At 46.7% G+C, this 70639-nt stretch overlaps 2 protein-coding genes across 4 annotated transcripts; both read left to right on the forward strand.

Moving 5' to 3' along the window:
* The first annotated feature begins 21101 nt into the window (after positions 1-21101).
* Positions 21102-41040, forward strand: LOC141996188 (putative methyltransferase DDB_G0268948). Of its 3 annotated transcripts, XR_012641496.1 has the most exons (9): positions 21102-21242; positions 23491-23628; positions 24011-24171; positions 24644-24857; positions 27256-27356; positions 27767-27904; positions 28698-29579; positions 31755-31864; positions 34540-34561. XR_012641496.1 is itself a non-coding variant. In XM_074968115.1 (8 exons), exons 3-8 carry the CDS (start codon positions 34558-34560, stop codon positions 39680-39682), a joined length of 816 nt encoding a protein of 271 aa, XP_074824216.1. In that variant the 5' UTR covers positions 29183-29207; positions 31755-31864; positions 34540-34557; the 3' UTR covers positions 39683-41040. The 3 variants fall into 3 exon arrangements, 1 of the variants encoding a protein (XP_074824216.1); XR_012641497.1 differs by lacking the exon at positions 34540-34561 and having other exon boundaries at positions 28698-29207; positions 31755-31865; XM_074968115.1 differs by lacking the exons at positions 21102-21242; positions 23491-23628; positions 24011-24171; ... (1 more) ...; positions 27256-27356; positions 27767-27904 and adding exons at positions 34902-35062; positions 35535-35748; positions 38150-38250; positions 38661-38798; positions 39592-41040 and having other exon boundaries at positions 29183-29207; positions 34540-34668.
* Positions 41041-43542: 2502 nt separating this feature from the next.
* On the forward strand, positions 43543-53427 carry LOC141995645 (putative methyltransferase DDB_G0268948). The gene is made up of 7 exons (XM_074966906.1): positions 43543-43556; positions 45895-46023; positions 46257-46417; positions 46905-47118; positions 50369-50469; positions 50879-51016; positions 52047-53427. The coding sequence occupies exons 2-7, from the start codon at positions 45913-45915 to the stop codon at positions 52162-52164; spliced, it is 843 nt and encodes a 280-aa protein (XP_074823007.1). The 5' UTR covers positions 43543-43556; positions 45895-45912; the 3' UTR covers positions 52165-53427.
* Positions 53428-70639: the final 17212 nt, after the last annotated feature.

Here is a 70639-nt window from a genome sequence, read left to right on the forward strand (position 1 = left end):
GGTCCTTACTTTTTCCACCAAACCAAGCCGTAAATTGATTAACTAATTGTGTGGATCAAACTGCCAGACTAGTTCTCAAAGTCTGGAGGTAATGAACAGCAGAGGGATGCAGCTGCTAACCTCCGCGTTGGCTCTCAAAGCATCTGGAAAGCAGGGATTGTGATTCATGCTGTAGGAAGATGGATATTTTATAGTAACTGCCCTCTGGAAGATTCTTGGAGCAAGCCTCACATTGTCTCTTGTGACAGTGTGCTGTCTGTTTCTTTCAGTATGGTGCAGTGAGAGGTCATTTACCTCCTTATGCCAAGCCATTAACTCTTTTGCAACCTCTCTTTTGTTAAAATGCAACATGCTCTGGCAAATCTTCTTCCATGTGCACTGAATAATTGACCTGAGTGAAAGAGAAAATTTTAATTGTGAGGCTCAAATTTAATACTAGTGAAAGGAAATTCTCGCCCCTGCCCCCTCACCTACTCCCCCCCCCACAAATACAATTAGAACATAAGAACAGCCATAGTGGGTCAGACCAAAGGTCCATCTAGCCCAGTGTCCTGTCTTCTGATGGTGGCCAATGCCAGGTGCCCCAAAGCAAATGAACAGAACAGGTGATCATCAAGTGATACATTCCCCTGTCGCCCATTCCCAGCTTCTGGCAAACAGGGACACCATCCCGGCCCATCCTGGCTAATAAGATAGGATAGGAGGACTCATCAGTGGCTATCTTCCATGCATTTATCTAGTTCTGGTCAATGTTTATACAGCCTTGCTAAAGGCTTTTAGGAGGAATGGGGGTAAAATTTATAACTAAGGCTAACTCTTGTTGCTGGGGAAATAAGTGGAAATGTTCTGGTGCCGTGCGTTCTGAAATGATCAGTAGAACACCTGGGATGCCACACTTACTGCTGCTGATAGCCGTTCTTGGTAGACAATGCAAAGCACAGCCTTGAAGAATCATGTACCGATGCACAAATAGGCTGTGACATATGCAGCAGCGTTACTAAAATGTGAACTAAGCTTTTAGGAACATGCCCTGGAGTAAAAAATCAAACAACTCAAAGAAGATTATATAAACATAGGAATTTAGAATAGTCACACTGTATCAGATCCCCTTGTCCAGTATCCTGTGTCCAGCTGTGGGGAATAGAGAATGGCTGAATGGAAGTCACCAGTCATGTTGTTACCTAGAACCATTCTTGGCAAGGGTGGGGGACTATAAAGGTGAAGGGATCATGTCCAGCATTACTGCCAGGCCCTTCTATTGTGTCCCACTGGGTTTTCTCCCTAGATTTACTGTCCTCTGTACAGGAAGCCAGGGCTCAAATGATCATTCAGTTCACCTTGATTTTTGAGGACTAAGAATTAAGGAAGAGATATACTTCCAGTGTATTCATTTAAAACCTCAGTAAATATTTTCCAGCACTGGCAAACTGAGGTAATATCACTGATTAAGAGCATTCCTCGTCTCCAAATCCTATCCCCTGGAAATTAATTGCAATACAAGGAATGCCAGGTGTTAGTCCAGTCAATGCCCCTTATAACTCATTTTGTATCACAGAATAATCCCTCTGTTTGATTGCAAAGATACACTGCAGTGTGTGTGAGAGAGAGACTTATTATCATAGGGCAGATAGGGATGTTTAGACAAGAATGTGTCCATCTACACTTTTTTCTATAAAAACAGCCTCCATTATAAACTATAGTTAATCAGGTGGTTTCAGAACTTGTGTATCTAAGGTTGGCATTCGTTTATTAGGTCTACAGCAGGCTACTGGACACATTTTGAATGAGCTTGTATTAAAAGGTGACCCAGACTGAGCAATGTCCAAATACAGTCTAAGGGTCTGATTTACCACAGAGAGGGTAATTAACCTTCCCAAGGGATGGGTCATTTCTCCATCACTTAGAGACTTTAAATCAAAATCTGATGTCTTTCTAAAAGACATTCTTTAGTCCCCCCCTGTGTTCTTGGACTTAATGCAGGAATCACTGGGTGAAATTCTGTGGCCTGTGAGATGCAGGAGGTCAGACAATGCTAGGGGAGGTCAGATAATCATAATGGCCCCTTCTAACCTCAGAATGTTTGAATCCATAGAACCACAAGTTTTATGCTAGTGTATCTCCAGTGGATGCCTCTGCCCCCGTGGCGGTGCAATGGTATAAACTGCTGTAACTCAGTGGTCAGTCAGGCCCTGCAACTTTATTAAAGGGAGCTGTGATTAGAGGAAGATTAAATGTCTCAGGATTAGAGAGAATGGAGAACTCGTTAAGACTTTTAAGGCACCTCTATGAGGCAACTGACAAGTCCAGAAGAATGATAGCCTATGGGCTTATAGCACAGCCATAGTCAAATGCAATAAGTGAGAATTAATTTTCTATTTATAAGGAGTAAATATGATTCACTAGAAGGCATACGCCGATTTACATCGGCTGAGAGTCCAACCCCATGAATATATTCATTTTAAAATTAAAGAGGCAATAAATGCCATTAAATCCCAAGTGGACTGTCAATTCCGACAAACTCCACACTGTTCAGACCAGTCTCACTACTGCAGCTTAATGTAAAAATCTTTGCCTCGGGTCTTAGCCATAAAAATGGAGAAAGTGGTATGGCTGATAGCTGTTAGAAATGGATCAGTATGTCTGGTAGGAGGGTGCACAGCAAATGAATCACACAGGACCCTGGGGCCAATCCATTCTGCTGATCAAATGTAAAGACCTGTCTTTTATATTTAGTTGTTGATTAAAGACTTATTCACACAGAGCGGGCCTGCTTCACGGAAATGTTAGAATGTAATGCCCTAAGCCAAGCTTACACAGTTCAGTACATGCCCCCTACTTTGATTCATTGGCTCAATTTATGGCAGTGTGCTAAGAGTTGAAGGGAACATTCTCTGTGGATGTAAAACAGAATAGCATTTACTGCCAGTGTAACTATGGTGTTTTACATCAGCTGAGTATTTGACCCAAGGACTCTAAAATAGGCATTGTCCTTGATCCTTGATCTATGATGATACCTTGTTGAAAAGGTGTGTGAGGGAGAGATGATTGAGACAGGACAGGAACAAAGAAATAATATCCAAACAGCTGTAGTTTCCTGGATGCCATTGGTTTACTATTTTGCCAAAGGTTCATAGTCCTTGAGAATCTAACATCCAGGAGCTGATGTAAACACAAGAGAAAATCAAAGTCCATAGCAGCTGTAGATGAGCAGTTAGAACTCAATCCAGTTTGTGGGTTTCCTGTCTTCCATTTCCTTAAATGCATAAATAAACCCTACTAGTATGTGCCAGTGCTTTGAGTTGGGACTATACTTGTGTTCACTGCAGTGTCCCTTTGGGGCTGATCCAAAGCCCATGACAGTCAATGGAAGGATTCCCATTGACTTCAGTGGGCCTTGTATCAGGGCCTTGATGAGCATGCCAGTCAAAAAAAATTATATAAACTGTCCCTTGGTTTTGCAATTTTCATTTTTCCCAATAGTTGTATGTGAGTAGTGTTGTAAACACACCACACATCCATGAGTCTGACTTGCCATGACAGCCATCCATTTCACACCTCTCTTCCGGGATACTGTGAAGTCACTTTGCAAAGACAGCCTTTAAAGCTTGTGTTCCACTGTCGCACAGCCAAAAGGACCACACTGTGCACATGCAAGTTACCCAGTTTTCATGAGTATACACTAGTTTCTGAGTGCATGAATTTAGAGGCAGGGATGGAGTCGCTGTGAAAATATGGCCCTATATGAATTGCTTAAATTTTCCCATCAGTTGTTTTTTCTGTTTTTCTATGTTTTTTCATTTATTTTCTGTGGGCCCAAGCAGGACCGGATTAAGGTTATGAGGGACCTAAGGCTAATGGGAGGGAAGGGCCTAAGTCTACAAAAAATATTATGAAGTCATCAAACATTTATTATCAACATGCCTATTTACATATTATTTATTTATGTCACATTAACAAGTTGATTATACTCTCACGACACTCAATTCTTCACACAAACAATTTCCCCCCCTCACTTTAGCTGTGACAAAGTCATGAATGATGTCATCATAATTCAAAGACCTGACGATTTCATTCTCCATGCTCAAGAGGGACAAAGCGCTGAGATGATCTTGAGTCATGGTGGGTCTCTAAGAATCATCCAACGACTGGTTGATGCAGAGAAAAAATTGTTCAATTCTTGGACAAATCCACAAAAAGGAACTGCTTCAACACAACAGTCCACAGCAGACTGGCCAACAAGGTTGAGTGCGTGGGCAGCACATGGTATGTAATCAACCAAAGCATTGCCCTCTTTTATCTTTGCTTGCGTCCCTGAATATTTGCCACTTATATTACTTGCATTGTCGTAGCTTTGGCCACGACAAAGTCTGATGTCAGTCCCATTTTTGGTGAGGAAATCAACTTTCGGTGAGGCAAGTTTCTCCCCTGTGTGGCTGGTGATGTTTATGAAGGTAATGAAATGCTCACCTGGTCCTCTGGGTAGCACATAACGCAAGATGACAGTCAGCTGATCTACATGTGACGCATCTGGTGCTGAGTCGATGGACACTGAAAAATATCCCACATCTTTGATCTCATCTACAATGGCTGATAGTGTCTTCTTTGCCAGCAGTGCAATGAATTCATCAGAAATAGTCTTTGATAGATATGATGTATGGCCTTTTCCATGATTTGCGTGTTCATTGATGTGCTGAGCTAAGAAAGGGTCGAACTTAGCTATTAGCTCTAGAACACCAAGGAATGGCAGACCACGCTCAGCAAGAAAAACTGTGATTTCAACTAGGCATCTGAGAATGTTCTTCCGATAAGCACGAGCTTCCAAAAACTCATTTTCCATTTGGGTATCAATTCTGCCACTAACTTTCTTTCAGGCATGGTAGCTGCTAACTGACAATGAATGCTGCTCAATCATTGCATGATTGGTAATGTATGCAGTAATTCTTCCAATCACTGACACCTTTGCAGAACATTCCCTACTTTTTGGAATCAGAAAACAGGCGGCAATAAAAACAGTACACTTTCTTCTTAGAAGGTGAATAGATGAGCCATTCTCGCTTGGCAATTTGTTTGTTAGGCTTCACATATTCAAACATTGATTTGGTCAGATAACAATTCTGACTGGTGTACTCTTGCTTTGTCAATGAAAAGTCAGCATCTAAATTCTGGCATTTCTGTGGGCCTTTCTCAGTCCAATATGCCATGAGATCTTGAGAAGTCATGTCCCATTCGCCTGGATCACTGGAGAAGGATATATTTGTATTACTATCACTGGGAAAGTCTTGAGAGGAGTGGGGTGAGACTGCAGCTAGAGAAGTCACAGGAGGCTGTTCCTTTTCATCAGGCGCAGATACAGCAGGTTCACTTGGGCTGGTATTTGCCTGGACTTCCTCACCACCAGACTTAGTAGGAGGAAAAAACGTTAGGAGAGAAGGAGTTCCTTTCAGCACTACATCTTGTCTTTGCCGTCTTTCTTTGGTCTCCTTCAATTTCTGCCATCCTCCTTTCTTTGACATGGTTTCTATTGGCCAGTATAGGCCTACTGTGTACAAAATTCAGTATGGCTTGGGCCCACAAACACTTACTTAGCCCACAAAGACAAAATCACAACCACCATTAATTGAATTCACAATCTTGATGAATTAATTTGTACAAAGCAATATCTAATGAGACAAAAAAAAATCCCATGGTCCTGCTACCATTGCTCAGCTTCAATATGGAATGGAGGGCCTACAGTAGGGCCTAAAAATAGGAGGGCCTAAAGTAGGGCCTAAAAATAGGAGGGCCTAAGACTATAGCCTTATTAGCCTATGGGTTAATTTGGCCCTGGGCCCAAGCCAATGATTAATGGGAGTTGTTTCATTGGCTGTGATGGGCATTGGATAGGGCCCCATTTGCCTAAGATCAGTAAACTATTACGCATATGTAAGTCCAGCGGCCTGTAATTCTGGAGGGGAAGGCATTCTCTTCTCCCATCTCTTGGTGAGCAAAGGGAAGAATTACCACAGAGCTGTTTTGTCTGCATAAGCCAGGGGTGGCCAAACTGGCTCGCAAGTTACATGCAGCTCTTTTACCATTGAAGTGCAGCTCATGGAGCCCCTCACGTTCCCCCACCCCATTCTCCATCTACCAGACTGGGGGTGGGGGAGCTCAAGACCTCTGCCTTGCAGCAGGGTGGTGGGGTAGGGGCTTCTGGTCAGCAGGGTGAGGGATCTTGAGCCTTCAGCCCTGTGGGGCACACCTGCTGGGGCTCGGGGCTTAAGCAGGAGTGGGCCTGAAGCCACAGGAGCCAACTTTTATTGGCACCAGTGGGAGCTCATGCCCCCCTGCCCCTGCCCCAAATCTGCCCCCTCCCTGCCCCTACTGGATCCCTCCCCAAATGCCTGCCCTGCCCCTCCCAGGCTTTCCTCACAAAACAGCTGTTCCGCGGTGCAAGCACTGGGAGGGAGGGGGAGAAGCAGGACGCATCAGCCCGCTCAGGGGAGAAGGCGGAGCGGAGGTGAGCTGGGGGGGGGTGGGGCGGGGCGAGGAGCTGCCGGTAGGTGCTCCGCATCCACCAAATTTTCCCTTTGGGTGCTCCAGCCCTGGAGCACCTATGGAGTCGGCGCCTATGCCTGAAGCCCCGAGCCCTGGCAGGCCCCTCCCTCAGGACTCAAGCCCCAAGCCCCGGCAGGCGCGCCCTGGCTCTGGAATTTCTGAAGGTTGTTGTATTCTGAAGGTTCACTTGGAAGATCAGTACATTTGGCCACCCCTGGCACAAGCTCTTTACTCAGAATTGCAAGCGAACAGAGGCTCCAGAGTGGAAGGCGCTCTCTGTCCCCATCTGTTGGTGAAATGAGAGAAGTACAGCGACATTTGCCCAAGCCTTCCACCAAGAACTCCTCCAGTGATACTTTGGGAAGTCAGCATAGCTACAAACTCAGAATTGGCTGGAATAAGTGGTGGTGCCTCAGGTTAGGACCAGACAGCACTTCCCAAGAGACCGGAGACAGGCTTGTCCGAGTGCCCCTGAGATCACGCTACCCCCTGACACAAACCCAGAAGTGGGGGTTAGTGGATGGAAAAGGAGGAAGTAATGTAGTAAAGGATGTTCATCTATTGGTTATTCATTACTGGTGGCTGGGGAGTTGGTATTGGGCTACTGGAACAGTTACTGGGGGGAAGGTTTTTATTTATCATTCATGTAAATGTATCGTTGCTGTGTGTCATACAGTGGCTGGCCCTCTTAAATGAGGTATGTCCTGCTCCCCTGTGTCAGCACAGGGGCTCCCAGGTTAGCCATTAAGAGGGCAGGGCAGCACCTGGGGTTATAAAGGATCAGGGAGAATCAGCCAGGGAAGAGGTTCCTGGAGGAAGGCTAGAGAGCAGCAGAGGCATTTCCCAGATGGTCTCCCCAAGCTGAGAGCCAGGGCCAAAGAGAGAGGAGGAGCTTTCCCACGGACATCTCTATGCTGGAGAGCTGGGGCCAAGGGCCAGACAGCTGAAGGCAGGGGAGCAGCGGAAGGGCTTTCTTGCCGATATTTGAACACTGGAGAGCGGGAAAAGGCGAACGGAGCGGGTGAGTGATGGACGCTCTTCTAGTGAGGTTGAGTGCCTCCCAGCCGAGAGGCTGTGGGGTTCCTGCTGGGGAGAGCAGGGCTGCACTCTGGCTGGAAGGGCTGAGGTGGCTGTCCTGGCCAAAGGATGGGAGAGGGCCAAAGAAGGGCTTGGGCCCAGTAGAAGACACCAGAGCGTGGTATGTGCTAGGCTGATGGGTTATAGGTCATGGGATTTTAAGGACTACGTGCACTGGGTGTGATAAATGGACTATGTTTTGGGACACTTGTTATGAATTATTTGCAGCTTGTTTTAATTATAAACCGACCCCAAGGATGGGTATTATTGAGATTGGGGAGCCTGTGGTGGAGTCCTTAGAGGCCCAAGAGAGGAAATGAGACCTTAACCCTGGAGTGACCACAAGGGGGCTCTTGGACATGAGGGTGAATCGTTCATACTACTTTCCCCTAACGTTTTCCTTGTTTCATATCCAGGCCCACTGCCCGCAGTGGTGAATGGTTCCCTATTGAGGATACCGAGGGAAGGTATTTGGTGATCCCAGAAACTCTGGATGGGGCTTGAGCCGGTGGTTTTTGCCAGTTTGAAGCGGGACTCCTAGCTTTTTGAACCCAACGCTTGTTGCTGGTGTCAACACCCTGGCAGACGGGTTACACCCAAAAGAAAGAGAACTCCCAATAGCAGGTAGTTGTGAGAGGACTGTGCACGCCTTATGCTGAGTGATGGACGCTCCAGATGGGCAGTTCCTTGTGTACCCAACTTCAAAGTCAAAGTCTGGAGAGATTTTGCAGGGCACCTAATGGCCCTTCGCTAATTAGAGCTTCTGTCTAGTAGGTGGAGAAGGGTGACATCAAATAAAATTAACAAGGAGAAATGTACTCAGCTTTCCGTTATTTTTCTGGAAACCTGAGCAATAAAGTTTTGATTCAGCAGTCCTACCTTATTAGCAAAGCACTTTAAGACCATGACCCATCGGCTTCAATGAGACTTAAGTATGTCCTTAAAATTAAACAGGGGCTTAAGTGCTTTGCTGGATAATATGGACCTAAGAACATTGGCTAGTACTTTGCTGAATTGGAAGTGACAGATCCTCAGCTGCTGTAAGTTAGAGCTCTGACTTCAGGTATAAATCAATGTACCTTCATTGACTTCCCATGTAAACTGTTATAACTCTGACTCTGGCCAAGCTACAGTGGTTTTTACCGACTGAGGATTTGTCTCTAACATGTTCAGATATCAGTGATTTTGCTTTTAATTTAGGTATTAGAAATTCTAAAGGGTGAATGAAAATCTGTCCCTTCCATCCCGCCGCCAGCCTATTGCACAATACAAAGGGGACACTCAACAAAACTAAAGGGTGGGACATTTGGAACCAACTCCACAGCATGCAGTCGCTGGGATTCACTGCTGCAGCGGTGCAGTGAGACCAAGTATGTGAGCCTGCTTTTCCACTGGTGGGCACCTTCTGTAGCTGTTTACACGTGTCTAAAGTGCCTGCACAATGCTCTAAACTCAGCCTGACTGTGCTTTGCATCCATCTTCCACAGGACTCAGTGACTGCCCAAGGAGACCAGGCCCGTGATGGATAATTTATCTCACGCTTCAGGAACAATCACCTGGAGGCACCAGAAAGAGATTCCCCACATTGCGCTGTGCAGTACAGCACAGTGCTGCTGGGTGGGATCACTACTGAGGATGTCTCCTCTGAAGCATTGGGTACTGTCCACTTCTGAAGGCAGCAGACTGAACCAGGCTAACCAATGAGTTGATCTGTTATGACAACCCCTCGGCCAGTTGTACAGCAGTAACTGTATCAGTAAAGTTAAAGTGATACAATTTCAGTGTGTTGACAAGCCCTTACGGTCGGTCGAAATGAATAGATATTGCTCCTACTTCATTGGGCAGTAGGGGGAGCAACTTTCCTATAAATCAGAGAAGGATGTGTAGAGGCTTGTAAGGGCTTTGTGCTGGGAGAGAAGCTGAGCCCTGATTAGAGAGCCTGATTGGCTCTGATTCTCTGACTAGGGGTCCTATACAGATAGCCAGCCAGTCGTGCAGCGGCACAGACAGCTGCAGCGGTGCAGGAGACAGCAAACAGAGCTGTAACAGGGGAGTTTGAGTGGGAGTTTGTCTTGTGGTGCTTGTTTGGGGTTTGTTTTTGCTGTGGGGGGTGGTGCTTTGGTGTGGTTTGTGTTTCCCAGATTAACAGGATTGAGGTGGGAAGGCTATGACAGATACAGAGGCAGCAGTGGGAGTGACACATGTCGCAGAAGACACAATGAGGATGACTGGATGTGGAAGCTGCAGTATGTCCATGATCCTGGAGGGGGTACCTGGAAAGAGTTTTGTCTGCATGAAATGCCGTCTGATAGAGCTGATGGAAGAAAAGATCCGAGGATTGGAGATGCAGGTGGAAAGTCTGGTTGAGTTTAGGAAGGGGTTTGAGCAGGTTATGGAGCAAAGACATGAGGAAGGGAAAAGCTCAGACTTGCAGATGGAAGCAGGACTGGGGAATTCTGAGGGGAGTCTGGGTGAGGAAAGTGGTCAGCGGAAGCATGTGACTAAAAGAACCAGGCAGAGGAAAAGACGGGCTGGTGAAGGAGAAATAGAGCTCAAGAATAGGTTTGCAGAGTTGGAAAATGAAGAAGGGGCTCAGCAGGTAATCACTGAAGATGGAAGGGCAAGAAAGAAGAGAAGAGCGGCTAGTCCTATAGGAAAAGGGGAAGAGTTAATGGAGACTACACCAAATATGAGCCCCAGGAGGATACAGGATGGGTTGAAGAGGATTACAAGGGAGAATAGGAATGGAAAGAACTTGCAGCCAGAGGGAACAGGGGATAGACTGGAGAATACCACCGTCACCAGGAAAAGGCAGGTCTATGTGATCGGGGACTCTTTACTGAGAAGAATAGACAGGCCTGTAACCAGAGCTGATCCAGAGAATAGGAGGGTGTGCGGTCTTCCAGGTGCTAAGATACGGGATGTAGACCTGAGGTTGAAAATGATCCTAAAGGGAGCAGGAAAGAATCCCCTAATTATCCTTCATGTGGGAACCAATGATACGGCTAGATTCTCGCTGGAAAGTATTAAGGGAGACTATGCTAGGCTGGGGAGGACGCTTAAGGAAATTGAGGCTCAGGTGATCTTTAGTGGGATTCTGCCTGTTCCTAGAGAAGGGCAACAAAGGTGTGTCAAGATTATGACTATCAATAGATGGCTTAGGCAGTGGTGCTATAAGGAGGGCTTTGGGATGTATGGCCACTGGCAGGCGTTCATGGATAGAGGACAGTTCTCTCGGGATGGACTTCATCTGAGTAGGGAAGGAAATAGGCTTCTAGGATGGAGGCTGGCACAACTGATTAAGGGAACTTTAAACTAGGAATTTGGGGGAGATGGTTGGGAGATGTCCAGGTAATCTCCACGCCAGATTTTAGAATTGAGAGGGAAGAAAACAAAGTGGAGCGGCGGCGAACGAGCTGAGCAGCGGGGGACAGCAGAGCAGCACACAGCAGGAGTTTGCCTGGGATTGCCTGCAGGGGGCGAGCCTTGGGGCTGTCTGCTTGTTTGTTTCAGGGAAGCCTGGCTGTTTAAAAATAGCCAGAGCTTCGCGAACCAGCTGAGCGGCGGCGAACCAGCTGAGCGGCGGGGGACAGCAGAGCAGCACACAGCAGGAGTTTGCCTGGGAGTTCGCCTGGAGTGAGCCCAGTGAGGCTTACATCTTGCCAACTTCTCCGAGGAAGCTCATAGTAGGAAGGTGATATGGAAGGGGGGGGTTCAGCTGTTGTGACCTGCACTGGATGTGCCATGTTTGTCTTTCTTCCACAGGACAGAAGCGACTTTGTCTGTACAAAGTGCAAGCTGGTCTCCATATTGGAAGAGAAGATTGAAGGTCTGGAGCAACAGATAACGACCCTGCGTTGCATACGAGAATCTGAGGATTTTCTGGACAAACGTCAGGATATGCTTCTACAGGCGCAAAGCTCTAAAGATTTAGAGCAGGTTGCACAGCGGAGCCAAGAGGCCAGTGAAGAAGCTTGGCAACATGTGACCTCCAGAAGAAGAAGGGGGAATGTCCGAGTTCCAGCAACGCAGACACAGGTAACTAACCGCTTTCATGTTCTCTCCACAGGTACCATTGCGGAGAGTGGACCAGACGATACGTCCGGGGGGAGAAAGCAGAAGGAGACTCCGCTGGTTGGAAGGCATGAGATGCGATGTCCTGAGGTTGGGGGTTCCACGACCACCACTCCCAAGAGAAGAAGGCGGGTGATGGTGGTCGGGGACTCTCTCCTCCGGGGGACTGAGTCATCTATCTGCTGCCCTGACCGGGAAAACCGAGAAGTCCGCTGCTTGCCAGGGGCTAAGATTCGCAATGTGACGGAGAGACTGCCGAGACTCATCAAGCCCTCGGATTGCTACCCCTTCCTGCTTCTCCACGTGGGCACCAATGATACTGCCAAGAATGACCTTGAGCGGATCACCTCGGACTACGTGGCTCTGGGAAGAAGGATAAAGGAGTTTGAGGCGCAAGTGGTGTTCTCGTCCATCCTCCCCGTGGTGTCGCCTGTGGTGTCGGAGAGAAGGCTTTGGATTCTTTGACCATGGGATGGTGTTCCATGAAGGAGGAGTGCTGGGCAGAGACAGGCTCCATCTTACGAAGAGAGGGAAGAGCATCTTTGCGAGCAGGCTGGCTAACCTAGTAAGGAGGGCTTTAAACTAGGCTCACCGGGGGAAGGAGACCAAAGCCCTGAGGTAAGTGGGAAAACGGGATACCGGGAGGAAGGACAGGCAGGAACGTCTGTGAGGTGAGGGCTCCTGCCTCATACTGAGAATGAGGGGCGATCAGCAGGTTCTCTCAAGTGCTTATATACGAATGCACAAAGCCTTGGAAACAAGCAGGGAGAACTGGAGGTCCTGGTGATGTCAGGGAATTATGACGTGATTGGAATAACAGAGACTTGGTGGGATAACTCACATGACTGGAGTACTGTCATGGATGGTTATAAACTGTTCAGGAAGGACAGGCAGGGCAGAAAAGGTCGGGGAGTAGCACTGTATGTAAGGGAGCAGTATGACTGCTCAGAGCTCCGGTACGAAACTGCAGAAAAACCTGAGTGTCTCTGGATTAAGTTTAGAAGTGTGAGCAACAAGAGTGATGTAGTGGTGGGAGTCTGCTATAGACCACCGGATCAGGGGGATGAGGTGGATGAGGCTTTCTTCCGGCAACTCGCAGAAGCTACTAGATCGCACGCCCTGGTTCTCATGGGTGACTTTAATTTTCCTGATATTTGCTGGGAGAGCAATACAGCGGTGCATAGACAATCCAGGAAGTTTTTGGAAAGCGTAGGGGACAATTTCCTGGTGCAAGTGCTAGACGAGCCAACTAGGGGGGGAGCTTTTCTTGACCTCCTGCTCACAAACAGGGAAGAATTAGTGGGGGAAGCAAAAGTGGATGGGAATCTGGGAGGCAGTGACCATGAGATGGTCGAGTTCAGGATCCTGACACAGGGAAGAAAGGTAAACAGCAGGATACGGACCCTGGACTTCAGGAAAGCAGACTTTGACTCCCTCAGGGAGCAGATGGGTAAGATCCCCTGGGGGACTAACATGAAGGGGAAAGGAGTCCAGGAGAGCTGGCTGTATTTCAAGGAATCCCTGTTGAGGTTACAGGGACAAACCATCCCGATGAGTCGAAAGAATAGTAAATATGGCAGGCGACCAGCTTGGCTTAATGGTGAAATCCTAGCGGATCTTAAACATAAAAAAGAAGCTTACAAGAAGTGGAAGGTTGGACATATGACCAGGGAAGAGTATAAAAATATTGCTTGGGCATGTAGGAATGAAATCAGGAGGGCCAAATCGCACCTGGAGCTGCAGCTAGCAAGAGATGTCAAGAGTAACAAGAAGGGTTTCTTCAGGTATGTTGGCAACAAGAAGAAAGCCAAGGAAAGTGTGGGCCCCTTACTGAATGAGGGAGGCAACCTAGTGACAGAGGATGTGGAAAAAGCTAATGTACTCAATGCTTTTTTTGCCTCTGTCTTCACTAACAAGGACAGCTCCCAGACTGCTGCGCTGGGCATCGCAACATGGGGAGTAGATGGCCAGCCCTCTGTGGAGAAAGAGGTGGTTAGGGACTATTTAGAAAAGCTGGACGTGCACAAGTCCATGGGGCCGTCGAGTTGCATCCGAGAGTGCTAAAGGAATTGGCGGATGTGATTGCAGAGCCATTGGCCATTATCTTTGAAAACTCGTGGCAAACGGGGGAAGTCCCAGATGACTGGAAAAAGGCTAATGTAGTGCCAATCTTTAAAAAAGGGAAGAAGGAGGATCCTGGGAACTACAGGCCGGTCAGCCTCACCTCAGTCCCCGGAAAAATCATGGAGCAGGTCCTCAAGGAATCAGTCCTGAAGCACTTAGACGAGAGTAAAGTGATCAGGAACAGTCAGCATGGATTCACCAAGGGAAGGTCATGCCTGACTAATCTAATCGCCTTCTATGATGAGATTACTGATTCTGTGGATGAAGGGAAAGCAGTGGATGTATTGTTTCTTGACTTTAGCAAAGCTTTTGACACTGTCTCCCACAGTATTCTTGTCAGCAAGTTAAAGAAGTATGGGCTGGATGAATGTACTATAAGGTGGGTAGAAAGTTGGCTAGATTGTCGGGCTCAACGGGTGGTGATCAATGGCTCCATGTCTAGTTGGCAGCCGGTGTCAAGTGGAGTGCCCCAGGGGTCGGTCCTGGGGCCGGTTTTGTTCAATATCTTCATAAATGATCCGGAGGATGGTGTGGATTGCACTCTTAGCAAATTTGCGGATGATACTAAACTGGGAGGAGTGGTAGATACGTTGGAGGGCAGAGATAGGATACAGAGGGACCTGGACAAATTGGAGGACTGGGCCAAAAGAAACCTGATGAGGTTCAATAAGGATAAATGCAGGGTCCTGCACTTAGGACGGAAGAACCCAATGCACAGCTACAGACTCGGGACCGAATGGCTAGGCAGCAGTTCTGCGGAAAAGGACCTAGGGGTTACAGTGGACGAGAAGCTGGATATGAGTCAGCAGTGTGCTCTTGTTGCCAAGAAGGCCAATGGCATTTTGGGATGTATAAGTAGGGGCATAGCGAGCAGATCGAGGGACGTGATCGTTCCCCTCTATTCAACATTGGTGAGGCCTCATCTGGAGTACTGTGTCCAGTTTTGGGCCCCACACTACAAGAAGGATGTGGATAAATTGGAGAGAGTCCAGCGAAGGGCAACAAAAATGATTAGGGGTCTGGAACACATGACTTATGAGGAGAGGCTGAGGGACCTGGGATTGTTTAGTCTGCAGAAGAGAAGAATGAGGGGGGATTTGATAGCTGCTTTCAACTACCTGAGAGGTGGTTCCAAAGAGGATGGTTCTAGACTATTCTCAGTGGTAGAAGATGACAGGACAAGGAGTAATGGTCTCAAGTTGCAGTGGGGGAGGTTTAGGTTGGATATTAGGAAAAACTTTTTCACTAGGAGGGTGGTGAAACACTGGAATGCGTTACCTAGGGAGGTGGTAGAATCTCCTTCCTTAGAAGTTCTTAAGGTCAGGCTTGACAAAGCCCTGGCTGGGATGATTTAATTGGGGATTGGTCCTGCTTTGAGCAGGGGGTTGGACTAGATGACCTCCTGAGGTCCCTTCCAACCCTGATATTCTATGATTCTATGATTCTATGAAAGTAAGAGAGGATACAGCCATGGGTAGGAGAACGTATATAAGGAGGAAGGGCAGTGTGGATTCCAGTCCAATAGGTCATACTGGCTGTAGAATGACCGTGCCTAATAGGGTACAGAATGTGAGTGAGGCCAAAAAGCAAATATTAAGATGTTTGTACACCAATGCGAGGAGCCTAGGTAACAAAATGGAGGAACTAGAGCTACTGGTGCAGGAAGTGAAACCAGATATTATAGGGATAACAGAAACATGGTGGAATAGTAGTCATGACTGGACTACAGGTATTGAAGGGTATGTGCTGTTTAGGAAAGACCGAAATAAAGGTAAAGGTGGTGGAGTAGCATTGTATATCAAGGATGAGGTAGAATGTAAAGAAATAAGAAGCGATGGAATGGATAAGACAGAGTCTTATTATATTGGGGAAGAAAACTAAAAATTATATTGGGGAAGAAAACTATTAGAGCCTCCCCTGGGGTAGTGCTTGGGGTGTGCTATAGACCGCCGGGATCTAATTTGGATATGGATAGAGCCCTTTTTAATGTTTTTAATAAAGTAAATACTAATGGAAACTGTGTGATCGTGGGAGACTTTAACTTCCCAGATATAGACTGGAGGACGAGTGCTAGTAATAATAATAGGGCTCAGATTTTCTTAGATGCGATAGCTGATGGATTCCTTCATCAAGTAGTTGCTGAACCGACTAGAGGGGATGCCATTTTAGATTTGGTTTCGGTGAGTAGTGAGAAACTCATAGAAGAAATGGTTGTAGGGGATAGTCTTGGCTCAAGTGATCATGAGCTAATTCAGTTCAAACTGAACAGAAGGATTACCAAAAATAAATCTGCAACTAGGGTTTTTGATTTCAAAAGGGCTGACTTTCAAAAATTAAGGAAGTTAGTTAGGGAAGTTGATTGGACTGAAGAATTTCTGGATCTAAAGGTAGAGGAGGCCTGGGATTATTTTAAATCAAAGCTGCAGAAGCTATCGGAAGCCTGCATCCCAAGAAAGGGGAAAAAAATACATAGGCAGGAGTTGTAGACCAAGCTGGATGAGCAAGCATCTCAGAGAGGTGATTAAGAAAAAGCAGAAAGCATACAGGGAGTGGAAGAAGGGAGGGCTCATCAAGGAAAGCTACCTTATTGAGGTCAGAACATGTAGGGATAAAGTGAGACAGGCTAAAAGTCAAGTAGAGTTGGACCTTGCAAAGGGAATTAAAACCAATAGTAAAAGGTCCTATAGCCATATAAATAAGAAGAAAACAGAGAAAGAAGAAGTGGGACCGCTAAACACTGAGGATGGAGTGGAGGTCAAGGATAATCTAGGCATGGCCCAATATCTAAACAAATACTTTGCCTCAGTCTTTAATAAGACTAAAGAGGATCTTAGGGATAATGGTAGCATGACAAATGGGAATGAGGATATGGAGGTAGATATTACCATATCTGAGGTAGAAGCGAAACTCAAACAGCTTAATGGGACTAAATCAGGGGGCCCAGATAATCTTCATCCAAGAATATTAAAGGAATTGGCACATGAAATTGCAAGCCCATTAGCAAGAATTTTTAATGAATCTGTAAACTCAGGGGTTGTACCGTATGATTGGAGAATTGCTAACATAGTTCCTATTTTTAAGAAAGGGAAAAAAAGTGATCCGTGTAACTATGGGCCTGTTAGCTTGACATCTGTAGTATGCAAGGTCTTGGAAAAAATTTTGAAGGAGAAGGTAGTTAAGGACATTGAAGTCAATGGTAAATGGGACAAAATACAACATGGTTTTACAAAAGGTAGATCGTGCCAAACCAACCTGATCTCCTTCTTTGAGAAAGTAACAGATTTTTTAGACAAAGGAAACGCAGTGGATCTAATTTACCTAGATTTCAGTAAGGCGTTTGATACCGTGCCACATGGGGAATTATTAGTTAAATTGGATAAGATGGGGATCAATAGGAAAATTGAAAGGTCGATAAGCAATTGGTTAAAGGGGAGACTACAACGGGTCCTACTGAAAGGTGAACTGTCAGGCTGGAGGGAGGTTACCAGTAGTGTTCCTCAAGGATCGGTTTTGGGACCAATCTTATTTAATCTTTTTATTACTTACCTCGGCACAAAAAGTGGGAGTGTGCTAATAAAGTTTGCAGATGATACGAAGCTGGGAGGTATTGCTAATTTAGAGAAGGACAGGGATATTCTACAGGAGGATCTGGATGACCTTGGAAACTGGAGTAATAGTAATAGGATGAAATTTAATAGTGAGAAATGTAAGGTCATGCATTTAGGGATTAATAACAAGAATTTTAGTTATAAACTGGGGACGCATCAATTAGAAGTAATGGAGGAGGAGAAGGACCTTGAAGTATTGGGTGAGCATAGGATGACTATGAGCCTCCAATGTGATATGGCCGTGAAAAAAGCTAATGCGGTCTTGGGATGCATCAGGAGAGGTATTTCCAGTAGGGATAAGGAGGTTTTAGTACCGTTATACAAGGCACTGGTGAGACCTCACCTGGAATACTGTGTGCAGTTCTGGTCTCCCATGTTTAAGAAGGATGAATTCAAACTGGAACAGGTACAGAGAAGGGCTACTAGGATGATCCGAGGAATGGAAAACTTGTCTTATGAAAGGAGACTCAAGGAGCTTGGCTTGTTTAGCCTAACTAAAAGAAGGTTGAGGGGAGATATGATTGCTCTCTATAAATATATCAGAGTGATCAATACCAGAGAGGAATTATTTAAGCTCAGTACCAATATGGACACAAGAACAAATGGATATAAACTGGCCACCAGGAAGTTTAGACTTGAAATTAGACGAAGGTTTCTAACCATCAGAGGAGTGAAGTTTTGGAATAGCCTTCCAATGGAAGCAGTGGGGGCAAAAGATCTATCTGGCTTTAAGATTAAACTCGATAAGTTTATGGAGGAGATGGTATGATGGGATAACATGGTTTTGGTAGTTAAATATTCATGGTAAATAGGCCCAATGGCCTGTGATGGGATATTAGATGGGGTGGGATCTGAGTTACCCAGGAAAGAATTTTCTGTAGTATCTGGCTGGTGAATCTTGCCCATATGCTCAGGGTTTAGCTGATCGCCATATTTGGGGTCGGGAAGGAATTTTCCTCCAGGGCAGATTGGAAGAGGCCCTGGAGGTTTTTCACCTTCCTCTGTAGCATGGGGCACGGGTCACTTGCTGGAGGATTCTCTGCTCCTTGAAGTCTTTAAACCATGATTTGAGGACTTCAATAGCTCAGACATAGGTGAGAGGTTTTTCGCAGGAGTGGTGGGTGAAATTCTGTGGCCTGCGTTGTGCAGGAGGTCAGACTAGATGATCATAATGGTCCCTTCTGACCTAAATATCTATGAATCTATGAAAAAGGAACTGGGATATATTGACAGAGCTTCAAGAGTATGCAGTCTTCCTGTAGCCGTGTGAGTCCCAGGATATTAGACAGACGAGGTGGGTGAGGCAATATCTTTTACTGGACCAACTTCTGTTGCTTCAAGAGGGGTTTCTGGTTATTTGACCTCCCACTCAATTTAGTTTGGGGCAGAGAGTCAATTACCAACTGCATTTTACAGAGAAGTCTTGGATTACAATGATTTTGTTCTTCCTTGTTTCAGATGGGTGTTAAATTATCAGAAATGCAGGATTCTGCATTCACCACTATTGGTATGTCTACACTTTGAGCTGGGGGAGGGGCCGGTTCCCAGCTTGAGGAGACATACCCACGCTAGCTCTGACTGAGCTAGCTCACTAAAAATAGTGCAGCCGTGGCAGCACAAGCAGCGGGAGGAGCTAGCTGCCCCAAGTAAGTCCCTAGAGTCTAAGGTGGGATCTTGGGGCAGCTAGTCCCTCCCACTCCTCATGCTGCTGCCATTACTTTATTATTAGTGCACTACCTCAATCAGAGCTAGCGAGGGTATGTCTCCAAGCTGGGCATTATCCCTCCAGCTCGAAGTGTAGACATAACCTAAGGGCAAAACTCACCCCCATACAGTGAAGATCATCCTTAAAACTGGTGGTTATTAGTATTATTAATTATTTGTATTATCATAGTGCCTAGGAGCCCTGCTCTTAGACCAGAAGTCCATTGTGCCAGGTGCTATACAAACACAGAACAATAGTCACTACATTCTCGGACAGTTTATTATGATAGCATTTAATATTCCAGTAGCATCCTGTTGTCCCAGGCATTGAACACACACAAACAAAGGCCTGGTTCTGCCCCAAACACCTGACAGTCTAGGGCCCTGATCCTGCAAACAGTTTAACATGATTAACTTCACTAACATGGCTTCAATGGAATTATTTATGTGCTTAAAGATTAGTAGGTGTGATCTGAAAATGAAAAAGCTAAAGGAAGTGTCATCTGCCCTCCAGCCAGCAATCACTGGCAGATTTGGCAGGGGTAGACCCTAAGGAGGGGTGTGAAGGAGAAGAGGCTGACGGCCTTTTAGTTTTTTTAACCACTCATTTGTTAGCAGTTTGTCACTAATGCATCCTTTTAATTGCCAGAGTTCCAGCAGGCTCTGGTTCTGCCCAGACCAGGAATGCAAGAACAGCCTTTTGTCAATATTTGTTTTCACTTCCACTCTTGGCTTAAACCAGAAAGCACAGAGATGTGGGGCAGGGGAGGGGGTGTGTTAAAGTGAACCAGACTTTTTCTACCCCTAAAAGAAAAAGTTCAAGTTCAGTATGAGTTCTGGGCTAAGAGCTGGTTCTCATTTTGTTTGACGTCGTTTGCCTGTCGCACTAAATGATCTACCAAACTCAGTATTTGCTGCAGCAATGTAAAGTGATCTCACTGAGGTAAGCTTGTAGAAAATCTAAATTCACTTAAAATAGCTGCAAATTGAGTACACTACCATTAGAACGGGTGGAGGAGGAGGAATAGATAATTGATATTTCTCTTATGATTTATGTTCTCGAATCTTTCCCATGGTCAGGAAAATTTCCCTTTCATTTCAATGAATTTTTTGTGTATAGTAAAATACACCCAGATTTCAAAGGTAATTTACCAACTCCCAGAAACGAACATGTTTCCCTAGATACATTTAATCTCCCAAAAAGCAGAATAAAAAAAATGCCCCATCCATCATTTCTGGGCGTTGCCCGTACTGGAGATAACAGAACCTCACAGAAATCACGGAGGCTGGCACTACACACGCAGCAATTCACATGAAACAGAGGCATGTTGCCAGGTGCTTCAAGTACTTTTCCGTATAGAAAGTGTGGTAACTGGTTGGAAAAGCTTTTCAGTTCCACATCTCTAGGGGACTGTTACAGCCAAGAGAGAGGAAAGGAAAAGCAATAAAACCCCACAAATACCTGCTGACAGTATCCTTTTGCATTCATCAAACTTAATTCTATTTAAGGTTCCAAATGCAAATCTCAAGGTAAAATTCAGAAGTAGTCAAAATCATGCTATAAAATATATTTACTCTAACATCCTCCACAGGGTTAAACTTCTTGTTTCATGAACACACAACTTGAAAACTGACACAGGGTTTCCAAGACAGAGAAGAACCATTGTGAATGAGAGTTCATAGAATATCAGGGTTGGAAGGGAGCTCAGGAGATCATCTTGTCCAACCCCCTGCTCAAACAGGACCAATCCTCAATTTTTGCCCCAGATCCCTCAATGGCCCCCTCAACGATTGAACTCAAAACCCTGGGTTTAGCAGGCCAATGCTCAAACCACTGAGCTATCCCTCCGCCCGTACTACTGGCCAGTTCTTAAAATGCATTTGATTGGTTGTATTTATTCAGCTGAAAACCAGCAGCCAATGGAATCTTCTTTTTCTAAAGCAGTGGATTAGGCTCAGCTGATCTGGGCACTAACAAATCAAAGCTTCCGGGTTCACAGGCTGGCTTCCCCCAAGCTGCGGAAAGAATACAGCTAATTCATCAACTATGGCAGGAGTTCTTGCTTCCTGGGCAGGGAGTCCCCTCCGTTTCGGGTTTCAGTGACAGACACAGATAACAAGGTATGTTTCTTTTTATTGCTTCACAGTTTCTTTTGGTGTTTCTCATATGCTAACTTGTGCCTGGAAGAGCTTGTCAGGTTGAGAAGTTTTTATCTCTGTGAAAGAAATGCATGATTTGGGGTTTGGAAAAAAATTAACTGAAAATGTTTGTTTTTGTCCAGTGGGCTACACAAGGGCAAATGATGATGGCTCAGCCCTAACGTTTACCTCCTGTAAATTGTTATAATTCATTATGTCTCTGTGTCCTTTACTCTGCTTCCTGAAGCGTTTTTCTTTCAATGCCTTTTTGGCTTTGACAATAAAAGCATGAAGAACTGAATTAAATTGAAATCCTTTAGAGACAGAATGGTAGTTTCTAGTCAATAATATTCAGGTACTGATACAAGTCCCATCGTAGCTGAGCCTAGAGGTCTTAAACTCTCATCTTCCTTGATGCATTCATCTGTGCCCTGTCCCTGTGACAGATTCAGATGCTGGAATCTGGAAGCTGGACTTTCAAACTTTGTAAAGGGGTGTAACTGACAAGTTTCCTGACAATCTCTACTACACACAATCTTTCGTGGACATGGTTTATAATGATATCAACCCCTTTTTCTCTCTGCAAGGCTGAATGCCATAGCACACCAGTGGGTTGCAGAATTAGCTAAGTTTAACTTCAAAGTCAAATATTGTCTACAGAAATCTGATGTGGAGGCAAATAACCTACCCAGAAGTCCGCATATGCAAAATTGTGACAGAATGTACTGAAGAGACAAGCAAAGATGTTTTGATTAATGCTGTCTTATAAAGTATGGATGTACACAGAGATGGCAAGGTACTTTGGTTGGCAGCTATTACTAGCAGCCTTTTGGCAGTAGGAGACTTCTCCAGGGGCATTAAACCCATCACAATGCCTCTTCCACAAGAAGACATTTTTGGCAGCCCAGAAGGACAATCCAGCTATGGCTAAATTTCTTCATTGTAAATTATAGGGGGGAAAGCCTAATCACCAAGATAACAGAGGAGGATACACAGTATCTATTTCTGTATCTTATCCTGCAGTCTATCCAAGACGGATGTAAAAATTAGTAAATGAAGTGAAATTGCTTTCTGGTATCGAGATTGTTCTATATTCAAGGTTTAATCATTTTGCATAATGTACAGGTTTTTTTGTTCAGCAGATTTTTTTTTCTAAATGTGTGATATGCCCAGTGACTTTGCATTATGTGGTTATACCACTGATCATATAGGCCGTGTTATTTCATCAGATATGAATGTCTTTTGGACTATGAACTGTTCAGACCTGGCTATCCTGTCAGATTGTGGAACTCAGCTGCCACAGAGTATTCCTGCTTGATTGGCACTCACCTGGTATTTGGTGGACCAGGTTCCCATCCCTGGTCTTAAACCAGGCAGAACAGAGACTTGAACTGGGGTCTCCCACATTTGTGCCCAAACCACCAGGCTATGTACAGTAGTAGTTCTTACGTTCTCTCTGTGTTGCCCAATGAACGTTGAATTGCTTATACACAGTAGAACAGCTTCAACAAGACAGAATGAAATTTGAAAGGCGGCTCTCATTTTAGAGGGTCTTCAGTGCCCCCTTTTTAGTTTTTGAAGTTTTTAAAATATTTTTCCTGGTATTTTTGTCACTTCCACTTGGGGAGCGGAGGTGGTTTTCCCCCTTTTTTTCCTCTCTCTTCCCCACCCCCACATTTACTTCAGAGGGGAGAGAGACAATTTTCAAAAATGAGTGAGGAGAAAAAAAAAAGAATAAACAAATGGTAAAAGGTATTGTAAAATAGCAAAAAAACCCAAGTGCCACATTTTGCAATGTTTGAGTGACTGTTTTTGGACAAACAGTCAATTTTAAAAAGTAATTTTTTTACCTTTTAAAAAAAAAATAAAAAATCTTGACTTGCTATAAACATAGGCCCAGATAATCAGCCAGTGCAAATCAGCATAGGTCAGTTCCCTTCTGATTTGCAGCACTAGATGATCTGGCCCATGTCGTATTTCCTCCCACAAACCCCTGTTACTCTGCTTTTTCCATTTACCACCTTTACCCAAGACCAAGACACTTGAAAAAACAAAGTTCACTGACCCGATGCTAAACATGAAATATCTTTGCACTTAGCTGATTTCGGAAGTTAGAACTTCAGTACCTAATGTGAGTAATATTTAATTGGTTATACCATTGATCATATAAGAAGCATTATAATTACAGTCAGTGGAGTTATGGCTAATGTAACAAAATGAATTTGCTTAGTCCCCCTAGGTGCCAGTTTGCTGGAACATGGCTGTGCATTTGTTAGATACACAGTATAATGCAGATTCCTATCAGAAATACAGATTCTCTCCCTCTGAAAATCTCCAAAGTGTCATCTTCTCCTACCTGGAAGAAAAGGTAAGTGACCCTGTCAGGCCCTAGGCTGAGAATACATGTTGTTAGTTCTACTGTGGAAAAGACCTACAGATCAGTGCTTCTCAAGCTATCTGATGTGGGGGACCGGCAATTACTTTTTTCCAATGTGCGCGCAGACCGGCAGCCGACGGCTCATGGACCGGCACCGGTCCGCAGACCACCACTTTGAGTAGCACTGCTATAGAATACAGTAGGAGTGAAACCAATAGGATACTACAGAAATTACTCTAATTACCTGGAGAATCAGAGCCTTTTCTCTCTGACTAGGACTGGGTATGTGTACAGGGGTGTAAAGAGGACTAAGATTTGGCTCTTCATAAGAATTTGTGCTCCGCTTGCTGAGACGTGTCTGTTCTCTCCTCAGAAAGTAGACCCCATTCGGCTGGCAGTGGATGTTGGCTGCGGGTCGGGACAAAGCACTCGCGTACTTGCAGCTCATTTTGAGAAGGTGGTTGGAACAGACATCAGTGAAGCTCAAATCGAGGCAGCCAAACAAGCTGCCTCCTTCCCAAATGTTTCTTACCAGTAAGTGTTCCATAAAAGGATGCTTTCCCTTTGGGTGTATCCAGAGTGCTGACCTTTGCACAAAGCAAGCACTTCATGAACAGGACAGATACAGGCCAGCATTTTCAAACGAGGTCAGTCATTTCTAGGTGCCTGATTTCAAACATATTTGGTCTGCTTTTTCACAGAGTACCCAGAACTCACGACTCCATCTGAAAGTCGGCAGGAGCTGCAGGTCCTCAGCTTCTGAAAATCAGGCCGCTCCTAATTAAATGCCGAAACAAGGATTTTGGAGCTTGGGCTGACATTCTTAGGCCAAACCACTCTTCAGTTCCAAGGGAACAAAAAAGTGAGGCTTTTCAATGTCAGATTTTCAACAACACCACATTTCCTCTCAGCAGCGTCCACACCTGACAAGTTTCAGGCACATCAGGCCCCAGTAGAGACGACTCCTTCTTCCCAATTTAAATATCTTCCCTGTTTCCCTTTATAGTGTGTGCCCTGCAGAGGAGCTGCCATTTGAGGATGGTTCCGTGGACTTCATTACTGCTTTTACAGCTGCCCACTGGTTTGATGTGCTGAGGTTCATGAAAGAAGTGGATCGAGTTCTCAGGCCACATGGCTGTGTGGCCCTTAGCACCTACACTACAGACTTCAGTATGCACTATAAAGACTGCTCGGAAAGGCTTACGGAAATCCTCACTGAGGTGGGAGAAGAAAACAATCCTCTTTTTAAAAAAAAAAACACTCCATATGGCAGGAAGTGTATAGTATATTTTAAGGTTGCCAGACACTTTCCAGTATAAGACCCTGTTTTCAGCTGTTTATAATTTTGCCAGACCTTAAGCGTTTGGGCTGAAATTTTCCTTTCTGCCTGTCTGCCACAGCAAAAACAGTCAGCCATTTCCAAAAAACAGAAATAGAGACTAATAGGTGCCTTTGCCCATTTCAAAACAAATTCTTATACCCATTGTGTTGAGAAGTTCTAGCTCCTCAGCGCTCTGGAGCAGAGCTTGGAATTTGCAGAGCGGTTGTGCGAGGGATGTGCCTTCCGATTTTTTTTCCCCCTGGGAAAACCACCTGGACTTGGCTGAGTTATAACTCTTTGAAAAATTTCAGCTTGAACATTGTCAGTAGAGGGTTTGGCAGCTAAATTTTCCAAATCTGCAATGAACATGCTCCAGCTCCTCACAGCTCCTGGTGCTCGCCCACAGACTGTGAATGCACCATCCCCACACAGCAATTGAGTATGCTCCATCCTGAAGCTGTTGGGGCTGAGCTGGATGTTCCCTGCTGCAGGTCACTGTGGTGCTGGGCACCAGTCCTCACCGCAGGGACACTGTCTTCAGTGGCGCCCTGCTTATGCCCATGCAGCATGAGCAGGAAGCAACCTGGCTCAATTCAGAGAGGACATGAGTTGTGGTGGTAGAGGGAGTAGATTGAGACAAGGAGCTTGAGGAGGGCAGGGAGTCTAGGACTTGGAGCCAATGAGAACAGGATAATTGGGCATAAAGCAGGCTACAGGCTGGCGGCTAGAACTGGTTGTCAAGGAGAGAAGGACAAGATGCCCAAGAGTGAGATGAGGGGATAGTGTGAGGTGGCATGAGGACCTTGGGGATGGAGGCTGAGATTTTTAATGTTTGTGAAGCTCTCAAACACTATAGTGGTGAGCAACACAGACAAGCCCACACAGAAATTAATAACTGTACATGGCAGGGTTTGAATAGTATGCAGGAAATAAGGCATGAGGTCACACGTTGGACAATCAGGATAAAGCAAAATATTAAATAGCTACACATTTTGTGCGCATTGTCCATCTTGTTCACTGAGTTAGGCAGGGGGCCTGTGGAAAAACTAGTATCCAGTCATGTAACTTAAAGACTGTATCATAGAGAAGGTGTACGATGGAGGCAAATTAAGGTTACACAAACAACCTTAATTCTGGCATTTCTTAACTTTGAGTGCTTGACTTTGTATCCTGGATAATGTTCTTTTAATGTAGCCTTGGGGTTGTATGTAGGGCCTGAGCCAAAGCCCATGGAAGTATGCAAGAGTCATTTGACTCCACTGGGATTTGGATCTGGCCCTTATGGAACGCTGCCAGGTGATGTGGTACATTTGGGAAGGCTGGCTTGTGTTCAGGCAGCTTCCATCACATAAAACCCATTCCCAGACAAAAACTACCTTCACACTGAGGTATGGCTCAGAGAACATATGAATAACTTGGGATAAAATACATTAGTGGCTGTTGTAATTATCCCCTAATGAAGTATTACAAACCAGGACATTCAGAGTTATTGTTAGACTTACCTTCTCTAAGGTAAGGAGATGACTCAGGCCAGGTACCTAAAAAACATTAATTCTGTCCTCTCTTGATACCATGTAATGCCCATAGAATTCTGACTAAGGCGTTATAATGCTATGGTCTCTTTAGATTGAACTGATTGTAAAGACATATTAGCTTTCTGTCTTCTCCCACCTCCATAGTGTCACTCAGTTGGGGGGCCATTTTGAGAAGGGTATCTATGAGAGTAAGGCTACAGTATGCCTCAACAAAGATGGCTGCTGTCTCCATTCACTTGGTCGTCATAGTATTCCTATCTGCCTCCTGATGGCACAGGTGGCCGCCATCTTCCCTGAGGTGGCTTCATTCTCATTGCATGGGCAGTGATCATTTTGATAGAGGCCATCTTAGCTGAGGTCAGCCTTATGGCCTAAGCCCCATGTAAGAACAATGGAAGAGGTTATGTCCGCCATTTTGAAGTAGGGCAGTTTTTCATGGATATTCTCTGTAAAAGAACATTACTATATCATGCCAACAGAAAGAGATTCGGTCTAGTACAAACAATAATGGGTGGGTGGTCGTGGGGGAGGAAAATGACCATTAAACCCAAAATACAATTGTTCAGATGTAGCCCATTCACATAACTTCTGCGAGTATTATGTGTGGGGAAGTCTGAAGGGTCTGTATTATTCCATTATTCTCCTGTGTAGCTCTAACTGACCCTCAGACCAGGCAGCCCTGAATCAGGGAGTGCAGCTCAGATGAAGTGGAGGATCAAGGCCTTACATTACATATTTGCTGTTTCTGTTCTGACTTTACAGACCAAGGACCTGCTTCTTGAATATGCAGATGAAAAAGTAAAACTTGTCTTTGCAGAGTATAAAGAGGTGTTTGAGTCTGTGCCTTTTCAGGACAAGCGGAGGTGAGACGACAAGGACAAAACTGAATTTTATGTAATCTCTTGCATTGTGGGCTATGTGAACCCTGGAATACTGGGCACTTGGGCGGCATTCATTGGTCTTCACTTTGAGACTGCAGGTTGCAGAAGATTCATAAAGTTTAAGGCTAGACGGTAGCACTGAGATCATTTGGTCCAATGTCCTTCAAACAGATCTACAGTGTCTCATCTGTCTGGTTCATCTGTGTGGCCTCCTCATCAAATGAGAGAGGTTTCCCCATAAACAAATGTCCAAAAAGGGGAAGGGATAACAGATCATGCCCCACATCTTAATAATCTGCATGAGCCAGATCCTCAGCTTGTATAAATCAGTGTAGCTCCATTATCCTCCAGGCTTACTTCTCCAATGCTCTGGTTTCTTCCCACTTTTGCAGAGTTACCCAGATCTTAGACAAAATTCCCATGTCTGTTTCTGGGGTGATCGGGTTATTCCAGTCCTTCTCCATGTATCAAGCCTTTCTGAGGAGCGACCCTGAGACAGCAAAATCCCTCCTCCAAAAAACTGAACAAAGGTAAAAACAATTTAAGAAAATGAGCAGAATATGGGCAGCTCTCTTGTATGACATAGGTGAAGAGTGAGGTTGCAACAATTCCTCCAACGCTGGGGGGAGGGAGAGGCAGTCATTGCACTGGTGCAGCCCTCATTGCTCTGGGTCACTATTGTGAGTCTGCCTTTTTATGGGCCAGATCCTTAGCTGGCTTAAATCAGCAAAGCCCCATTAACTTCAGTAGTGCTATGCCAACTTAAACCAGCTGGGGATATGGCCCAGTATTTCTGCCAGAATCCCCTATGTGCATTGCTGTCACTGGTGAAGTCTAGCTTGATACTTCATAAAATAGGCAGCTTAGCTAATTTCCTCCTTCTGGTACTTGATACTGAGTATTTCCTTCTGGGACATCCTGAAGTTTAATTAGCAAAGGAATAAAATATTAAGAGCTTGAGCTTCTAGTTCCATCTTATACCCAATAAACCACAATCTCTTGGGCTATATGGTGCCTTCAGTCTCTTTGTACAAACCCAGTATCACCAAAAGTTTCACAAATGGGCAGCCTACCATACGGTCCTCAGTAATTACGGTTAGTGACTGGCACAGGTAATGCGCTAAAACTGCTTTAGACATAGTAAACTTCTCTTGAAGTACCTTTTGTGTATCCTTTTATGATAAGAGTAGAATGTTTTTTGGTGGGGCAGGTATGTCTTAGGCTGTGGTGCTAAGAACTGGCTGTCACCTCTGCCTCCGGTAGAACAGGAGTCAAGGTATACAGTGAGAAAGTAAGTGACCCTTCCTCCATTTCTTGTTTCAGGTTCCTGGACACCATGGGAGTTTGCTCTAATGAAACCCAGGTAGAGATTGGGATAAGGAGTGTTTCTGTTCTAGGCTGCAAGGGGCCATGAATGGAAAATCCAGCCATGATCCTATAGCCAGAAGAAAAATCTCGATTTTTTGGATCTACTTGTAACTGATGTTATCACCGTTCAATAAAGTCCATGGCAAAACTCCCGTCCTCTTCAATGGGAGAGAAAGGAAGCACGAAATCAAATAGTACCAATATTAGAAGGGCTTTCACGGGGTTGTTGTTTCCTATTTAAAGAGGAAAAGCACGGTGTTCTGTCCAGCCTCCCTTCAACAGGCATTGGAAGAAATCAAGGACCCTTTGCCACATAGAAGGCTGCAGAGATTGACTCATATCTGGAATATGCAATAAACATCATGTTCCCTAACAGCTGAGAGATTTTTGGAGGGCTTTATTATCCTACTGAGTAAAAACACTTCCAGCAAGATCAACTGCTATATGTAATTCCCTGTCAATGTGGTAAGCAAATAGGAACAGCAATAATGTTGTAGGGTTCTAGGAATAATACGTCACAGGCATCTTTCAACCAAAGCCCTCGACGAGTTGTTCCAGATCGATCAGTATTACTGTCTGCGCTCCACATGAAGTGAAGAAGAGACCAGCCCCAAACATGCCAATTACAGAACTTCTTATTACAGGCCAGAGTTTCAGAAGAACTTGCCTTCCATTTAGGCACCAAAATAACTGATGGGATTTTCTAGACATCTCAGCACCTTGGGTGCCTAGCTCCGTGTGAAAATCTGGCCATGAATGAGCGTTCTTGAAAATCTGACTCCATTTGTGGGTGCTGAGCACTTGAAAATCCAGCCCTAAGTGTCTAAGATAGCAATTGTAAGTCACTCCCATTAATTCTGTGGTTAAAGAGTAGCAGCCGTGTTAGTGGGAGGTGACTCCCAGCTTGAGGAGACATACCCACGCTAGCTCTGACTGAGCTAGCTCACTGAAAATAGTGCAGCCGTGGCAGCACAAGCAGCGGGAGGAGCTAGCTGCCCCTAGTACATCCCTAGGGTCTTAGGTGGGATCTTAGGGCAGCTAGTCCTTCCCACTCCTCATGCCGCTACTGTCACTTTATTATTAGTGCACTACCTCGATCAGAGCTAGTGGGGGTATGTCTCCAAGCTGGGCATTAGCCCTCCGGCTCAGATTTAGACATTACCTAAGGGTGGAACTCATCCCCTTACAGTGAAGATCATCCTTAAAGCTGGTGGTTATTAGTATTATTAATTATTTGTATTATCATAGTGCCTGGGAGCCCTGCTCATAGACCAGAATTTCATCGTGCCAGGTTCTGTACAAATGCAGAAGAATAGTCACTATATTCTCAGGCAGTTTATTATGATTGTATTTAATATTCCAGTAGCATCTTGTTGTGCCAAGCATTGAACACACACATACGAAGGCCTGGTCCTGCCCCAAACACCTGACAGTCTAGGGCCCTGATCCTGCAAACACTTACCGACATAATTAACTTCACTAACATGACTTCAGTGCGATTATTTAGATTCTTAAAATTAAGCAGATGTGATTTGAAAACAAAAAAGCTAAAGGAAGTGTCATCTGCCCTCCAGCCAGCAATCACTGGCAGATTTGGCAGGGGTAGATCCTAAGGAGGGGTGTGAAGGAGAAGAAGAGGCTGACGGCCTTTTAGGTTTTTAACCACTCATTTGTTAGCTGTTTGTCACTAATGCAGCCTTTTAATTGCCAGAGTTCCAGCAGGTCCTGGTTATGCCCAGACCAGGAATTCAAGAGCAGCCTTTTGTCAATATTTGTTTTCACTTCCACTCTTGGCTTAAACCAGAAAGCACAGAGATGTGGGGCAGGGGAGGGGGTGTGTTAAAGTGAACCAGACTTTTTCTACCCCTAAAAGTTCAGTATGAGTTCTGGGCCAAGATTTTCCCATTTTGTTTGAAGTGGTTTGCCTGACCCAAAAAATGACCAACCAAACTCCAGGATTTGCTGCAACAATGTAAAGTTATCTCACTGAAGTAAGGTTTCAGAGTAGCAGCCGTGTTAGTCTGTATTCGCAAAAAGAAAAGGAGTACTAATGGCACCTTAGAGACTAACCAATTTATTTGAGCATAAGCTTTCGTGAGCTACAGCTCACTTCATCCGATGCACTGAAGTAAGCTTGTGGAAAATCGAAATTCCCTTAAAATAGCTGCAATTTGAGTACACTGATTAGAACGTGTGGAGGAGGAATAGATAATTTATGTTCCGAAATCTTTTCCATAGTCAGGAAAATCTCCCTTTCATTTCAGTGACTTTCTTTTTTGTATGTAGTAAAATACATCCAAATTTCAAAGGTAACATATCAGCTCCCAGAAAGTAACATGCTTCCCTAGATACGTTTAATCTCCCAAAGAACAGAATAAAAAAATGCCCCATCCATCATTCCTGGGCGTTCGTCTTATTGGAAATAACAGAACTTCACAGAAATCACGGAGGCTGGCACTAGACACACAGCAATTGACATGAAGCAGAGGCAGCAGGTGCTCCAAAAGAAACAAGAACTTTTCCATATAGAAAGTGTGGTAACTGGTTGGAAAAGCTTTTCAGTTTCACATCTCTAGGGGACTGTTACACCCAAGAGTGAGGAAAGGAATAACAATTAAAGCCTACAAGTACCTGACAGTATCCTTTTGCATTCATCAAACTTAATTCTGTGTAAGGTTCCAAATGCAAATCTCATTGTAAAATTCAGAAGTAGTCAAAATCACGCCATAAAATATATTTACTCTAAAATACTCAGCAGAGTTAAACTTTGTTTCCCAGAAACACATTTCGATAAAGAGATGTCTCGGTCTAACTGACACAGGGTTTCCAAGAAAGAGAAGAAACATCATAAATGAGAGTTCTACTGGCCAGTTCTTAAAATGCATTTGATTGGTTATATTTATTCAGCTGAAAACCAGCAGCCAATGGAATCTTCTGTTCTCAAGTTTCTAAAACAATGGATTGCGCTCAGCTGACCTGGGCATTAACAAATCAAAGCTTCCGTGTTCACAGGTTGGCTTCCCCCAAGCTGCAGAAAGAATACCGCTAATTCATCAACTACGGCAGGAGTTCTTGCTTCTTGGGCAGGGAATCCATCTGTTTCAGTGACATACAGATACAAGGTACGTTTCCTTTGATTGCTTCACAGTTTCTTTTGGTGTTTCTCACATGCTAACTTGTGCCTGGCAGGGCTTGTCAGGTTGAGAAGTTTTTATCTCTGTGAAAGAAATGCACAATTAGGGGTTGCAAAACAATTGACTGAAAATGTTTTTGTCCAGTGGGCAAATGATGGTGGCTCAGTCCTAACTTTTATCTCCTATAAATTGTTATAATTCTATGTCCTTTACTCTGCTTCCTGAGCCGTTTTTCTTTCCGTGTCCCTGTGGTTTTGACAATAAAAGCATGAAGAACTGAAATAAATTGAAATCTTTTTAGAGACAGAATGGTACTATCTATTCTACAATATTCAGGGTACTGATACCAGTCCCATCATAGCTGAGCCTAGAGATCTTAAACTCTCCTCTTCCTTGATGTATTCATCTGCGCCCTGTCCCCATGACAGATTCAGACACGGGAAGCTGGAGTTTCAGACTTTGTAAAGGGCTGTAACTGACAAGTTTTCCAACAACCTCTACTACACACAATCCTTTGTGGACATGGTTTATAATGATAGCAACCCCTTTTTCTCTCTGCAAGGCTGAATGCCATAGCACACCAGTGGGTTGCAGAATTAGCTAAGTTTAACTTCAAAGTCAAATATTGTCTACAGAAATCTGATGTGGAGACAAATAACCTACCCAGAAGTCGCCTTATGCGAAAATGTGACAGAATGCACTGAAGAGACAAGCAAAGATGTTTAGATTAATGCTGTCTTATAATGTATGGATGTACACAGAGATGGCAAGGTACTTTGATTGACAGCTATTGCTAGCAGCCTTTTGGCAGTAGGAGACTTAAACCCATCACAATGCCTCTTCCACAAGAAGACATTTTTGGCAGCCCAGAAGGAAAATCTGGCTATTGCTAAATTTCTTCACTGTTAGATATAGGGGGAAAAGCCTAATAACCAACATAACAGGGGAGTCATGTATCTTATCCTAGATTCTATCCGAGACGGATGTAAATATCAGTAAATGAAGTGATATTGCTTTCTGGTATCAAGATTGTTCTATAGCCAAGGTTTTATCATTTTGCATAATGTACAGGTTTTTTTATTCAGCAGATTATTTTTCTAAAGAGAATGTGATATGCCCAGTGACTTTGCATTATGTGGTTATACCGCTGATCATATAGGCAGTGTTATTTCATGAGATATGAATGTCTTTGGACTATAAACTGTTCAGACCTGGCTATCCTGTCCAATTGTGGAACTCAGCTGCCACAGAGTATTCCTGCTTGATTGGCACTCACCTGGCATTTGGGGGACCCAGGCTGCCATCCCTTAAAACAGGCAGAGCAGAGATTTGAACAAGGGTCTCCCATGTGAGTGCCCAAACCACTAGGCTATATACAGTAGTAGTTCTTATGCTCTCTCTGTGTGGCCCAATGAATGTTGAATTGCTTATACACAGTGGAACAGCTTCAACAAGCCAGAATGAAATTTGAAAGGTTGTTCTCATTTTACTGAAATGCCCCTTTTTAGTTTTTGCTAAAATGTTTTTGTAGTTTTAAAATATTTTTCCAGGTATTTTTGTCACTTTCATTTTGGGGGGGGGGGGATTTCTTTCCCTTATTCCCCCATCCCCACAGTTATTTCAGAGGCGGGAGGGAGACAATTTTCAAAAATGAGTGAGGAGTGAAAAAAGGGAGGAGAGAAGGTAAAAGAGAATAAGAAAAACCAAAACATTAATGGTAAAACGTATTTTAAAATAACAAAAAAAGAAAATGCCACATTTTGCAATGTTTAAGAGACTGTTTTTTGACAAATTGTCAGTTAAAAATAAGTATTTTTGACAAAAAATAATTTGACACATTTTGACCAGCCCTGCTGTAAACATAGGCCCAGATAATCGGCTGGTGCAAATCAGCATAGCCCATTCCCTTCTGATTTGCAGCACTAGATGATCTGGCCCACATCATATTTCCTCCCACAAACCCCTGTATTCTGCTTTTTACATTTACCACCTATACCCAAGACAAAGACACTTGAAAAGCAAAGTTCACTGACCCATAGTGAACAAGAAGTATCTTTACCCTTCACTGATTCCAAGGGTTAGAACTTCAGTACGTAACTTGAGTAATATTTAATTGAGTTAATTACATAGTGGAGTTTGATCTTACGGCTTGTGATGTTGCACCCCATAATGGTTTATGGAAATATGCTTATGAATGTATATATGACATAACTGAAATATGTTTTATGCTACATATGCTGTGTAACATATCTCTGCAAAGGTTTTGATCCACTCAATATATTCATCCTATTTCTATGCATGTATCATTTTGCATCTATCATTTAAGCCTGCGGCTGTTGGGGGATGTGATTGAGACCTGGGGCTGTTTGCGCAGCAGGCAAGCGTGTCTAGCTCAAACCAAGCAGGGCACTGAAGTCATAAGCTGGCAGGGAAAACAGACTCAGAGGTAATCAAAGCACATCAGGTGGCAGTCACAAGGGGGGTTTTGACAAGTTTCAGAGTAACAGCCGTGTTAGTCTGTATTCGCAAAAAGAAAAGGAGTACTTGTGGCACCTTAGAGACTAACCAATTTATTTGAGCATAAGCTTTCGTGAGCTACAGCTCACTTCATCCAACCCATCACATGACTAATGTAACCAAGTGAATTTGCCTAATCGCCTTAGGTGCCAGTTTGCTGGAACATGGCTGTGCGTTTGTTTGAGGCACGACATCATGCAGCTTTGTATCAGAAATACAGATTCTCTCCCTCTGAAAATCTCCAAAGTCTCATCTTCTCCTACTTGGAAGAAAAGGTAAGTGACCATGTCAGGCCCTAGGCTGAGAATACTGTGGAGAAGACCTATAGAATACAGTAGGGGTGAAACCAATAGGATACTACAAACGTTACTCTAATTACCTGGAGAATCAGAGCCTTTACTCTGTGACTAGGACTGGGTATGTGTACAGGGGTGTAAAGAGGACTAAGATTTGGCTCTTCATAAGAATTTGTGCTCCGCTTGCTGAGACGTGTCTGTTCTCTCCTCAGAAAGTAGACCCCATTCGGCTGGCAGTGGATGTTGGCTGCGGGTCGGGACAAAGCACTCGCGTACTTGCAGCTCATTTTGAGAAGGTGGTTGGAACAGACATCAGTGAAGCTCAAATCGAGGCAGCCAAACAAGCTGCCTCCTTCCCAAATGTTTCTTACCAGTAAGTGTTCCATAAAAGGATGCTTTCCCTTTGGGTGTATCCAGAGTGCTGACCTTTGCACAAAGCAAGCACTTCATGAACAGGACAGATACAGGCCAGCATTTTCAAACGAGGTCAGTCATTTCTAGGTGCCTGATTTCAAACATATTTGGTCTGCTTTTTCACAGATTACCCAGAACTCACGACTCCATCTGAAAGTCGGCAGGAGCTGCAGGTGCTCGGCTTCTGAAAATCAAGCCGCTCCTAATTAAATGCTGAAATATGGATTTTGGAGCTTGGGCTGACATTCTTAGGCCAAACCACTCTTCAGTTCCAAGGGAACAAAAAAGTGAGGATTTTCAATGTCAGATTTTCAACAACACCACATTTCCTCTCAGCAGCATCCACACCTGACAAGTTTCAGGCACATCAGGCCCCAGTAGAGACGACTCCTTCTTCCCAATTTAAATATCTTCCCTGTTTCCCTTTATAGTGTGTGCCCTGCAGAGGAGCTGCCATTTGAGGATGGTTCCGTGGACTTCATTACTGCTTTCACAGCTGCCCACTGGTTTGATGTGCCGAGGTTCATGAAAGAAGTGGATCGAGTTCTCAGGCCACATGGCTGTGTGGCCCTTAGCACCTACACTACAGACTTCAGTATGCACTATAAAGACTGCTCGGAAAGGCTTACGGAAATCCTCACTGAGGTGGGAGAAGAAAACAATCCTCTTTTTTAAAAAAAAACACTCCATATGCCAGGAAGTGTATAGTATATTTTAAGGTTGCCAGACACTTTCCAGTATAAGACCCTGTTTTCAGCTGTTTATAATTTTGCCAGACCTTAAGCGTTTGGGCTGAAATTTTCCTTTCTGCCTGTCTGCCACAGCAAAAACAGTCAGCCATTTCCAAAAAACAGAAATAGAGACTAATAGGTGCCTTTGCCCATTTCAAAACAAATTCTTATACCCATTGTGTTGAGAAGTTCTAGCTCCTCAGCGCTCTGGAGCAGAGCTTGGAATTTGGAGAGCGGTTGTGCAAGGGATGTGCCTTCCAATTTTTTTTCCCCCTGGGAAAACCACCTGAACTTGGCTGAGTTATAACTCTTTGAAAAATTTCAGCTTGAACATTGTCAGTAGAGGGTTTGGCAGCTAAATTTTCCAAAGATTCCATCTGCAATGAACATGCTCCAGCTCCTCACAGCTCCTGGTGCTCGCCCACAGACTGTGAATGCACCATCCCCACACAGCAATTGAGTATGCTCCATCCTGAAGCTGTTGGGGCTGAGCTGGATGTTCCCTGCTGCAGGTCACTGTGGTGCTGGGCACCAGTCCTCACCGCAGGGACACTGTCTTCAGTGGCGCCCTGCTTATGCCCATGCAGCATGAGCAGGAAGCAACCTGGCTCAATTCAGAGAGGACATGAGTTGTGGTGGTAGAGGGAGTAGATTGAGACAAGGAGCTTGAGGAGGGCGGGGAGTCTAGGACTTGGAGCCAATGAGAACAGGATAATTGGGCATAAAGCAGGCTACAGGCTGGCGGCTAGAACTGGTTGTCAAGGAGAGAAGGACAAGATGCCCAAGAGTGAGATGAGGGGATACTGTGAGGTGGCATGAGGACCTTGGGGATGGAGGCTGAGATTTTTAATGTTTGTGAAGCTCTCAAACACTATAGTGGTGAGCAACACAGACAAGCCCACACAGAAATTAATAACTGTGCATGGCAGGGTTTGAATAGTATGCAGGAAATAAGGCATGAGGTCACACGTTGGACAATCAGGATAAAGCAAAATATTAAATAGCTACACATTATGTGAGCATTGTCCATCTTGTTCACTGAGTTAGGTAGGGGGCCTGTGGAAAAACTAGTATCCAGTCATGTAACTTAAAGACTGTATCATAGAGAAGGTGTACGATGGAGGCAAATTAAGGTTACGCAAACAACCTTAATTCTGGCATTTCTTAACTTTGAGTGCTTGACTTTGTATCCTGGATAATGTTCTTTTAATGTAGCCTTGGGGTTGTATGTAGGGCCTGAGCCAAGGTCCATGGAAGTATGCAAGAGTGATTTGACTCCACTGGGATTTGGATCTGGCCCTTATGGAACGCTGCCAGGTGATGTGGTACATTTGGGAAGGCTGGCTTGTGTTCAGGCAGCTTCCATCACATAAAACCCATTCCCTGACAAAAACTACCTTCACATTGAGGTATGGCTCAGAGTACATATGAATAACTTGGGATAAAATACATTAGTGGCTGTTGTAATTATCCCCTAATGAAGTATTACAAACCAGGACATTCAGAGTTATTGTTAGACTTACCTTCCCTAAGGTAAGGAGATGACTCAGGCCAGGTACCCAAAAACATTAATTCTGTCCTCTATTGATACCATTAATGCCCATAGAATTCTGACTAAGGCATTATAATGCTATGGTCTCTTTAGATTGAACTGATTGTAAAGACATATTAGCTTTCTGTCTTCTCCCACCTGCATAGTGTCACTCAGTTGGGGGGCCATTTTGAGAAGGGTATCTATGAGAGTAAGGCTACAGTATGTCTCAACAAAGATGGCTGCTGTCTCCATTTACTTGGTCGTCATAGTATTCCTATCTGCCTCCTGATGGCACAGGTGGCCACCATCTTCCCTGAGGTGGCTTCATTCTCATTGCATGGGCAGTGATCATTTTGATAGAGGCCATCTTAGCTGAGGTCAGCCTTATGGCCTAAGCCCCAAGTAAGAACAATGGAAGAGGTTATGTCCGCCATTTTGAAGTAGGGCAGTTTTTCGTGGATATTCTCTGTAAAAGAACATTACTATAACACACCAAAAGAAAGAGATTCGGTCTAGTACAAATAATAATGGGTGGGTGGTCGGGGGGAGGGAAATGACCATTAAACCCAAAATACAATTGTTCAGATGTAGCCCATTCACATAACTTCTGCGAGTATTATGTATGGGGAAGTCTGAAGGGTCTGTATTATTCCATTATTCTCCTGTGTAGCTCTAACTGGCCCTCAGGCCAGGCAGCCCTGAATCAGGGAGTGCAGCTCAGATGAAGTGGAGGATCAAGGCCTTACATTACATATTTGTTGTTTCTGTTCTGACGTTACAGACCCGGGACCTGCTTCTTGAATATGCAGATGAAAAAGTAAAACTTGTCTTTGCAGAGTATAAAGAGGTGTTTGAGTCTGTGCCTTTTCAGGACAAGCGGAGGTGAGACGACAAGGACAAAACTGAATTTTATGTAATCTCTTGCATTGTGGGCTGTGTGAACCCTGGAATACTGGGCACTTGGGCGGCATTCATTGGTCTTCACTTTGAGACTGCAGGTTGCAGAAGATTCATAGAGTTTAAGGCTAGACGGTAGCACTGAGATCATTTGGTCCAATGTCCTTCAAACAAATCTACAGTGTCTGGTCTGTCTGGTTCTTCTGTGTGGCCTCCTCATCAAATGAGAGAGGTTTCCCCATAAACAAATGTCCAAAAGGGGGAAGGGATAATAGATCATGCCACACATGTTAATAATCTGCATGAGCCAGATCCTCAGCTTGTATAAATCAGTGTAGCTCCATTATCCTCCAGGCTTACTTCTCCAATGCTCTGGTTTCTTCCCACTCTTGCAGAGTTACCCAGATCTTAGACAAAATTCTCATGTCTGTTGCGGGAGTAACTGGGTTTTTCCAGTCCTCCACCATGTATCAAGCCTTGCTGAGGAGCGACCCTGAAACAGCAAAATCCCTCCTCCAAAAAACTGAACAAAGGTAAAAACAATTTAAGAAAATGAGCAGAATATGGGCAACTCTCTTGTATGACATAGGTGAAGAGTGAGGTTGCAACAATTCCTCCAACGCTGGGGGGAGGGAGAGGCAGTCATTGCACTGGTGCAGCCCTCATTGCTCTGGATCACTATTGTGAGTCTGGCTTTTTATGGGCCAGATCCTTAGCTGGCTTAAATCAGCAAAGCCCCATTAACTTCAGTAGTGCTATGCCAACTTAAACCAGCTGGAGATATGGCCCAGTATTTCTGCCAGAATCCCCTATGTGCATTGCTGTCACTGGTGAAGTCTAGCTTGATACTTCATAAAATAGGCAGCTTAGCTAATTTCCTCCTTCTGGTACTTGATACTGAGTATTTCCTTCTGGGACATCCTGAAGTTTAATTAGCAAAGGAATAAAATATTAAGAGCTTGAGCTTCTAGTTCCATCTTATACCCAATAAACTACAATCTCTTGGGCTATATGGTGCCTTCAGTCTCTTTGTACAAACCCAGTATCACCAAAAGTTTCACAAATGGGCAGCCTACCATACGGTCCTCAGTAATTACGGTTAGTGACTGGCACAGGTAATGCGCTAAAACTGCTTTAGACATAGTAAACTTCTCTTGAAGTACCTTTTGTGTATCCTTTTATGATAAGAGTAGAATGTTTTTTGGTGGGGCAGGTATGTCTTAGGCTGTGGTGCTAAGAACTGGCTGTCACCTCTGCCTCCGGTAGAACAGGAGTCAAGGTATACAGTGAGAAAGTAAGTGACCCTTCCTCCATTTCTTGTTTCAGGTTCCTGGACACCATGGGAGTTTGCTCTAATGAAACCCAGGTAGAGATTGGGATAAGGAGTGTTTCTGTTCTAGGCTGCAAGGGGCCATGAATGGAAAATCCAGCCATGATCCTATAGCCAGAAGAAAAATATCTACTTGTAACTGATGTTATCACCGTTCAATAAAGTCCATGGCAAAACTCCCATCCTCTTCAATGGGAGAGAAAGGAAGCACGAAATCAAATAGTACCAATATTAGAAGGGCTTTCACGGGGTTGTTGTTTCCTATTTAAAGAGGAAAAGCACGGTGTTCTGTCCAGCCTCCCTTCAACAGGCATTGGAAGAAATCAAGGACCCTTTGCCACACAGAAGGCTGCAGAGATTGACTCATATCTGGAATATGCAATAAGCATCATGTTCCCTAACAGCTGAGAGATTTTTAGAGGGCTTTATTATCCTACTGAGTAAAAATACTTCCAGCAAGATCAACTGTATGTATTATATGTAATATGTAATTCCCTGTCAATGGGGTAAGCAAATAGGAACAGCAATAATGTTGTAGGGTTCTAGGAATAATACGTCACAGGCATCTTTCAACCAAAGCCCTCGACGAGTTGTTCCAGGTCGATCAGTATTACTGTCTGCGCTCCACATGAATTGAAGAAGAGACCAGCCCCAAACATGCCAATTACAGAACTTCTTATTACAGGCCAGAGTTTCAGAAGAACTTGCCTTCCATTTAGGCACCAAAATAACTGATGGGATTTTCCAGAAATCTCAGCACCTTGGGTGCCTAGCTCTGTGTGAAAATCTGGCCATGAATGAGCGTTCTTGAAAATCTGACTCCATTTGTGGGTGCTGAGCACTTGAAAATCCAGCCCTAAGTGTCTAAGATAGCAATTGTAAGTCACTCCCATTAATTCTGTGGTTAAAGAGTAGCAGCCGTGTTAGTGGGGGGTGACTCCCAGCTTGAGGAGACATACCCACGCTAGCTCTGACTGAGCTAGCCCACTGAAAATAGTGCAGCCATGGCAGCATGAGCAGCGGGAGGAGCTAGCTGCCCCTAGTACATCCCTAGAGATTCAGGTGGGATCTTAGGGCAGCTAGTCCCTCCCACTCCTCATGCCGCTGCTGTCACTTTATTATTAGTGCACTACCTCGATCAGAGCTAGTGGGGGTGTCATAAATATAAAGGGAAGGGTAAACCCCTTTAAAATCCCTCCTGGTCAGAGGAAAAATCCTCTCACCTGTAAAGGGTTAAGAAGCTAAAGGTAACCTCGTTGGCACCAGACCAAAATGATCAATGAGGAGACAAGATACTTTCAAAAGCTGGGAGGAGGGGGAAAAAACAAAGTGTCTGGGTCTGTCTGTATGCTGTTTTTGCCAGGGTCAGAACAGGAATGGAGTCTTAGAACTTTTAGTAAGTAATCTAGCTAGGTATGTGTTAGATTATGATTTCTTTAAATGGCTGAGAAAAGAACTGTGCTGAATAGAATGACTATTCCTGTCTGTGTGTCTTTTTTGTAACTTAAGGTTTTGCCTAGAGGGATTCTTTATGTTTTGAATCTAATTACCCTGTAAGGTATCTACCATCCTGATTTTACAGAGATGATTCCTTTACTTCTATTAAAAGTCTTCTTGTAAGAATACTGAATGCTTTTCATTGTTCTAAGATCCAAGGGTTTGGGTCTGTGGTCAGCTGTGCAAACTGGTGAAGATTTTTACCAAACCTTCCCCAGGAAGTGGGGTGCAAGGGTTGAGAGGATTTTGGGGGGGAAGACGTGTCCAAACTACGTTTCCCAGTAAACCCAGTTAAAGTTTGGTGGTGGCAGTGGAAATTCCAAGGGCAAAGGGTAAAATTAATTTGTACCTTGGGGAAGTTTTAACCTAAGCTGGTAAAAGTAAGCTTAGGAGGTTTTCATGCAGGTCCCCACATCTGTACTCTAGAGTTCAGAGTGGGGAAGGAACCTTGACAGGGGGTATGTCTCCAAGCTGGGCATTAGCCCTCCAGCTCGAATTTAGACATTACCTAAGAGTGGAACTCATCCCCTTACAGTGAAGATCATCCTTAAAGCTGGTGGTTATTAATATTATTAATTATTTGTATTATCATAGTGCCTGGGAGTCCTGATCATAGACCAGAATTTCATTGTGCTAGGTTCTGTACAAATGCAGAACAATAGTCACTACATTCTCAGGCAGTTTATTATGATTGTATTTAATATTCCAGTAGCTGTTGTGCCAGGCATTGAACACACACATACGAAGGCCTGGTCCTGCCCCAAACACCTGACAGTCTAGGGCCCTGATCCTGCAAACACTTACCGACATAATTAACTTCACTAACATGACTTCAGTGGGATTATTTAGGTGCTTAAAATTAAGCAGATGTGATTTGAAAACAAAAAAGCTAAAGGAAGTGTCATCTGCCCTCCAGTCAGCAATCACGGGCAGATTTGGCAGGGGTAGATCCTAAGGAGGGGTGTGAAGGAGAAGAAGAGGCTGACGGCCTTTTAGGTTTTTAACCACTCATTTCTTAGCTGTTTGTCACTAATGCAGCCTTTTAATTGCCAGAGTTCCAGCAGGTCCTGGTTATGCCCAGACCAGGAATTCAAGAGCAGCCTTTTGTCAATATTTGTTTTCACTTCCACTCTTGGCTTAAACCAGAAAGCACAGAGATGTGGGGCAGGGGAGGGGGTGTGTTAAAGTGAACCAGACTTTTTCTACCCCTAAAAGTTCAGTATGAGTTCTGGGCCAAGATTTTCCCATTTTGTTTGAAGTGGTTTGCCTGACCCAAAAAATGACCAACCAAACTCCAGGATTTGCTGCAACAATGTAAAGTTATCTCACTGAAGTAAGGTTTCAGAGTAGCAGCCGTGTGGGTCTGTATTCGCAAAAAGAAAAAGAGTACTAGTGGCACCTTAGAGACTAACCAATTTATTTGAGCATAAGCTTTCGTGAGCTACAGCTCACTTCATCCGATGCACTGAAGTAAGCCTGTGTAAAATCGAAATTCCCTTAAAATAGCTGCAATTTGAGTACACTGATTAGAACGTGTGGAGGAGGAATAGATAATTTATGTTCCGAAATCTTTCCCATAGTCAGGAAAATCTCCCTTTCATTTCAGTGACTTTCTTTTTTGTATGTAGTAAAATACATCCAAATTTCAAAGGTAACATATCAGCTCCCAGAAAGTAACATGCTTCCCTAGATACGTTTAATCTCCCAAAGAGCAGAATAAAAAAATGCCCCATCCATCATTCCTGGGCGTTCGTCTTATTGGAAATAACAGAACTTCACAGAAATCACGGAGGCTGGCACTAGACACACAGCAATTGACATGAAGCAGAGGCAGCAGGTGCTCCAAAAGAAACAAGAACTTTTCCATATAGAAAGTGTGGTAACTGGTTGGAACAGCTTTTCAGTTTCACATCTCTAGGGGACTGTTACACCCAAGAGTGAGGAAAGGAATAACAATTAAAGCCTACAAGTACCTGACAGTATCCTTTTGCATTCATCAAACTTAATTCTGTGTAAGGTTCCAAATGCAAATCTCATTGTAAAATTCAGAAGTAGTCAAAATCACACCATAAAATGTATTTACTCTAAAATACTCGGCAGAGTTAAACTTTGTTTCCCAGAAACACATTTCGATAAAGAGATGTCTCGGTCTAACTGACACAGGGTTTCCAAGAAAGAGAAGAAACATCATAAATGAGAGTTCTACTGGCCAGTTCTTAAAATGCATTTGATTGGTTATATTTATTCAGCTGAAAACCAGCAGCCAATGGAATCTTCTGTTCTCAAGTTTCTAAAACAATGGATTGCGCTCAGCTGACCTGGGCATTAACAAATCAAAGCTTCCGTGTTCACAGGTTGGCTTCCCCCAAGCTGCAGAAAGAATACCGCTAATTCATCAACTACGGCAGGAGTTCTTGCTTCTTGGGCAGGGAATCCATCTGTTTCAGTGACATACAGATACAAGGTACGTTTCCTTTGATTGCTTCACAGTTTCTTTTGGTGTTTCTCACATGCTAACTTGTGCCTGGCAGGGCTTGTCAGGTTGAGAAGTTTTTATCTCTGTGAAAGAAATGCACAATTAGGGGTTGCAAAACAATTGACTGAAAATGTTTTTGTCCAGTGGGCAAATGATGGTGGCTCAGTCCTAACTTTTACCTCCTATAAATTGTTATAATTCTATGTCCTTTACTCTGCTTCCTGAGCCGTTTTTCTTTCCGTGTCCCTGTGGTTTTGACAATAAAAGCATGAAGAACTGAAATAAATTGAAATCTTTTTAGAGACAGAATGGTACTATCTATTCTACAATATTCAGGGTACTGATACCAGTCCCATCATAGCTGAGCCTAGAGATCTTAAACTCTCATCTTCCTTGATGTATTCATCTGCGCCCTGTCCCCATGACAGATTCAGATACGGGAAGCTGGAGTTTCAGACTTTGTAAAGGGCTGTAACTGACAAGTTTTCCAACAACCTCTACTACACACAATCCTTTGTGGACATGGTTTATAATGATAGCAACCCCTTTTTCTCTCTGCAAGGCTGAATGCCATAGCACACCAGTGGGTTGCAGAATTAGCTAAGTTTAACTTCAAAGTCAAATATTGTCTACAGAAATCTGATGTGGAGACAAATAACCTACCCAGAAGTCCCCTTATGTAAAAATGTGACAGAATGCACTGAAGAGACAGGCAAAGATGTTTAGATTAATGCTGTCTAATAATGTATGGATGTACACAGAGATGGCAAGAGTTTGACCAGCCCTGCTGTAAACATAGGCCCAGATAATCGGCTGGTGCAAATCAGCATAGCCCATTCCCTTCTGATTTGCAGCACTAGATGATCTGTCCCACATCATATTTCCTCCCACAAACCCCTGTATTCTGCTTTTTACATTTTCCACCTATACACAAGACAAAGACACTTGAAAAGCAAAGTTCACTGACCCATACTGAACAAGAAGTATCTTTGCCCTTCACTGATTCCAAGGGTTAGAACTTCAGTACGTAACTTGAGTAATATTTAATTGAGTTAATTACATAGTCAGTGGAGTTTGATCTTACGGCTTGTGATGTTGCACCCCATAATGGTTTATGGAAATATGCTTATGAATGTATATATGACATAACTGAAATATGTTTTATGCTACATATGCTGTGTAACATATCTCTGCAAAGGTTTTGATCCACTCAATATATTCATCCTATTTCTATGCATGTATCATTTTTGTATTCGAAGTTATGAATATTGGCTGCGTACTTGTTTAATTTTAAGTGGCCTTAGTAAAGCATTTGGTCAGCTTCTTTAGAAAGGAATTTGCAAGTTAAGTGCCCAGTCAAGAAACACTTAAGCTAACAATGAACTTGGAGACATCAATCCACATCTAAATTTTCCCAGGAATGTGGCCTGGATGGTAAGGAACTCAGTCATGCATGGACATGTGACTTGCCCATGTGATTTCAAAATGCCATCTTGGAGCTGGATTTGGCATAGGAGAGAGAAGGGGGTCTCCACCCACAAGAGATAGTCTATTTAAGCCCCTGGGAGGCCCCTCCATTTGGTCTTCAGCTGGCTCAAGAGATAGCCTGTCCACCCCCAAAGGATACCTGAAAGAAACTGGAACAAAGGACAGTAACCACTGGGGTGTGAGTGATTGCTGGACCCAGACTAGAAGGAGCCTAGTCTGCAAAAGAAGCTTACTGGAACATATCTGAGGGTGAGATTTCATCTGTAATCATTGTCTTACTGTATTAGGTTTAGACTTGCGTGTTTTGTTTTATTTTATTTTGTTTGGTAATTTACTTTCTTCTCTGTTATTACTTGGAACCACTTAAATCCTACTTTTGGTATTTTATAAAATCACTTTTTACTAATTAATTAACCCAGATTATGTATTAATACCTGGGGGGAGGGGAGGAACAGCTGTGCATATCTCTCTATCAGTGTTATAGAGGGTGAAGAATTTGAGTTTATCCTGTATAAGCTTTATAGAGAGTAAAACAGATGTATTTTGGGTTAGGACCCTATTGGGAGCTGGGCATCTGAGTGTTAGAGACAGGAACACTTCTTAAGCTGTTTTCAGTTAAGCCTGCAGCTATTGGGGGATGTGGTTCAGACCTGGGGCTGTCTGCGCAGCAGGCAAGCGTGTCTGGCTCAAACTAAGCAGGGCACTGAAGTCATAAGCTGGCAGGGAAAACAGACTCAGAGGTAATCAAAGCACATCAGGTGGCAGTCACAAGGGAGTTTTTGTGATCCAACCCATCACATGGCTAATGTAACCAAGTGAATTTGCCTAATTGCCTTAGGTGCCAGTTTGGTGGAACATGGCTGTGCGTTTGTTTGACGCACGACATCATGCAGTTTTGTATCAGACATACAGATTCTCTCCCTCTGAAAATCTCCAAAGTCTCATCTTCTCCTACTTGGAAGAAAAGGTAAGTGACCATGTCAGGCCCTAGGCTGAGAATACTGTGGAGAAGACCTATAGAATACAGTAGGAGTGAAACCAATAGGATACTACAAATGTTACTCTAATTACCTGGAGAATCAGAGCCTTTACTCTGTGACTAGGACTGGGTACATATATAGGGGCATAAAGAAGACTAAGATTTGGACCTTCATAAGAATTTGTGCTCCGCTTGCTGAGACATGTCTGTTCTCTCCTCAGAAAGTAGACCCCATTCGGCTGGCAGTGGATGTTGCCTGCGGGTCGGGACAAAGCACTCGCATACTTGCAGCTCATTTTGAGAAGGTGTTTGGAATAGACATCAGTGAAGCTCAAATCGAGGCAGCCAAACAAGCTGCCTCCTTCCCAAATGTTTCTTACCAGTAAGTGTTCCATAAAAGGATGCTTTCCCTTTGGGTGTATCCAGAGTGCTGACCTTTGCACAAAGCAAGCACTTCATGAACAGGACAGATACAGGCCAGCATTTTCAAAGGAGGTCAGTCATTTCTAGGTGCCTGATTTCAAACATATTTGGTCTGCTTTTTCACAAAGTGCCCAGAACTCATGACTCCATCTGAAAGTCGGCAGGAGCTGCAGGTGCTCGGCTTCTGAAAATCAGGCCGCTCCTAATTAAATGCCGAAATATGGATTTTGGAGCTCCGATTTTGAAAACTTAGGTTGACATTCTTGAGCCAAACCACTCTTCAGTTCCAAGGGAACAAAAAAGTGAGGCTTTTCAATGTCAGATTTTCAACAACACCACATTTCCTCCCAGCAGCGTCCACACCTGACAAGTTTCATGCACGTCAGGCCCCAGTAGAGACGACTCCTTCTTCCCAATTTAAGTATCTTCCCTGTTTCCCTTTATAGTGTGTGCCCTGCAGAGGAGCTGCCATTTGAGGATGGTTCCGTGGACCTCATTACTGCTTTTACAGCTGCCCACTGGTTTGATATGCCGAGGTTCATGAAAGAAGTGGATCGAGTTCTCAGGCCACATGGCTGTGTGGCCCTTAGCACCTACACTACAGACTTCAGTATGCACTATAAAGACTGCTCGGAAAGGCTTACGGAAATCTTCACTGAGGTGGGAGAAAAAAACAATCCTCTTCTGAAAAAAAAGACACTCCATATGGCAGGAAATGTATAGTATATTTTAAGGTTGCCAGACACTTTCCAGTATAAGACCCTGTTTTTAGCTGTTTATAATTTTGCTAGACCTTAAGCATTTGGGCTGAAATTTTCCTTTCTGCCTGTCTGCCACAGCAAAAACAGTCAGCCATTTCCAAAAAACAGAAATAGAGACTAATAGGTGCCTTTGCCCATTTCAAAACAAATTCTTATACCCATTGTGTTGAGAAGTTCTAGCTCCTCAGCGCTCTGGAGCAGAGCTTGGAATTTGCAGAGCGGTTGTGCAAGGGATGTGCCTTCCAATTTTTTCCCCATGGGAAAAGCACCTGAACTTGGCTGAGTTATAACTCTTTGAAAAATTTCAGCTTGAACATTGTCAGTAGAGGGTTTGGCAGCTAAATTTTCCAAAGATTCCATCTGCAATGAACATGCTCCAGCTCCTCACAGCTCCTGGTGCTCGCCCACAGACTGTGAAGCACCATCCCCACACAACAATTGAGTATGCTCCATCCTGAAGCTGTTGGGGCTGAGCTGGATGTTCCCTGCTGCAGGTCACTGTGGCGCTGGGCACCAGTCCTCACCGCAGGGACACAGTCTTCAGTGGTGCCCTGCTTATGGCCAGGCAGCATGAGCAGGAAGCAACCTGGCTCAATTCAGAGAGGACATGAGTCATGGTTGTGGAGGTAGAGGAAGTAGATTGGGACAAGGAGCTTGGGGAGGGCAGGGAGTCTGGGACTGAGATCTAGTGAGAAAAGGGTAATGGGGCATACAGCAGCTAGCACTGGTTGGGCAAGGGGAGTGGGATAAGGTGCCTGAGAGTGAGATGGGGGAGCAGGTGCGAGAAGTCTGAGGTGGAATGAGGAGATTCGGGGTGGAGGCTGGGATGTTTAATGTTTGTGAAGCACTCAAACATTATAGTGTTTTCTAACTGTGCATGGCAGGGTTTGAATAGTATGCAGGAAATAAGGCATGAGGTCACACGTTGGACAATCAGGATAAAGCAAAATATTAAATAGCTACTCATTATGTGAGCATTGTCCATCTTGTTCACTGAGTTTGGCAGGGGGCCTGTGGAAAAACTAGTATCCAGTCATGTAACTTAAAGACTGTATCATAGAGAAGGTGTACGATGGAGGGAAATTAAGGTTACACAAACAACCTTAATTCTGGCATTTCTTAACTTTGAGTGCTTGACTTTGTATCCTGGATAATGTTCTTTTAATGTAGCCTTGGGGTTGTATGTAGGGCCTGAGCCAAAGTCCATGGAAGTATGCAAGAGTGATTTGACTCCACTGGGATTTGGATCCGGCCCTTATGGAACGCTGCCAGGTGATGTGGTACATTTGGGAAGGCTGGCTTGTGTTCAGGCAGCTTCCATCACATAAAACCCATTCCCAGACAAAAACTACCTTCACATTGAGGTATGGCTCAGAGTACATATGAATAACTTGGGATAAATTATATTATTGGCTGTTGTAATTATCACCTAATAAAGTATTACAAACCAGGACATTCAGAGTTATTGTTAGACTTACCTTCCTTAAGGTAAGGAAATGACTCAGGTAAGGTACCAAAAAACATTAATTCTATCCTCTATTGATACCATGTAATACCCAAAGAATTCTGACTAAGGCGTTATAATGCTATGGTCTCTTTAGATTAAACTGATTGTAAAGACATGTTAGCTTTCTGTCTTCCCCTACCTCCATAGTGTCACTCAGCTAGGCCATTTTGAGAAGGGTATCTTTCTCCCATTGCTCTCAATGAGAGCAAGGCTGCAGAAAGCCTGAACAAAAATGGCTGCTCTCTCCATTCACTTGGTCATCACAATATTCCTGTCTGCCTCCTGATGGCACAGATGGCCGCCATCTTCCCTGAGGTGGCTTCATTCTCTTTGGGTGGGCAGTGATCATTTTGATAGATGGCATCTTAACTGAGGTCAGCCTTATTGCCTAAGTCCCAGTAAGAACAATGGAAGAGGTTATGTCTGCCGTTTTGAAGTAGGGGGTTTTTTCAAGGATATTCTCTGTAAAAGAATATTATTATACCACGCCAGCAGAAAGAGATTCTGTCTAGTACAAACTGCGGAGATAAAGGAAGAAGGAGGCACGCGTCAGGACCCTAATTGGGCACTGGGTGATCGCTGCTTCCCACCACCCAGCAAGATGTAATGAGGTTGAGTAGTGCCCGTATAAGAAAAATTAAAACTACTGATTATTCCTCAAAAAAGGTTTTTAATGACTTTTGACTATAAAGGCAACACAGACAAAATAAGAAAAGGAAGAATAAAGACCAACACTGAATAAGGATTAATATAAATGGCAAGTTATACTGAAGACCAGCACAAGTACACGTAAAGTTATTATTTATCAGCTACTTACTACTATTCTTAACACTATAATGTCGATACAGACGTGAGATCAATTTAGCTCGAGCAACCAGACTTCTTTACTCCATAAACGTACCCTGCATTTGTCCAAAAATATGTTACCCTTCAGTCGGCTGTTTTCTACACTGGCCAGGTACAGACAGTCAAGAAGTGCACGTCCCTTCAGTTCAGGGAGCGTGGGTCAGGTTTCCCTTATGACCGAAACACACACACAGCCCCAGGCTTTAGTACTTTTTATCTGATTTGTTGGCCGTGTTTTAAAACAGACCAACCAATTAGGGTAGGCCAAATTTTCAGTGTGGTTAGCATTGTCGCTTGGACTGTATAATTTATGCTTACTTATCTCCTTGTAGCCAATTGTTTTATAGATTATTTTACCACATAAAAGTCAGCATAGATTGTTATCTAGTAGTAGCGCGTTTTGACCACAAATCTTAGCTTCCTTTTGCAAAGCTTGCTTTTTAGAGCTTCCAGAATGAGGCCTAACACTGACAATACTTTTGTTTAGTTCAAGCTTGACAATACAGTTGTTCAAATTATTCACACTAACAATAATGAGTGGGTGGGTGGTCGGGGGGGAAATAGGGAATGACCATTAAACCCAAAATAAAATTGTTCAGATGTAGCCCATTCACAAAACTTCTGTAAGTTTTAAGTATCAGGGAAGTCTGAAGGGTCTGTATTATTCCATTATTCTCCTGTGTAGCTCTAACTGGCCCTCAAGCCAGGCAGCACTGAATCAGGGAGTGCAGCTCAGATGAAGTGGAGGATCAAGGCCTTACATAACATTTTTGCTGTTTCTGTTCTGACTTTACAGACCAAGGACCTGCTTCTTGAATATGCAGATGAAAAAGTAAAACTTGTCTTTGCAGAGTATAAAGAGGTGTTTGAGTCTGTGCCTTTTCAGGACAAGCGGAGGTGAGAAGACAAGGACAAAACTGAATTTTATGTAATCTCTTGCATTGTGGGCTGTGTGAGCCCTGGAATACTGGGCACTTGGGCGGCATTCATTGGTCTTCACTTTGAGACTGCAGGTTGCAGAAGATTCATAGAGTTTAAGGCTAGACGGTGGCACTGAGATCATTTGGTCCAATGTCCTTCAAACAGATCTACAGTGTCTCGTCTGTCTGGTTCATCTGTGTGGCCTCCTCATCAAATGAGAGAGGTTTCCCCATAAACAAATGTCCAAAAAGGGGAAGGGATAACAGATCATGCCCCACATCTTAATAATCTGCGTGAGCCAGATCCTCATTTGTATAAATCAGCATAGCTCCATTACCCTTCAGGCTTACTTCTCCAATGCTCTGGTTTCTTCCCACTCTTGCAGAGTTACCCAGATCTTAGACAAAATTCCCATGTCTGTTGCGGGAGTAACTGGGTTCTTCCAGTCCCTCTCCATGTATCAAGCCTTTCTGAGGAGCGACCCTGAAGCAGCAAAATCCCTTCTCCAAAAAACTGAACAAAGGTAAAAACAATTTAAGAAAATGAGCAGAACATGGGCAGCTCTCTTGTATGACATAGGTGAAGAGTGAGGTTGCAACAACTCCTCCAACGCTTGGGGGTGGGGGAGGCAGTCATTGCACTGGTGCAGCCCTCTTTGCTCTGGGTCACTATTGTGAGTCTGGCTTTTTATGGGCCAGATCCTCAGCTGGCTTAAATCAGCAAAGCCCCATTAACTTCAGTAGTGCTATGCCAACTTAAACCAGCTGGAGATATGGCCCAGTATTTCTGCCAGAATCCCCTATGTGCATTGCTGTCACTGGTGAAGTCTAGCTTGATACTTCATAAAATAGGCAGCTTAGCTAATTTCCTCCTTCTGGTACTTGATACTGAGTATTTCCTTTTGGGACATCCTGAAGTTTAATTAGCAAAGGAATAAAATATTGAGAGCATGAGCTTCTAGTTCCATCTTATACCCAATAAACCACAATCTCTTGGGCTATATGGTGGCTTCAGTCTCTCTGTACAAACCCAGTAACACCAAAAGTTTCACAGATGGGCAGCCTACCATATGGTCCTCAGTAATTACGATTAGTGACTAATGTGCTAAGACTGCTTTAGACATAATAAGTTTCTCCTGAATTCCCCTTGTGTATCCATTTTTCTGGTAAGAGTAGAATGTTTTTTGATGGGACAGGTATGTCTTAGGGCTTGTCACCCCCCGAGTGACATAAGTTACATCGACTTAAAGCGGTGTCCACACCACACTGCTAGCAGGAGACAATCTCCCACTGATACAGCTTCCACCTCTCATTGAGGTGGAGTGATTACGTGAGCTGGAGAGCGCTCTCCCATTGGCATAGCACGTCTTCACCAGGCGCACTACATTGGCGCAGCTGATCCATGCAGCTGCGCCGACGTAGCGCAGTAGTGAAGACGAGCTCTTAGGCTGCGATGCTAAGAACTGGCCTGGCTGTCACCTCTGCCCCTGGTAGGACGGGAGTCTGTCTATGCACTGAGAAAGTAAGTGACCCTTCCTCCATTTCTTGTTTCAGGTTCCTGGACACCATGGGAGTTTGCTCTAATGAAACCCAGGTAGAGATCAGGATAAGGAGTGTTTGTGTTCTAGGCTGCAAGGGGCAACGAATGGAAAATCCAGCAATGACCCAATAGCCAGAAGAAAAATCCGATTTTGGTATCTACTTATAACCAGATCGATAAAGACAAGGTAACACACCATGGAAGGGATCATTTGAACTACTCCTACACATTGCTGGGTTCCAGGTTAATCGTTTCGGCTCCAGAGAGAGACCTCGGCATCAGTGGAGAGGAGCAAACAAAATATTAAGATGCATGAGGAGTGGGGTTGAAAGTAATACAGCCTCCCTAGGAACTCTGTGCTCAATCCTGGGCATTCTGCTTCAGAAAGGAGATAGCAGACAAAAGTGTTCAAAAATGGGTGATGAAATTATTAAACGCCTGCAGAAACTTTGAAGGAAGAGATCTGATACTGGCCACTACTGGAAGCAGGCTACTAGAAAGGATGGACCACTGATCTGATGTGCTGTAGTATTTTTTGGCTTCCCATGGTGAGGCAATGTCTCAGCTTCTCATGTACCACTCTCATAAATCTGTCCATTTAAAAATATATATATATAGTCCCAATGGATGAAATTATACAGGGGGTCAGCACAAAGCCTATGAACTGCTTAATCCCTATTTTGTTCTGGCTCTTTGCATGAGGTGACTTTCCCCTACTGAAAACAGGATAAGGGACACATTCTCTTTTAGGATCTTCTCTGAGCTGTTCCTCAGTTTAGCATTTCAGAACTGCTGTTATTTTATTGGATCCAGAAGGAACAGGGGAGGGACGGTTACATACACCAAAATCATTTCTTTGGACATTAAAGAACGCTTCACAGCACAAGCACTGTGAGGAAATGGCAATGCAGCAGTCTCTAAAGTGCAATAAACTTTACAGCTACAGCACATTTACAAGTCTGGTAAATTTGAGTCTTCTTCCTGGACCTAGATGCGTTACTGTGACCCTGCTGGTACGTCACTGCCCAGGATGGTTTTGGAATCTATGCAATTGCACCCATTCTCCTCCATCTTTGGTTCCAGCCCACCTGTCCAGTGACCTCCCCCTCTGAGGCTGGCACTTGATGCAGGGTTTAGACAGCATGGCCCCTTTAAAACGTTGCCTGCAGCAGAGGACGTGCTGATTGTTCCAGGAAGAGGAAGTGCTGGTTGTTCCAGGGGTGTGGAGAGAGGGAGAGTGACAGGGAGCGTGTGCCTGGAGCTCCAGACAAGAGAGCTGTGATGTTGTATGATTAAGATGACCATTTATATCATTGATATTGCCACAGTTACCTAGTTGCAACAAATCTTGCACAAAGTGTATCATGTAAGGTGTCCATGGAAAAGTTACAATCTATTGAGTATGATTCTCCTGATTAAATCACTGTATCTAAAGTTACGAATATTGGTATGTACTTGTATCTCCAACATGTGGTTTGTTCCTGGGTGACACCCTCCAGATAGATTTACATCAGGGCTAGATAGCTATGTGTTGATGGCCCATCAAGGACACTCCACTCACACAAAGGCCATTGAAAAAAGTCATCTGGTCCAGATAGCTCTTCCTGCAGATGCCTGAGACAGCAAGGGGCCAATGGCCACCCCTGTCATTCAGCAAAACATGTAAAGGCATGTGGTGTGGACATGTGACCTTGGACGCCATCTTGGGCCAGTAACTTTCCATCCTGGTCTGTGGGCTTTGTTTGGGACAGTAAATTTCCATGCGCATGGTAAAGGATATAAAAGCCCCTGAGACACATCCATTTTGTCTCTTTCCTACTCCAATTCTCTGGATTGTGGATTTACAACTGTGGTTAGATGTTTGGCTCTGTGTGTGTGTGTGTGCTCTGTGTTCTCAGCTGGCACAGTAGACCTCAAGCGGACTGCCCAATGACTACACGAACAGTTAAGGGATGAAGGCCCCAGTTGAAGCACAATACTAGCATCCCACAGACTCTACCGGACCACTAATACATGTATGCCCGTAACAATGGCATTGCTCCACACTACCCCAAATTCGACCCAGTGAGGTCGATTTTAGCGCTAAACCCCTCGCCGGGGAGGAGTACAGAAATTGATTTTAAGAGCCCTTTAAGTCAACAAAACAGACTTGGTCGTGTGGACGGGTGCAGGGTTAAATCAACCTACCACTGCTAAATTCAACCTAAACTTGTAGTGTAGACCAGGGCTTGGACTTGGTTGTCTGGATGGCAGCCAAGGGCTGGAATGCCTAAAGGGGACTGTTTGGCTTCTGGTTAACCAGTGTGGCACTGCAGAAGCCCTTTTGTTACTGGCCTGGTGAAACTAAATTATAGAACAAACCAGCAGTTCTGGGGGGTTGTCTGCCCTATTTCTCGCAGTCTGCCCTTTGGGAGGCATTCTCAGTGTGGTCTATCCGAGGCACCCAATCACAAGGGCTACAACAAGCAGGCCCTCACATAATGAAGCAACCAAAAACCTACCGAAAGCCCGGGAAGGACAGAGCGGCTGAGCAGGGATGCTCCAGGACAGAAGCCAGGAGGGGCACTGCAAGAGTGGAACCAATGGGAACTCCAGGGGAGGGGGAGGAGTTTATAACTAGGAGGAGTGGGTGCCACACTGAAGAACTTACCAGTGGAGCAGGCCAGGAGCCGAAGGGTTTGCTGTAAGAATTGTGTTGCAGGGACTTTGCCAGTTGGATTTAGGCTCCTTCACCCTACTGGAGAAGAAGAGAACTAGAATTGCTGCAGGCTGTACGAATTGCAGGCTGTCTTTGCAAAGACTCAAGGGGAGTTTGAAGGAGTCTGTGCAACTATCGTCTGTGTCCCTCTTTAAGGAGCTGGCCATGCCCTCCAGAGGGTTTGGACGCTATTCAACAGAGACTGAGAAGAGTGAATCCTCCCGGAGAAGGGCCCTTTAATGCTATATAATATAGATGATAGCTCGCTATATCAAGGTCCTGAAAAGACTAAACTCAGTCTATACCCTAGCAGACGGGTAAGCGGAGTCACAGGAAAGGGGAAAGAAACAATATTCTTGACATTAGCTCAGTGCTTTCCCTGAGCCTGTTACACTTACAATCCAGGGCCGTTACGCTGCAAACACTTTTGCACGCGCTCGACTTTACTCACATGACTTTGGTAGGATTGGTTATGTGCTTACAGGTAGGTATGTCTATAAGTATTCGCAGGATCAGGGCTTAAGCAGACAAACGAGTAGTCAATGTGGGGAGGGCAGGAATACAATCAAATGTATAGCGTTTTGACATGCCTATAGGCAGGGGAGGCAGGTAAGAAACTTGCTGAGGCTAAGCCTCCCCGAACGAGGCAAGAAATGCTGGATGCAGCACACCTCTCTTTGGAGGCCCACCACCTTTGGACCTCCGCTGCCCGCAGCTCCCACAAAGCGGGGGGGCCACCAGCACCAGGACTGTGGCCCTGCCTGTGCTCCGCCCCGTGGCCCTGCCCACGCTGCGCTTCTTTCGCCTGAGACTCCACCCCCCGCTCTGCCGCTCACTCCTCTCCACCCCCTCTCCCCCGTCGCTTGCCCTTAAGGCAGGAGGGGGCAGAAAGAAGTGGGTGGCAGGGGGCTCAGGGAAGGGGGCGGAGAGGAGACGGTGGGGAGCCTGAGGGGGAGGGGGCATAGAGGAGCAGGCAGAGGGGGCCTTGGGCAGAGAGGAACAAGTGGGAGGCTTTTGGGGGTGGTGAGGAGCACATGGCAGGTGGGAGGATCCTTGTGGGAGGAGGCAGAGAGGAGTGGGTGTGGGGGTGAAGAGGAGTGGGTGGTGGTTGGAGTGGGGCCTTGGGGGAAGAGGCAGAGCAGGGGCAGGAAGAGGTGAAGCGGAGGCGGGGACTTGAGGGAAGAAGCCGCGTGGGAGCAGGGCGTCAGGGCAGAGTGGAGACAGCTAGTCCCATTTGCCCTCAATAACTGGGAGATTTGTGAGGGATCAGTCCTGAGGAGGGATCTGATGGAGAAGAGGAGAACTGCCTCTTCTTTAACCCCTAGTTTGTGAGCTGTTTCTGGGCTCAAGCCTGCAAATCACTGAGCACCGTGACCATGACCCAACATAGCACTTAAAGTAGAGACTCGCCTTTGAACACCTGAATGGTCCCAGTGACTTTCCTTAAATGTTGCTTGTTCTTTTGTTCGATGGTACAGATCCCTATTGACTTGTGAACCTATGGAAGTTCAAAGACCCAGTTCAGATGAATGTCCAAAACCTCGGATACTTACGTGAAGCTTGTGCAAATCCCGTTTTCTGGCTGGAGTATCACGCGTGCATTCTTTTAATTCCAGTAGTTTCAATATGTTCTGGTTGAACCCAGACCAGAGACACTTCGAGAACAAGCCAGGAACACAACAAGAACGGCCTTTTGTGCAATATCGCAGTTCTTTCACTTCCACTCTTGGCTTAAACTAGAAAGTGCAGAGACGGGGGGCGGGGGGAAGGGGGACTTTTCAAAAGTGGGACAACTTTTTGTTCCTCAGAAAAGTTCAGCGTGAGTTTAGATGAGGGGCCAGTTCCCATTTTAGCTGAAGGGGTTTGCCTCTCCTGCCAAATGACCCACCCCGTAAAGTGATCTCGCTGAGCACACAATTTGAGCACAGAACGATTAGGGAAGGAATAGGTCGTTAATATTTCTGTTATGTTTATAGGTATTTTATGGGGCCATATCTTACCCATACTCAGAAAAAATCCGTTTCGTTTCAATGGGAGTTTATATATAGATATATTAAATACAACAAAATACATCCAGATTTCAAGGTAATTTAGCAGGCCCTGAGTCTCACATGCTGCCCTAGGTGCAGGGGTCAAAAAGAATACACCATAACTGGGTGGGAACTGTTAGTCTTGTTGGAGATAACAGAACTGCACCGAAATCATTGAGGCTGGCTCTATAGGGACAGGAATTCACACGAAGTGAGCACGTTGGCAGGAGCTCCAAAAGAAATAAGAATTTTCAATCTACAAAGATGGTACTGACAATATACAAAGGCGGGAAAGCTTTTGGTTCCACATTTCTAGGGGACTTAAGTCATAACAGCTGAAAGGAACAACAATTAACCCAACAAATACCTGCCAATATCCTTTCACATTCATCAAACTTCATTCTGTTTAAGGTTCAAAACGCAAATCTCATTGCAAATGTCAGGATTAGTCAAAATTACCCTATAAAATATATTAACTCCAAAATGCTATAAACATTTTTCTTTGTTGTCTTTGTTTCACATCCTGAAATGATGCAGGGCCATCTCAGGCTGCCAGGCATGGGTTTTCCAAGAGAAAGAAGAAACACTTCTGAATTAGAGCACTATTTGTCATCTCTTAAAATTCAGTCAGTTGGTTACATTTATATAATCAGAAGCCAATGGAATCTATTGTTCTCATGGTTCTAAAACTAGACTGCACCGAATTGAAATACACAATTAAGAAGCTGTCCGATTCAAAGGCTGGCCTCCCACCAATGTGGAGAAACAGTGCAGTTAATTAATGAATTTAGCACAGAATCTGTCTGCTTCAGATTTAAGTGACATACACAGATACAAGGCACTTTACTGCACTTTATTGTTTTGCTGTTTCTTCCAGACTTTATCATATGCAAATTTTTTTCTGGTAGGGCTCCTCAGCAGAGCTGGTGGAAAATGTTTCAGTGGAATAGGTTTCCGTTAGAAAATATTGTTTTGTTGAAATCAAAGTGTTGCACAGGAAAGTGTCAATTCCAACAACAATTTTGATAGAAAAGATACAAAATCAAAATGGAATACTTTTTGTTTTGTTTTGACATTAATTTTGAATTTTTATATAATATCTATATGATATAATTAGTTACATTTTGATATTGAAACACAACCTTTTGCCTGTATCAAAATGAAATGCTGACATTATTGAAACATTCATTTTGATAAGAATCTTTAGATTTTTCCGGAGCAAAATATTTCAGAATATTCCATAAAAAACATTGACTTTTGGCCCCGATGCACTGTTGGGATTTCCCACCAACTCTATGTCACAGGTTGAGAAGCTTTTATCACTGTGAAAGGAATGTACAATTTAGGGTGAAAATAAAATTGTCTGAAAATATTATTGTCCGGTAGGCTACAGAAGGGCAGATGATGGTAGCTTAGTATCTTTAAAGAATTACAACCCATACTCTATGGGGATCACATCTTAAAAGAAATCTTTCTCAACACCCCTCCTCTGGCCTTCAAACAATCCCCCAACCTCTCCAAACTCATCATTAGAAGCAAGATCCCTAAGACCAGAAGCCGCCAACTCAAAGCCAGAACAACAGATGCAAAACCTGCAGACACATCTCCGCTGCTACAATGATCAACACCCCCACTCCACATTTCCAGATCCATGGGTCCTTGTGATGTAACCCCACACAGGACTGGAAGGGGTTAAGGTGGCCAGGGAGGCCTATTAACTCAACAGGCTGCACCTGGAGGAAGAGCCAGGGAGCAGGGAACTGATTGCAAGCAGGCTCAGCTGGGCAGGAAGAGTTGGGGCCTATAAAGCCAGCAAGCTGGCAACAGACTGGGGCATCAGTCATTCCCTGGGAGAAGGGTTTGGAGCTGGTACACCCAGAGAAAGGAAAGGAACCATCCAGGAGTGGTCGGAAGCAGTTCTGGGAAGTAGTAGTGAGGGTTGGGAGAGGAAAGCCCAGAACTGCTGGGTTGAGTGTCCCTGGACTGGAAGCCAGAGTAGAGCGTGGGTCCGGGTTCCCCTGCCAGCCACTGAAGGAGTGATGCCCGAAGCAGCGAATGGGAAGACTGACTAGTACTGCTGAAGGAAAGACTTTGGAATACCCCAGAATGGGGGAATGCTGAGTGACCTGGCTGGAGGGCTGCATCATGAAGAGGATGCTGCGGTTCCTGGAGTGAGAGAGGGGTTGCAGACCAGAGAGCGCGATGGAGTAATGGCATGCAACTGCAGGAAGGGCAGGATCCTGATGGGAGATGAGAAAAGGGACCCAAGCCAGGAGAAGGACAAGGGGTCCAGAAAGCACCGGGAAGGAGGCACCAGACAAGCAGTGAATGGAGCACCCCATCACAGTCGTACACGTGCCTATCACAATGTGTGGTGTACCTCATCCAGTGCACTAAATGCCCCAACACCAACGATGTGGGTGAAAACAGACAATCACTGTGCTCTTGAATGAACTCTCACAGGAAAATGATAAAAGACAAAAACATCCTGTCACCTGGGCTGAACATTTCTCACTCCATATCGGACCTCTCAGTCCTTGTCCTCAAAGGAAAGCTGCATAGCACCTTCAAAGGACGAGCCTGGGAGCTTACATTCATTACTCTGCAAGACACTAAAAATCACGGGCTGAACAGGGACACTGGATTTATGGCTTATTACAACAATCTGTAACCCACTAACCCCACTTTTTGTCCTAGGACTGCAAAGGTGTTAACGGACCACTCCACATTGAATGGTCCCTTAGAATACGTGTTAACTACTTATTCTACCTTTTATATAGCTGTGACACTCTGAGCATCTTTCCCAACCCCGAAGAAGAGCTCTGTGTAGCTTGAAAGTGTCTCTCTCTCTCACCAAAAGATGTTGGTCCAATAAAAGATCTTACCTCCCCAACCTTGTCTCTCTTATGGCAATTATAGTCATACAGTTATAACGTATAGCTCCTATGTGGATACTCTTACCCTGGTATATAAGTAACCCCAGTGGGGTTATACTGGTATAACTAGGGAAACCTCCTTGTGGAATCACAGCCTCATGGTAGATCTACACTTAAACTGCGGCAGTGGCCCAGCTGTATTGCTTCAGTGAAGTTGCTAGCTACGCCAACGAGGGATTTTCCAGTGGTGTCACTACTCCACCTCCTGGAGAGGCGATTAATATGTCAACAGGAGAATTCTCCAGTCAACCTAGCACTGTCTAAACTACTGGGTAGGTTGCTTAGGGGTGGGGATTTTTCAGCCTAAACTAAATTGTCCACATTTTGTAGCATATTCAAGCCCTGAATGTGTCGAATTGGTTCACTCCTGGGTTTAATTTTCAAACACTCCTTGATCTAGCCATATAGCTAAATATCTCTTTCTTTGGGGACACTAAGTCCTTCTGTGCTCTGGCATGTTACTGAGCTTCTCTGCCTCCATTTCCCCAGTTATAAGATGGTGCTGACGTTTACCTCCCTCCTAGGGATGTTGTGAGAATTAATTATATGGAGCCAGGTTTCAGAGGGGTAGCTCTGTTAGTCTGTATCAGCAAAAACAACAAGGAGTCCTTGTGGCACTTTAGAGACTAACAAATTTATTTGGGCATAAGCTTTTGTGGGCTAGAACCCACTTCATCAGATGCATGGAGTGGAAAACACAGTAGGCAGGTATAAATACACAGCACATGAAAAGACAGGAGTTGGGGAGGGTCAGTGCTAATGAGGCAAATTCAATCAGGGTGGATGTGGCCCATTTCCAACAACTGACAAGAAGGGGTGAATATCAACAGAGGGAAAATTACTTTTTGTAGTGCTAACGAGGCCAATTTAGATGTGGTCCATTCTCAACAGTTGACAAGAAGGTGTGAGTATCAACAGAGGGAAAATTATTTTTTGTGGTGACCCAGCCACTTCCAGTCTTTATTCAGGCCTAATTTGATGGTGTCAAGTTTGCAAATTAATTCCAGTTCTGCAGTTCCTCATTGAAGTCTGTTTTTGAAGTTTTTTTGTTGAAGAATTGCCACTTTTATTGAGTGATATTTATTGTCTGTTATTGAGTGTCCAGGAAGATTGAAGTGCTCGCCTACTGGTTTTTGAATGTTACAGTTCTTGATGTCTGATTTGTGTCCATTTATTCGTTTTCGTAGAGACTGTGCGGTTTGGCCAATGTACATGGCAGAGGGGCATTGCTGGCACACGATGGCCTATATCACATTGGTAGATGTGCAGGTGAACGAGCCCCTGATGGTGTGGCTGATGTGATTAGGCCCTATGATGGTGTCCCTTGAAAAGATATGCAGACAGAGTTGGCAGTGGGGTTTGTTGCAGGGATTGGTTCCTGGGTTAGTGTTTCTGTTGTGTGGTTGCTGGTGAGTATTTGCTTCAGGTTGGGGGGCTGTCTGTAAGCGAGGACTGGCCTGTCTCTCAAGGTCTTTAGATGGAGCCAGATTTTCTGTTCACCTTTAGGCACCTAAACAAAGACTACATTTTCAAAAATGCACAGTATCCAGCAGTTCCTCTTGTGACACCTAGAGCTGAATTGTTCCCAGCCCTGTGCTGGAGCACAAAGCAGAGGGTAGGGTCAAAAGATCACTCCCTATTCAACCTGGTGCATACATTAAGGGGCCAGTTATAATTCTAACATACGGGGTATTTCGATGACCGTTGGTCTGTAAACTGCAGCCACCATTTGTGTGAAGGGCCAGAGAGGAGACTAAGAGAAATGGGATTGGAGAGAGAAAGAAGGGACAAATTTGGATCTCAGTTGCACTGGTGTAAATTTGGAGTAACTTTTGGAATGTAGGACTCTCCATACTGGATCAGACCAGGTCCACCTAATCCAGTATCCAGCCTCAGACAACGACGAGTACCAGCTACATCTGATAAAGGTACAGGAAACCCTGCGGGAGTGGAAGCAGTTAAGAAATTAGCTGAAATAGTTAGCAGCTGTTTCATGACATGAGGCATGAGAGTTTATATCATACCCCAAACTCCAATTTGTTGCTTTAAATCTTTACTATAACAACTCTGGCCATTCTTGTCATCCAGATAGATGTCCAGTCCTTTGATGGCTTCTGCTAACACTTGGCCTCACTGCTATCTTGTGGCAAGGAGTTCCACAGGTGAACTGTGTGGCACTTTTATTTTCTTTTTCCAATTTTAAGGTTGGTGCCTTTCAATTATAGTGCATGCCCCATGGTTCTTGCTTTACAAGAAAGGGCAAGATCAGTATCCAGCCCCGTGCTGCTCAATTCAAAATTGGTTCCTGAAGCAACTAGTGAGCAATGAAATCATTTGAGGAGGAGTGGTGTGTGCTTGGTTCTACACGTCAGAAGGCAGGCAGCAGCGTTCTGTACATGTTGGGGTCTGAAGAGGCCCCGCAGTCGCAGAGCACCCCCTCGTCCAACATCCTCCTTCTGGTATTATAGATGGAGACTTTGGCCAGAGCCAGGAGGAGGTTGACGAGGAGGTCTCGCAACTTCGTGGGGCCATGGATAGGGTGTGCAAAGAGGAACAAGTGTGGGGAGAAGTGCAGCCAGAGGTTCTGGAAGAGCCAGAATAGGGGCTGCAACCTGGTGCATTTGAGATAGGCGTGTGCCAGGTTCTCCCTCACGCCACAAAAAGGGCAGGCCTCAGGTGTAGGGGTGAACCGCGCCAGGTACACGCCTGTGCTCATGGCTCCATGAAGGAGCCGCCAAATAATGTCCCCAGCGGGCCGTGGGACCAAGGTGGAGTAAAGGCTGGCCCACCGGGGCTCCTCACCCTCTTTAGGTGGAAGATAGTCCCGCCATTTGGTGTCAGGGCTGGACACGAGGGTGAGGAAATGCAATGTATGGAGCACGAGCGTGTACAGATGGTTTCTGGGCGCGGTTCAAAACTGGACCGGCTGCGGGGTATGCAGCCAGCTCGGAGTGTGGGAGTGGGGAGGCCGGGGAGGCTCGCGGAACAGGGGCCCAAGAAAAATGTCTGGAGGGCCAGGGGTGAGGGGTGGGCGGGGAATGCCCTCTCGCAGGGCTCGCCGCAGGAAAGTGAGAGAATCGGGTGACAAGGCAGCCTTCACCTCCTGGAGTACGTGCCTAGGGGTCAGAAGGGTGGAAAGCCCCATGCGTCATCTGAGTGCGCGGGGCTCCACCCAATCCCCCCTGTCGTAGTCCAGGAGGTCTCCGACTCTGGTGGTTTCTGCCAGGATCAACCTCCGACACACCGAGGGAGACTCCACCACCTGCACATGGAGATTGAGGTTGTGTAGCAGGGGCTCCAGAAGGCCTCTCGGATGGAGAAAAAAGAGCTGCCGGTCATATCGGAGCCCTTGGAGGCGGCGGAGGAAGGCGTGTGCCAATGTGCTCCACGCCAGACTACCTGCACCGTAAAGGAGCCTCTGCAGGGCCTGGAGGTGGAAGACATGGACCTGGCTGCGCAAGCAAACCAGGCCCTGTCCTCCCTCCTCCAGGGGAAGACTCAGAGCCCCCGCAGAGACCCAGTGCAGCCCTGGCCAGAAGAACTCCAGAGCCATCCTCTGAAGACTGGCCAGGATCCTTGGGGCCGGGCTCAGGGTGTTGAGTTGGTGCCAGAGCGTGGACAGGACCAGTTGGTTCAGCACCAGTGCCCTCCCTCGCAGGGAGAGACACCAGAACAGTCCTGTCCATCTCTGCAGCCGCTCACCCACCCTGGCCTCCAAATCCTGCCAGTTCTCCGGCAGAGAAGGATGAGTGGCGGACAGATAAATGCCAAGATAGAGCAGCAGACCCGCGCTCCACCAGATGGCTTGAAGTGTGGGTGGGAGGGAGCTCACCTGCCACCCATCCTTGACCACAAGGCCAGAGCTCTTGACCCAGTTGACCCAGGTGGAGGAGGCCGCCAAGTAAACGGCCTGGCAGGCCTCCACCCGCACCAGGTCATCCGGGTCCTGGACCACGAGGAGCATGTCGTTGGCATATGCCTACAGGACCAGCCGCAGCTCCGGCTCCCGAAGCACCAACCCCGTGGTCCACCCTGTCGAATGCCCTCTCCTGGTCCAGGGACTGGAGGGCGAATGACAGACCGTCCCTACGCCCCAGCTCCAAGAGGTCCCGGACCAAATACAAGTTGTCAAAGATGGTCCGGCCCGGGACGGTGTAGGTCTGGTCGGGATGGACCACGTCCGCCAGCACGGACCCCAGCCGCAGTGAGGTGGCCTTCGCTAGGACCTTGTAGTCCATGCTGAGGAGCGAGACGGGATGCCAATTCCATAGGTCGTAGAGGTCCCCCTTCTTTGGCAATAAGGCCAGCACAGCTCGCCTGCACGAGAGAGGGAGGACCCCACTTTGCAAGGACTTGGCCCAGACGATGACTAGGTCCGGGCCGAGGACGTCCCAGAACATGCGGTAGAACTCCACGGTCAGCCCGTCCACGCCCGGAGATTTATTGGTGGGCATGCGGCGGAGGGCTTCCGAGAGCTCGGCCAGAGAGAGAGGCAGCTCCAGCTGGTCTCGGTCGCCCACGCTGACTATCGGGAGTTCGGTCCAGAGCACCCTGCGGGCATCAGCGTCGGTCGGATCCGGGGAGAAAAGGTTAGCGTAGAAGGCCCTGGCACTTCCACGCATCTCCTCCGGATCCGTGAGGGGGGTCCCATCCTCCGCCAGGAGGCAGGTGATGTGCTTTTTGGCCCCCTTCCTTTTCTCCAGGGCGTAGAAGAAGTGGGAGCCACGATCCGTCTCCCGAAGGAGGTGGATGCAGGATCGAACAAAAGCGCCCCAGGCTCAATGGTCCTCCAGGGCCCGGAGCTCCTCCTGTTTCTCCCGGTACGTTGCGCGGAGGGGTGGATCCTCGGGGCTGGAGGGGAGATGCCTCTCTAGCTCTAAAACATCCCCCTCCAACTGCCCTCTCACCGCGTCCCTCCGCCGGATGGCGCCCTGGGTATCGTCGCAGCAGAAGAGCCGTGCGCGCACCTTCCCCACATCCCACCACCGCTTCGCCGAGGGAAAGGCACGCCGTTGCCCCCGCCAGGCCAGCCAGAACTCCCGGAAGGACGCCATGAAGCCCACGTCCTCTAGCAAGCTGTTATTAATATGCCAATAGGCCGGCCCCGGCCTCTCCGAACTGAGAGAGGCTGTCACAGTCACCAAGTGGTGATCTGAGAACAGGGCCGGTCAGAAGCCAGAGGCGTGGGTTCGTCCAGATGGAAACGCGAAATATAAATGCGGTCCAACCGGGAGTGGCGCGACCAATCCTCCTCCACCCGGACATAAGTAAAGGTAACATCGTTGTCTGGGTGGTGGCCGTGCCAGACGTCCACCAGGGAGTGATGGTCCACGATCTCCCTGAGGACGCCCATGGCTGCCTGGGATGTCTCGACGCCTGAGCAGTCCCGGTCCTCAAGGGTGGTATTGAAGTCCCTGCCCAGGACCAGGCACTCGTGAGGATCCAGAGTGCCGAGGAAGGCCGACGCCTGCCGATAGAAACACCCTCATTCTGGGCCCGCGTTCGGGGCATAAATGTGGACCGGGTTTAATATCGGCGCCTCCACGCAGGCCCAGACATGCAACAGGCAACCCGGCACAACCTCAGCTACCCCCAGCACCTCGGGCCGTAGGTCGGGGGAGAACAGGGTGGCCACCCCAGCCGAACGGGCATGGAGGTGGCTAAAGTAAACCTCATCCCCCCACTCCAGCCTCCAGCTAGCCTCAACAGCTGGGTCTCCTGCAGGAAGATCACAGAGTACCCCCCCTCCCGAAGGAAGGAGAGCACCTGGCTCTTGCAGAGACCCACTCTACAGCCCCTGGTGTTCAGCGTAGCAAAGATGGTGTCCTTCATAGGGAGGGCTGGGGAGAATCCTCACAGGCAGGGGGATCGACGACCTCCAGCGGGCCCCGCAACAACCCATGTTCAACCCCAAAGGTCATCAGGGAGTCGCAGAACTTGCGGGCCCACCAGTAGGCCATGAGGCCCTGCCTCCTGGTCCCTCTCCCCTCCCCCAAAAGGTCCTTCATGGCCCGGAGGACGCAGTGTCAGTCCCCCCAGTGCTAGAGGGCGAGCTGCACCTTGCCCTTTGAGCCACGGGTGTCCAGCAGGAAACGGCACAGCTCTTCCCTCAGCACAGAGGGGGACGTGGCAGCCAACCCGCAGCCGTCCTCCAGTGAGGCCCCAAAAGATCTTCGCGGCCTGCAGAGATGGGCAAGCATGGAGCAGAACCCAGGTGCGGTTGTGCCGGGCAGCCCAGGAGGGGGTGGTGAAGGGAATAGTGAGGAATAGGAATAGGAGGGAATAGTGCAGCCCCCATGATGTTGGGAAGAGGGGACATGAAAACCACCCCATGAGAATCATCCGTAGACAGAGGAAACGAGACAATCTCGGGGGCGACAATAGTATGGGCGGTGGCAGGGAAGGGGGCGAGCGACTCATTGGGGATGGAAATAGGATCGGGGCGGGGCGGGGCGGGGCCGGGGCCAGGGACGAGGACAGAAGAAGGGGCGGGAGCAGGGACAAGGGCTAATATTGGGACCGGGGCAGGAAAGGGGCTGGGAGCAGGGGCAGGAACAGGAGTGGGGACTCTGATGGATTCACGGTCCCCGGAAGCCAGGCTACTGGGGTGTGACTCCTCTCGGCTGGGATTGGGGGACAACGGGACAGGGGTTAGAGAGGGGCCTTCACTGACACCGGGCATGGGAGCTGTGAGAAACACATCACCCGCAGCCATGGCATCAGGCACTACGGAAACTTCAGTGGGGTTCCCCTCCGGAGGGGAAGCCAACCGCTCCATCCGGGTAGTAGAGGGCACGCCCACAGGCTCGGGACCTGACTGCTTGGCATCGGCCATCACCTCTGGGGGCTCAGTGGCCTCAGGTGAGGTGCCATCCGCGGCCAGGCAAATAGGGAGAGCTGGGGCGCCCCCAGGACCAGAGTGGGGGCTACAGTTGGGAGCGAGGGGCAGGGAGAAGGAGGAGGGGGTGGTGGAACTGAGCCGCTGCCCAGATCGAGGCCCGCTGGTGCGAGGGCGTCATCCTCCCCCTGGGTGACCGGGGTCAGACCCAGGGCCTCGATCTCCTTGAATATGGAAGTAAATTCAGTCCACACAGCCCCAGAGTCCTCCCCGCCAGGCAGTAGTAGCCCCCCTATCAACAGCGGCAGGGGGCACAGATGGCAAAGGGGCCGGGGGAACTCCTACAGAGGCCTCCTTGGGAGGGGACTCAACCAGGGGGGTGGTGACACCACCGTCTGCTGCCATGGCCGGTGTCTCCTGCTGGGCTCCATCTGGGGGCGCGGCAGAAGATGTAACAGCGTCAGCCCCCCGCAGCATCTTTCGGGGGGCCTCCTCTCCCTCTTCGTCGGAGGGGAGGGATCGAGCCCGCGATTTATGGGCGCTGCACTTCCCCCGGACAGGCACCCAGCCCTCCGAAGTGGAGGTGGAGGGCCAGTCAGCAGGGGTAGGGCCAGGGGGCAAGGGCAATCATTTTGGGCCTCGGGGCAGCAAGGGTGGGACAACAGGAGGAAGGGAAACCTCCCCCTGGGGCAGGCCCTCTCCCTCAGCCGGCAGAGGTCTTGCCACCCTCTCCTCCACGAGAGGAGGGGCAGTGGCAGCTGGGCTGCCAGGATCGCTGGCGGTGACAGGGCCGGCACCTTCCCGGGTCTGAGGGTCCCGGACGCTCCTCTGGGCTGGGCCAGGGGCAGTCCCTCCGGACGTGCCCCGTCACCCGGCAGAGAAAGCACCAGGCCTCCCCTGTCGAATAGTGGACCCCGTAATGGGCCCCCTGATAGGGCACCAAGAAGGACCCCTCGAGCGCCACCCCACCACGCGTCGCCGGCGGCACTTGAATCTGCACCTGCTGGTGGAAGGACAGAACGTGGCGGAGGGCGGGGTCCTTGCAGCCCAGCGGGAGAGGGCTGATGATGGAGATGGGTTTCCCCAGGGTGGAGAGGGCAGGCAACAGGGCAGCGTTGGGCAGGAAGGGCAGGACGGAGGTCAATACCACCCGTATGCCCAAGTCCTCCAGGGGTTCTAGGGGGACGAACATGCCCCCCATTACCATGCTCTTCTCTACCGCCTCCCGAGCGGCGGCCTCCGATGCTAGGAAGAATACAACCTTGCCATACATCTTGGAGGCCACCACGATGGCCGTGGGCCCTACCACCCTCGCCAACGCCCGCACGTACGTTTCAACGTGGGGTGAGGTGGGCACCAGGAGGCAGTGGACGCCGTGCCTCCTGGTCAGCAAGGGGAAGGGGCCCCGGCCACCAGGAATGGTACTGGAGACGGCAGTTGGGGCAGATGGCACGGCGGCATGCGGGGGGCGGCGGCCACCTGGGCGTACGCTCTGGGGACAAAAGATGGAGCGCCCCCAGAGCTGGTGGAGGGAACGGCTGGGGAGGAAGGAGCCGCGGCAGTTGTTGGGGCCGCGGCAGGGAGGGCAGCCCTGCCAACGGGAGGGTTTGTTTTCTGGGCGGGGCCTTTGCCCTTCTTATTCCCGTGGCCCTTTTTGGTGGTGGAAGGGGCAGCCATGGCAGCGGCGGAGTCGAGGCTCGTGGTGGCCGAGAGGGTAGCCGCTGTGGTGGGCAAGGGTGGTGGCAAGGGAGGAACTATGGGAGCAGTAGGGACAGGAGCAGGGGTAGGGGTGGGGCCAGGGGCAGAGGCAGGGTCCTCCTCCATAGTGGAAAGAGGCAGGAGGAGGCCCTAAATCGGGGGTGGGACAATGGACAACTGCTCCTCCCACTAGACGGCAGGCAGGGGAGGAGGGTCCAGCAAACAGGGTATTGGGAATAGGGAAGGTGGGACAGGGCCAACCACGCCTCCCTGCTAGACTGTATGCAGGGAGGAGGGTACCAGCGTGGGCAGGGGGGAACTGTAGGGGGGCACTGAGGGAAGGGAAGAAGCAACCACTCCTCCCCCCTAGGCTGCAGGCAGGGGAGGCGGGTGCTAACAGCAGGAGGACATGGGGACAATAAAGGAGAGGGGGACAATCACGGGCGCAGGACGGGGCGCCAGCTCCTCCGGCTGCACTCGGGCAGGGAAGGACTACGATTGCATCAGGGGAGGTGCAGTGATCAGGGTAAACAACTTAAAAGGGGGGGGCACAAGCACTCCGAAAGGGGACATGGGCACACCAAACTGCGGGTTGGGCGGGGCAGGGGTCAGCAGGAGTCACGGGGAACAGCAAACAACTGAGGGCAGGGCAAGTAGAGCATAAGTGAAGGGGGGAACCAAACTCCTGGGGAAGGGTGGGGCAGGCAAAGTAAACTTGGAAGGGTTGGGGCGGGGCAGGCACACTAACAAAGCCAGGAACCTAGGATAGGGCCAGGCAAACAACCAGGGAAAAATCTTCCGGGGAGCTACAGGGGGAAGGGAGGAAAAAACTGGGCTGGGGGGTAACAGGGAGGCCCCCCACCCAAATGCAACTGAGGGAGGGGGGCCAAGTCCAAAAAAGAGGGGGGGAGTGCACCCACGAGCGCTTGTGGGGCTCACTCCAGTCCTTGCTCGCTGCTGGAAACAGTCCCAGATGGTGGTGGGCGAAGAAGCAAGCAGCCCTGTCGAGGGGCGAGCAGCAGGTGTTGATGGTCAGCTGGGTCAGTGGAGGGGGCAGTGGCAAAAAGGGGTGGGGTGGTGGGGGTGGTGAAGGAGGATGTGGTGGGGGGGGGCAGCAGGACTGGGGGAGGGCTCCACACCTCTCCCCCAGCCCCCCACAGCAGCAAAAGACTACCACCACCCCAGAACCACAGCTGTTCAAGTCACTCAGTCCAATAACCGACCCCCTCCACAATTCCTCGCAGCGGCCTTCCTCCTCCTCGACGGAGCAGCAGCAAGCGGGCGGCGGCCAGCCAGGTGAGGACCCAGGTAGAAGGGGTGACAATGGTGGTGGGGTCCTCGCTCCTCCTCCCTCCAGAGGGGTGGGGATGGGGGGGCAAGGCCCCCCCTCCCCACAGCAGCAGCAACAGCAGTGGCTCCCAGAAGGAGCCAGCAGCAGCCCTCCAGGAGGCAGAGAGCTCCAGCCAGCAGCTGCAGCCCAAGCACACTGACCTCTCCCTCCTGTAGTGAGGGGGTCACCCGCTCCAGCCCTGGAAAGGGTTAAAGCTAGCCCTGGGAGAGGGCTGCGGGAAGCAGCTAGGCTGATGGAGAAGGCAGCCACAGCTGGGGCTGTGCCCCAATCAGGTTGCAGCTGGCTCTATAAAAGGCCAGTGACCCAGCTTTTAAGAGGGAAGGACCTGGCTGCTTGGGAGCTGAGCAGGGACCTGAGGTAGGTCAGTGCTGGGGGAAAGGCAAGAGGGGCTGGGGAGTGCCAGCCTGACAACCCCCCAGGCTGCAGGGTCTTGTGTGGGGCCTAAACCAGGTGCTGGGGCTGCAAAGGGGCAGCCTGGGGGTAGGCAGAGGCAGCAGGTCCTACCCCTCCCCTTGCCAATGATGAATGTCCATTACAGGCCACAGTTGGCCCCAGTGAGCGGGGGCTAAATGATGACTGGCAGTAGGCACTGAAGCAAGGTGGGATTGGGGGTTGCGGGCTCCTTGGGGAGGGGAGACCCAGAGACTGAGGGGATACTGCTGGGGCAGAACCCCCAGGCAAAGGGGCACGAGGGTCTGGAGGTGGCAATGACACCGGCCTGCAGAGGGTGCTCTGGAGCTGGCAAATGAGCTAATTCCCGGACAGCCAGCAGAAGGTGCCACAGGGGTGAGTCCCGCATTGTTACAGAAGGGGATTGCTCCTCTGCTTAAAGTCAAGCATGTGCTTTGGTTAAAAAGGGGCTTTGGTGATAATGGAGCAGAAAACAATTAAGTGCTCCTCTCTGACTAATGCAAAGTGATAAATCCCAATGTGCTTTGACTTCCCCGATTCACGAAGAGCAGAAATGCTGCTACAAGCTGACAAAGTGCTTTGCATAAAATCCCAAGACCGCTATAGCCAGTGAAAGGCGTGGAGCGGAGTAATCGCCCCTGGAGC

This window comes from Natator depressus, chromosome 11, assembly GCF_965152275.1.
Source record: "Natator depressus isolate rNatDep1 chromosome 11, rNatDep2.hap1, whole genome shotgun sequence".
Taxonomy (NCBI): Eukaryota; Metazoa; Chordata; order Testudines; family Cheloniidae; genus Natator; species Natator depressus.

What these genes read in the sequence shown, in the direction of transcription:
- LOC141996188 (XM_074968115.1), top strand. Translation starts at nt 34,558, where the DNA reads ATGGCTGTGCGTTTGTTTGAGGCACGACATCATGCAGCTTTGTATCAG. An exon ending in TTCCCAAATGTTTCTTACCA is followed by an intron (nt 35,063 to 35,534) that starts GTAAGTGTTCCA and finishes TTCCCTTTATAG; the next exon opens with TGTGTGCCCTGCAGAGGAGC. An exon ending in CCTTTTCAGGACAAGCGGAG is followed by an intron (nt 38,251 to 38,660) that starts GTGAGACGACAA and finishes CCACTCTTGCAG; the next exon opens with AGTTACCCAGATCTTAGACA.
- LOC141995645 (XM_074966906.1), top strand. Translation starts at nt 45,913, where the DNA reads ATGGCTGTGCGTTTGTTTGACGCACGACATCATGCAGTTTTGTATCAG. An exon ending in TCTCCTACTTGGAAGAAAAG is followed by an intron (nt 46,024 to 46,256) that starts GTAAGTGACCAT and finishes TTCTCTCCTCAG; the next exon opens with AAAGTAGACCCCATTCGGCT. An exon ending in TTCCCAAATGTTTCTTACCA is followed by an intron (nt 46,418 to 46,904) that starts GTAAGTGTTCCA and finishes TTCCCTTTATAG; the next exon opens with TGTGTGCCCTGCAGAGGAGC.